We start from the raw sequence: 60,948 nt of genomic DNA, 5'->3' as shown, positions 1-60,948 counted from the left end.
GAAGCAAACTATTTCCGAAAAAGCGAACTTTTTTTCGTAAGCAAAAGGGATTCATCGATAAAATTGTTCCAACATATGAACACACCTATCCAACATACATAAAAACGACGAATACATTAAATAATACATTGTCCACTAGAAAGAAAACAAATCGTTGAATTAAAAACAAATCGTTGAATTAAAATAATGCTCAGTAATATTTGCCAAACACATAGTGTCTTATTTTTAATATGACATGTTTTCTAAAACAAACTAATCGTTGAATTGAAATTAACCATTGTCCGCCCAAAAAAACTAATAGCCGAACCAAACTATTCGCCGTCCACCGCTTTGTGCGGGTAAACGACTAGTATATATATATATATATATATATATATATATATATATATATATATATATATATATATATATATATATATATAACAATTCGTCCCTAACAGAAGAAACCTAATCACCAAAAGAATACATATTCGTTGCTTGCCACTCGCTGTATTGCATGTTCTATGAAATTATACAGTATACAATAGAAAACTAATCATCAAAGCAAACTATTTCCGAAAAGCGAACTGTTTTTCGTACACAAAAGGGATTCATCGATACAATTGTTCCAACATATGAACACACCTATCCAACATACACAGAAACGACTAATACATTAAATAATACATTGTCCACTAGAAAGAAAACAAATCGTTGAATTAAAATAATGCTCAGTAATATTTGCCAACACATAGTGTTTTATTTTTAATATGACATGTTTTCTAAAACAAACTAATCGTTGAATTGAAATTAATCATTATCCGCCCAAAAAAACTAATAGCCGAACCAAACTATTCGCCGCCCGCTGCTTTGTGCGGGTAAACGACTAGTATATATATATATATATATATATATATATATATATATATATATATAGAGAGAGAGAGAGAGAGAGAGAGAGAGAGAGAGAGAGAGTGAGAGAGATAAAGTTAGGTTCAAATGTTTTCACTATCTATTGTGTGCCTGTATGATTGATTCTGGACCAATTATTTTAGTTATTTTAAGAAAGTAATTAATGCATATTAAATGTTGAAGATGTAATTAATACCTATTATATCTTCAACATGTAATATGCATTAATTACTTTTTTAAAATAACTAAAATGATTGGTCCAGAATCAGTCATACATGCACACAATAGATAGTGAAAACAAAATAACCTAACCCTATATATATATATATATATATATATATATATATATATATATATATATATATATATATATATATATATATATATATATATATATATATATATATATATATATATTAGCCATTTACCCGCGCCAAGCGACGAGTATAAATAATTTTTTTTAGAAATTAGTATCTAAAAGCGATTGGTTCTTTTGCGCAAAACTACATCTAAACAATCCATTTGAATAATATGAACTTTATAAAAGCATATTATTTAAAATAATATGCAATGTAACTGTAATTATTATTTATCATGTCATAACATCTGCATTTGATTGTAACATCTTTTGATACAAACCAATATCAAATTCTGTAGCTGCCTCCATAAAGTCATTGGCAATAAGCTCTTTTTGTCTATCATGAACCTCGACATGTAATGGCTGTACCTCAACCTCAACAGGGGATGATCTAGGTGGGCTTGGAAATTCTTGTACCTCAGCTGTGTGGTTTTCATTGTCATCATTTTCATCTATTTCATCCATTTGTACAATAGTTACCTTCTTAACAGGTTTAGGATTCATAAAGTAGGTAAGTAACTTTGTCTCACCATGTTCAGTATATACCCTCATGATTTTGTGATCACACACATATTGGGCAAAAGTTCGTAAATCATCATCATTGCCTAAGGGTTTAAGACCAAAGTGGAAGTCTCCACCAGGCACAAGGAAGTGATAGTAAATCACAGGAGGAACACCGTACCTGAACCCTTTCATGATAGCATCCAACTCATGAACTGAAAACGTGTCTATATCCACCATGTCAACATAGTTCACACTTCCGTCAATGTATTGAACATCAGGAAACTTGGTGAACTCACCTCTATGGTATAGCTTGATGGTAAATAATGTTGGGTTGCCATCTTCAAACCAACAACAAAAATAAGTTCAGAAGCATGATTTCACATACAAAACATGTAATGTACAGAGAAATTACAAAATCCTTACCATAAGCCACCTTTGCGTTGAACGGTTTGTCTAAGAGCCTTATATTCCACATTGGTATGTTCATACACTGAAATAACACCGATCACAATAAAAAAACTCAACTTGGAGGTTAGGGCTTCTGGGTAACGAATGAAGATGAAAGTGACAGGAGAGTCGATCGACGAAATGCACAGAGGATTTGGCGGCAGGTATCAATTAATTAGGATGATGAGGTTTAATTTAATAAGATATCAAAGGAATGAGCGTGAATTGACAAAAATACCCTCACACAGACGGAGGGGGTAGACGGCTGTTAAGCCTTTGGACCAATTCCACAACAAATCAAAGCTTTTGGACCACCAGTACAACCCCAAAACTTTTTGGACCAAACATCCAATTTTTGACATACCACAGGGACCAAACTTGCAATTTTGTCATAAAACAACCTATAAACAACACCTTCCAAATGGAAAAAAATGCATTTTCATAGCATCATATTACTCTTTTCTACAACATTTTGACAACAAAATATTTACATTTTCAACAACATATTTACATTTGAGAGAAACATACAAGGTTGAGCAGTTACAAAAGAACATGGGAGAAATCGAGCAAATAACCTATGAAAATACTTTAAAGATGTATTTAAAAAAACTATAGTAAAGTGTTAATTAAATGAAAAGTTATAACTTTACTTGGGAAGTATGATCTTTGAAAATTGCTCTGTGTAAAGTAAAAAAAAAATACTTATAATCAGAGGTAAACGATTTATAGTCATGTCCTTTTATAGCATGTGCATGTTGAGTTCTACATTGACATTACCTTAGTGTAATCATAGAGAATAAAGCATTTCTAACATGAAAACTCTTTTATGATACAATATTTGTGAGAACTTGAGAACTCTTGTTCCAGACAAAGTTTTCAAAGCCAAAATATTAGTCAGTTTTCATAATTTCATCATTCTCACAGACAGTCAAGGCTGATCAGGTAATTTTTTTTATAATGAAATCCAGTTTTCCAGAAGTTACAGATAAGGTTAAAACATATAAACAGAAGTAAATTGTCAGTTCATGTATTAGCCGAATTAGATACGCAAATTGATGTTGGAATGAAAGTACACTTGTATACTCATTCTCATGGTGGAGGAGATAACATGATCCAACAACACAAGGAAGATTTAAAACTAAAATGCGCATTCAAGAACATATTAACAAAATGATTTTGTCATACCAAGGAAAAAAATACAGAAAACAAAACATAATTTCACCATTTTATATATATAAAAGAATACCTCTATAAACCAATGAAGACCAACTACTTTTCAACAACTTGCAAATTGATCTCCTTAAGTGATTCATGTAGTTTAATTGAAGCATATAAATTAATAGAAACTACTAAAAAAATAAAGTAGGATTAAACATGAAGATTACATTTTATTCTTAATTTTTACCTTCCACTTCTGCTTTCAACCTTAACTTTAACACCTTTTGCAGCTTCCTTTTGAATACAATCCAAACATCACATGCATATATAAACAACTATAATACCAAACCACCATATATGGAACTTAGATTATACTAAAATGCAAAAATCGCTTATGAAAAACAAAAACAACCTATTTAAAACTTATTGTACTCCTGTAAAATCCATATAATTTTTGTTCATTCATCCCAACCAAAATTTGAAAAGATGAAGATTTAAAAGGGATTACAGTAAAATATAAGAAAACATGAAGGTTTGAGTTATGGGTTACCAACACATTCTGTAGACACAGAAGCACTTTTCAATTAATATTTTATCATGGAAAAATCATAAACTTGATTTTTGATCGAGCTCATCATCTCTCTTGACAAAAACACTCATTCTTTGCAAACCAGAAAGAGCCTAAAATGACAAAAAACCAAATGAAATCCAAAACCAATACAGAAAATCAAAAAGTGCAAGAACCCAAAGTCGAAACGAAACTTAAAAAATATACCAATTGCAATTGATACGAGCTTCAGTTATGCTAATGTTTATAATCAAAGCATGATCATGATAGATAGTGAAACAAAAGTTGAAAAACCAATGGAAACATAGAATACCTGCATACAAACAACTAAAAAAACCTCCTGAATTAAAACCCAATTAGAAACATCAAAAATGTTAAAGTTGAGAAACAATCAGAAACATGGCTCAACATTGGAGACTTATTTTTGTAATGATCCATGACATACCTGCATATAAACAACCAATAACAGAGTCAAGATCTAATGTCAAAAAAGAAAGAAAAAACCCTACAAATTAAGACCAAATCCAAAATAAACAAATGTGTATGTGTCTGTGATCGCAGATATGGTGAAATTAACAACACAATCAACTTTTTCAAGCACCTCCAGTTTATGACTTCTGAAACATATCTGATACACATAAAGTCATATAGAGAGATAGAGAGAGATGAAGACCTTTATGGTCGTGGAGGTAGAGAAAGACCTTTGTGTTCGTGAATAGAGAGAGGGGCGTTGAATTAATTGTTATTACAATCATTTACCAAGAAACGAAAATCGACTAAGGCCTTTCATAAAGAGAATATCGGCAAAAATATTTTGTGGAATTGGAGGAGCACATCATTGTAAACTAAAGGATGTAAAGTTCAGAAGCAAGATCTATATGGAAGGCATGCAAGATTCGAGAGATATCCACAGAGATCAAGAGAAAATGAGGATTCAAACATTGAATGTAACAATAAATCCTAAAAATTTGTATGAATCGGTCATCACAAACTATTTTCAGTCTGATTCCTAATTCTTATCTTATCTTGACTTTTTCAAATGTTGACTGGCTTTGATTTCACAACATAAAATCATTATACATGATGCATTAATGGCTTGTACCTCTTAATTTTTAGTATTTGACTAAATATGTATATTACGGTGTGTGTATATATATATATATATATATATATATATATATATATATATATATATATATATATATATATATATATATATATATATATATATATATACACACTAGCAGTGCACCCGCGCATAGCGGCGGCAACAAATAGTTCTGGGGCCGGGTGATGATTAATTTATTTCGTCGAGGTCGGTTTCCTTGCGATGATTAGTCATATTTGATGAATAGTTTGCTTGGGGATTAGTTTGATTTCAGAAACACATCGTATTAAAAAAAAACATGCAATGTATAGGGATATATCATTCATCATTAATATATATTTTTTGGCTTTGGGGCACCCTATGCAACGTAGACGACGGAAATTAATTTCTTTTCTATTAATAGTTTCTTCTCACAGATATAGGCGTCTAGAAGTTTTCAAACGATTCCTTTTTATTTTAATTTGTTATACTTATTATTTAAAAAAAACCATGAATGTAATACTAATTAATGGCAATTAAAAAAAATTAATATGAATTAACTATAGCTTACTTCCTTTATATTTAGGAAATTGTTATGCACAATAAAAATATTAAATGTCATTTTAACAATTACGTAAATTTTTATTTAAATTAAATATTGTAGCTTCAACAAGTTGAGGTTGCTAAGTTAATTTTTGTTTGTTCAATATAAATATTTTTAATTATCAACAAAAATAAATATTTTATTATTATTGGTAACGTCCGCGTATACAAAACTAATTGGACTCAAGTCAATCAGCAATGAAATTGAGAATCAAGTCAATCAACAATTAAATTGAATGACCATTACGTTATTATTTTTCAATACTCCTCATCAAACATCCCTTAACTTGCAACTGAGAGTAGATTAAAATAGTTTGTAAGACCTATGAACCTTTGATATCTAATTAATAAACTGCACAAATGATCCTAGTCAAAGACCCAAATAAGCTTGAATACACTGTCACCACACTGCAATGAGAGAAAAAAAACATTGAATATACTGTCAACGTACGAAACAAAAAACACAGATTCAAAAAATGAAACTATGAAATAACAAAATGAAACATCACGGTTACTAACTAAATAAAAGCATGTGCAGTCAAAGAAACAGAGTAAAAGCATGTGCAATGCTATAAATAGCAATGTACTTTCTTTTGTTTCTCTAATATATCATTGTATTTTCACTTCTATTTCTTAATTTCTTATTTAACCATTTAACTTTAAAGGTATAATGCCATTTCTCCACTCATTTACAATTAGGACATCATACTTTAAAATAAAAACCAACTATCAAATTATGATGTTATAATGTACTTTCATTTGTTTCTCTAATATACCACTATTGAAAAAAAAAATTCTTAGGGACGAAATTTGGGTGATTTCAAAATTTTAACCAAAGTTATAAATTTAGGTAAAGCATAGGTACCAATCCATAGTCATATATTGATGATACCCTCTAAAGTAGATGCTTAAAGCCAAGTTTGTAAATTGGATAAAGATAGAAACCTAATAAATTTGGATGCTTGATAATAATGACACAATATAAAGGGTTGCAATAGAAAAATATGGTTACATGTATTAGAATTTATGATAAAACTTCATGTCATAGTTTAGTTACTCTTCCATATACCATAGACCAAGCCTTAAAACATATACCAGCCCTGTAGCATCTTAATTTCATGTTTTTCTGCAACCATCATATATCCTACCTGCAAAAAAATGGATGTAATAATGCAAAAACCAAAGAAAGTAAGATGCTAATTCTTGTATTTTTTTTAATCATATCATTTTTCTTTCAATTAATTTCATATCTTTTTCTTAAACAACCCAACTAAACTATAACAGACAAATTACCTATTTATAATAGTAAAACTTTATTTTCAAATGAAATTATTATAATTAGGTAGAAGTTTTAAACTATAAAGTTATAAATATTTCATCAGTAGTACATACTTGATATTCAAGACTCAAAACATGTGGTTGAGAGAAGAAATTGCATTTCTTTGGATCGAAACAGAATCATCAGTTAGGATCAGTTGGACAAAGGAATACTCAAAAAGTTTTGTCGTCAAACATCAACCATTTCAGATTATTTGGGAATTACCCGTGAACAATCAAGAGCATACACAACAATAAGATCATTAATCCAAGCATATATATGGTAATTCACAAAGATCAATAACATGAAGATTCATACCTGAAGATCCCAAAAGTGGAAATACAAACATGCACGTCATGTCTATAAAAATGAAAATAAGAGCTTACATTTTGACAAAAGATACCGTAAAATTTCATGTAGTTCAAAAGTTCTTTAAACCATCAGAAATGATGAGGTATCTAAATAAAAATATGATCTCTTTAGCTTGTATCCTCCAAGTAGTTTTAATCAGCTATATGATGTGAATGTTCGAAACTTTCTTGTAATAAAGCTACAAAGAAAGAAGGGTGACTTTGTAACCAAAGGTCCATCTCACTGGTTAACAATTAGCCCTTTAAGGCTGGAGTTAGCTTTGAAATGTGTATTATTTGTCCAATTTCAATAGTCTCATCACCCTGTTACATACATAATAACATTTTCAGTTAAAATATATATTTTAAGAAGAAACAAAAAATGATAGTTGGCATCTATTAACATCAACTGAACTTAAACAAAAAACATTGATTTGAACCCCAATTTGATTATGTCTAATATTCCCATATAAAATTCCTTTACCAGTGGAGTTCACCTGCATATTATTTTCCTTGAGCATAAGTTTGAGAGATAAGAGACATATATACCTCATCAACATACTTGTACCTCTCTATATAGTAGGAAAAGTTTTCATGATTTCTTAACTCCAAAGTAAAAGCACCAAATACAATGGTCCTGTAAAAACATAAGCATGAATGATGTCATTTTAAAGCAAAGCGTAAGAGCTAAAAGAAAACACCTACCAAATCCATAATAGAAATCACCAATATGTAAGTGATCAACCCAAATACTTTTATTCTTTGCTAACTTGTGTATAAAAGGGGACAAAATTGATATAAGTGGTGGCACTCATGGCATGTTTGATGATTTTAATATCACCATAGTATTGTAAGGTACACTAAAATACAAGTATGCTGCTATTTCTTCCCCACCACTAAGCAAATAAATCCAATAGACATTAAGCACACCAAAACCATCAAGGCAAAAACAATCTAATTACCAAAAAAATGTTTGTAAATGGTCAATAATAGTTTTAATATTATGTGGTGGTGATTGAAAGTGGTGTTGGGGTCTGTACAATAGCATTAAAATATACATTTTTCAACACCATACTTCCCCTGTTCTTTCGTTTCTAAAATAAAGTTATAGACTTATGGCCAAAAACATACTTGTGAGTTATAGGATGAATCCCAACCATAATCATCTAAAACACAACAAAAAGAAACAAATTAGACAGGAGTAGTTTACCTCAAATAAGAAGGATGAATGGTTTACCTTATAAACCCTGATTTAAAAGACGAAACCAAAATTAAATCTAACTTTCAAAAAAACCCCAAACCTAAATAGAAGCATCAGTTGTGGTTTAATGGCGGTGTTTACTTAGTGGGAAAGTCGATTAGCGCGTTATCGAGAGAGAGAGAGAGAGAGAGAGAGAGAGGGTATGTGATTTAGCATTTAGAGCGATATAGATGAAGCAGTGATGAATTTTGGGGAATCGATTAGCAACAAACCCCCCTCAAGTTTATTCATATAAGCATAAACTGTCTCAAGCAATGGTGATGACCGCCTATAGGAAGATAGAATATGGAGAGGGGTGGTTTGGTGACGACAACTAGGGTTTAAATGGAAGCAAATGGATGTGGTTCCATGATTGATTGTAATTTGTGGAGTCAATTAGTCATATAAGGGGGTGGGGGCAGTGATACGAGCGAAGGCGACCACAGATATTTGCCGATATCTCAGCATCAACAAGACTCGATCAACGTAGAAGTGGGTAAAAATATGTTTAGTTGGCTATATATGGGGAGAAGATAAAACCGTATAAAATAGCTTCAATTAACTGAGCATTAGGTGGTTGTAAATTGTGTTTTATGGTTGTAAATTGTGTTTTATATGCCGATCAATCTAAAATTGAAGTAACAATATTCATAGAATAATATTATTTTATTGTTGACAACTTGTATTTTAAGCTTAGAGAGTTGAACGTCCTAAAAAATATTATTATTATATTGAATCTATTTATGGAAATAATGATATTTCTTTTATAAGATAGTAAAGATATATATATATATATATATATATATATATATATATATATATATATATATATATATATATATATATATATATATATATATATATATATATAAGAAAAATTGCATCAAAGTCCTTATATATTGACCTCATAATTGATTTAGTCATTATATATTTTTTTATTCAATTATGTCCCAAAAATCGGTAATCGTATTCAATTTACCATTTTACCTGATCAATAGGTCATTCAAGTTTCAAAAACAACATTTTTGGCCCAGGTTTTAAAATTTATTACAAATTTGGTCCAAAATTTATACTTTTAGTTCAGATTTTAAATTTTATAACAAATTTTGTCCAAAATTTACCCTTATTGCCCATAAATCTCAACAGATAGTGGTATACCAGACAATTATCACAAAGACAATCATCTATACTGTAAACAACTACTAGTGAGTTGACATTGGTGCCTTCGACCCACTTATACCATGAAGGTAACTCATCTCGAAAACTGGAAGTAGCTGAATAGTCCCTGGCTCCGAATATCAACCTAACTCAATCCCCTACACATAAAAGATTTCCTTAATTACCCTTTCATACTAATTACCTGTAAAGCCTGCAGATTCGGGCTAGTCAATTTAAAGATAATAAACATCAAAAATTACGTTTTAATAGAATATTATTTAGAAAAAATAATCTTAACCAAGTTATAGTATATGTCACAAGGGTTCCGTACACATAAGAACGCTGAAATCCGAGTGATAACAAAGAAGTTATGACCCGTCAAAGTCTTACGCCAAAACCGAGATGACATCGGGAATCGTAAAAAGTAAGTTTGCGATAAAATACTTTTTAGCCTTATCAACCTAAACGAAATTCGTAGTATACGTTAAACCGAGAGCGTGCATAAAAAGAACGTCAAAATCTGACTTCGTATGACGAAGTTATGAATTTTGTAAGATTTACCATAGCAGTGCACAACCCGAAATTCAAATTATAGATCTATCGATTTTTTCCGACACAACCTGAATGATAATTGAAAATCTCATTAATAGGAGTTCAACGATATAAAGACAGACGAAAACGGACGTCGGATGACAAAGTTGTGAATTTTTAACGAACTTTATTTGTCTAAGACTGTTAAAATATAACTTTAAAAATAAAGTCAAAATTAGCTGATGGAGTCTAAACGGAATTTGTAGTCATGTTTCCGCCTACACGTGGATATAAAGAACGTAAAAAACGGAGCTCGTATGCGAAAGTTACAGATTTTAGAAGATAAATAGTTATTGGGATAATCTGCGAGTGACATGTGGCGTAATCTAGGCCACACCTTCGTCCCCACAGATTGGAACAAGATGGCGACCTATGGCAATGAACGCCCTACATTCAGCTAGGGTGTGCGTTGCATTCACGAACGCCCTGCATTCATCTCTTAAACGTACTGCATTCGATCCTCCGCCCAGCCTATAAATAGAGCTCGTTTCTTCTCATTTTTCCACACCAATTGATAAGGGCTTATTTAGTCATAGAAATCATTCATTATCTTATTAATTATTGTTGATTTTATATCATTTTATGGACAAAAGGTACTTAATTAGCTTAATATTTCAATTTCATCAATAAAAGACATGCTCGGGTGAAAAAGGAAGAGGATTGAGTGATTGGAAGCTTGGAGATTGAAGACTGAAGAAAGAAGGATGTTGCTGGATAGCTTGACCCCTTGTCAGTGTTTTGGCAATATCTCATGAAGCGTAATTCCGATTGACAATATTCAAAATGTTTTGAAAACTAGACACAATTTCGGACGACTTTTGTGTTTTGAGAAAATGTTGATTCTGAAAAAACTCGACGATTTGGGCCTAAACTCGATGAGTTGGTCAGAATGTTCCCGATTCGAAAATGCCTTGCCGTACATGTTGTATACGCGGATTATCGAAAAAACTCGACGAGTTTTTGGTGGAAACTCGTCGAGTTGGCGCTGTTTTCAAAATTTATATATAGAAACTCTTCTCATTCGAACCCTAACTTTTGTTGGAGGCTAGCTGCGATTATTGAAGACCATAAGGGTTCTTGACGCTTCAGATTTCGAGAATTCAACATAAGAAACAATTTAGAAGAGAATCAAAGGCAAATAATCATTCTTCTTTTCTTAATCTTTGTTTTGAAACATGTTTGAATCATTAGATTTTGATTTTAGGTTATTACTTGCTTTAGTTATGAGCTAAAAGCTTTTTACTTCTTTTTGGATGAGATAATCTTATGAACATGGTTTGATTGAGTGGTTGGATTAATATTAATTTGGTTATTCATCTTGTTAAGCTTGTTAAAGATCCTCATGTATTGATGATAAATATTTTCTGTTAATAAGTGAGTTATTAAGTTGCATGAACATCTTCTTGATTACTTGATTCATACAATTTTGTGAAAACAATATTGTATGCCTAGGAATAATGAATATGAAACTAGGGTTAACTAGAAAATAGGTAAATCAATGTGTGAGCATGTGTGATGAACAACCACATATTATTTGATTGAATTGAACAAATTTGATTAGCTATTATTACAAGTCTTACTTGATACGAACTAAACACTAGGAAACTTGTTAGTTTAATTAACTGGCCATTGTTTGAATTAACTTGTCTGCTAAAGGATTGGTAATAATGAACATGAACCCAATCACATTAGGAATCGGTAATCATTGACATATTGATCCATTGCACTTGCCACAAAATCAACCATAGGAATAAGTGAATCGAATCTGAATAGAAGTCTCTTTTATCATTGAATCTAGTTGTCCTTTCTTGTTCTTCTTAGTTGTTAATTGTCTTTGTTTGAGTTTTAAAGTGCTTGTTTAAGTTTCTAGTCTTGCAAAACGAGAGAAAACCCCTACTTTTATTAATTGTTTTATTTAGATAATATTAGTATTAATTTTAGTTGTTACCGTTCCCTGTGTTTGATACCCTATTTGCTTGAACTAAACTACTATCGATAGGTACACTGCCTGCGTGTGTTTGTTTAAATTTGAGTTTGTCAGGATTAAAACTAGTGCGCTTTACACACATCACCAATTCACTCCAACTCTCTCCCAAACACCCCCAAACCCTCAAGGTTCTCCCCTAGCACATCCAAGGTGTTAGAACGAGTCTCGGGGTGCTCGAAGGCTCCGAGAAGAAGACCTTTCGGCTTGGAAGTTTTGCCCCCGCAGAGCCCGGTTCCTAACCAAACCCCCTAGTAAGTGAGTTATGCTTACCCTACTTTAAGAATAACTTATGTTTAAGTTTATTATCGTTATTATGAACCTATAAAAAAGATTTATCAGTGATTCCAAATCATTATACGGATTGATCTACTTACGGAGATGATGTCCAGACTGTGATTTAGTGAGGTGTTTAAAATGGGATTTCCAAACAGTATATTTCGTATACCAAACGGACCCTACCTCCGATATGATCCTACCTAGTTGTTCCTTACTTTATAGATCATGAAATTAGACTTTGAGTTAATGATGAATCTAGGCTAATAATTAGTCATAATAAAGATTAGACTGAAACTTAGCGATAATAATGCTAGGTTTCGTCGAAGGAAAATAGGATCGTTAGAAGTGAAGCGCTGTCCGAGTTTGGAATCATCACTTCAACAAGTGAGTGTATAGTCCCTTTCGTGAACATTATTTTAATACAAGTATAGGTTTATGTATTATATATATATATATATATATATATATATATATATATATATATATATATATATATATATATATATATGCGAATTATTTGATGTTGCCTGAAATACGTGTTAAAGAACATACCTGATAATATATGATGATTTAGGATAAAGAGTAAACCTAAATTAATTATGAGGCATATTGGGTAGTATCTTCTTATGAGTACGAGTGAGATATAAATGGAGAATAGAACTTTAAAATATGTCATTAATCCGGGAGCATGGATTAGACATGATCATTTGTCCTTAGTCCGAGAGTATGGATATGACATAGTTATTTGTCATTAATCCGGGAGTATGGATTTAGACATAGACAATTGTCCTTAGTCTGAGAGTATGGACAGGACATAGTTATTTGTCATTATTCTGGGAGTATGGATTCAGACATAGTCAATTGTCCCTAGTCTGAGAGTATGGAATGGACACAGTTATTGATCCAAGAGCATGGATTAGACATACTTGATCCGGGAGTATAGATTAAGTAAAAAGGTAAATTTTAGATCCGAGAGTATGGACAGTGTAACTAAGAGGATTGACGGGCGGGGTAAGAGTTGTTTATACAAGGTGAAATTGTATACTTGTGAGTTCTAATATATATATATATATATATATATATATATATATATATATATATATATATATATATATATATATATATATATATATATGATACACACTACTAGAAAAACAGCCTTTTACGACGCGAAATGCGTGTCGTAAAACGCTCAGACGACGCGCGCATGCATGTTAAGGACGGCCCTGTCATAACGAGAGACGACACACTTTTGCGTGTCGTATATAGACGACACGCATTTACGACACACAATGCGTATCAAGGAAGGCCCTGTTATAAAGGAAGACGACACGCATTTGTGTGCCGTAACCTTACGACGCGCGTTTAGGGCACACATTGCATATCATTAAAGCCCCTATCATAAATGAAGATGACACACATTTGCGGGTCATAAACTTCAGCAACAATTTACGATATACATTTACGACGCGTCTTTATGATACTCATTTACGCATAATACAAAAATATGGAAACAAATATATACCAAAACAATCAATTTCATCCAACAACATCATGTCAAACAAGTTATCAAAAAATTGTTATACATTGATATTAAGGGGATCTAATAGTACATTGTTATCAAGCGGTTTTCCCTAACTATATAACATGATACTACATCCCTAACTATATAACCTGATCCTTCATGTCATTGGTTTTCCACCAGGTGTACCATGTAAAAATGTTAAACTGGGTGTCATGGGCGGATGTCCATCGGGCGTGGATGGCAAGTAAGGGCTTGAAGCATTAGCTGAAACAAAATAACTTTTATTAATCACACAATCAACAAACTTTATAAGTACCTTATAAGAAAGTAGGAGTATTGAAGTCCCAGAGTTTGCATACATAAGCCTTAAAATCCTTGGCTATCTACACAACAAGCTAGTTTCCACCAACAACAGGGGAAGTGAAAAGGCGTAACATCCACTTGTGATGTTTCTAAACCAGGCTACTCATTTGGCAACATTAACATCCCGAAATAATTATTTTCATGGTTATTTAATTATAAACTTTAGAATGTGGGGGACATAAAATAAAGAAAACATGGACAAAAGACAAACATCAAACAATGACTCTGGTTGTTTTGTTCCTGATCTCATAATTGTAACGAATCTTTTTGTTCGTCCCAATACGACTAAAGGGTTGTATGTCAAATTTGAAATGTTGATGCATGGATTCGATATTTTGTTCGGTATCTAAATTATAGATTGTTATATAACAAGTATATGTTTAATAACTCTACATTTAGTCCCTACTTTCATCCTAATGGTTGTTATATATTGTATTAAAGAGTGTACATCTATTCAAGAGGAAGTATCTGATCTGGATCCATGGCAGCAAAAAGCTTTGATGCAACTACTATATCTGAGACAGAAAGAGCAGCATGTACTTCATCGATAAAAGAAAAAGAAGGAAACCATTTTTTACTATTCCACTGGTAGCTCATTTTTTACCATTCCACCCGGTCAGATTTGAATAAAACATAAACTAGTGAAAATGACTATTGTACCCTTCTCAATCCTCTTCAACTAGAAAATAAAATTAGAATGGAACAAACTTCCCTATCTATTTAGCAAAACAAGCCACAATAAAAAAAATAATAAATGAATAAAAATATGGCAAGACCTTTGTTAAATTCAAATGCTCATGCAGATACCACCACGACCCATTCTTGTTTAACAATCTAAACAAAGGGATAATGACTTAGAAGACCATTGAAGTTTCAAATTTTCTCAAAAAAACACCATTCAAGTATTACATGTTCAGAAAACACCATCAAACTAAAGCATATGTTCAAAAAACACAAACGAAGTACATATTCTGTTCAAAAAACACCATCTTTATGATTTGGGGTAACTTACATGTTTAACCCCTAACTTTTTTTTTCTTAACTCGGACAGTCCCTAGCATTTATATTTATTTTTCCTTTAGACCATGATCGAGTTAAAAGACTAATATACCCTTATTAGTTTCATTTAACATTTATTTTTATTACTTGTTAATTATTTATGCAATTGATATATTTATAATAAATAATAACATAAATTGTATAAATAATTAACAAGTAATAAAAATAAGACAAAACTTCAAAAATGGTCCCTGTGGTTTCCAGAAATATCAAGTTTAGTCCCTAAGTTCAAAAAACCTCACAGATGGTCCCTGTGGTTTCAAAACTTTTAACAAATGGTCCTTCCGGCTCACTCCATTAGCATTTCACCGTTAACTCATTTTTTAATAAAATATTGCATGGGTAATTTCGTCATTTCAGTTGTAACCTTCTCTCTTTAATATGAAATGATTACTTGCTTGCACATCACTACCCGTCCCTCTCCCAAGAAGATAACCAGTTACAGGTTTAGTCATCGGGTTCATTCCCATCGTAGAAGCAAGAACATAAATTGGGATTTAGGGTTTTAAGCTGCAAAAATTGCAATGGTGCTATCAATATGGTGTTTTCGAGAAAAATTTGTAATCGTGGAGGACTTAGGAAAAACATACGGTACAATACTACAACAAAACTTGTTTTTTCTTGGTCTATTGTGTTGACGTAAGGAAATCATTAATTTTACTCTTTTTTTGTGTTTATAGAAGGTTATGAGAACTATTTCACATTGAAGATACACTACAGTGGTGTCTTCACCAAAGCACCTGGAAGGAAATACGTTGATGGTGTTGTAGCATATGTAGATTATGTTGACACTAATTTATTTTCAGTTCATGAGCTTGACGACATGGTTCGAGAACTAGGGTACAAAAGTGAGCAAACCCTTTACTACCATTTCTGTATCCCTGAATACCCTTTGGACTATGGCTTAATGCCTTTAGGTAATGATCAAGATGTACTTAAAATGGTATCATATGTCCCTAAACACAGACTTATTAGGGTGTATATTGAAACTGGTCAGACAAGGGTAGCTAGTTATTACAAGTCTCCTTCTAAAGTTGTTATTGAAGAGTTGGAGCCTGATAGTGTGTCACCTGAAATGAATACAAAGAAACCTTGTAGGAGAGAAGTAGGATCATGTAGTAGAAAGCTTGATCTAAACAAGTCTATGAACCCTGATTATGAGCAGTCACAAGTGTTAGATGTTGATGAAGGCCATGATTACTCAAAGAGTATTCTACCATTTATTAGGTCTCAAGGTAAACAAGGTCATGTCATTCAAAAGGAAGTGGTGAATCATGAAATTGAAACTCAAGAAGAAGTGATCACTAGTGTAGTTGAAACTGAAGAACAATTGGGAACTTACCATGTATAGGAACCAAGTTGCCAAGCTGATGATGGAGCTAATACTACAACAGTTGATGACTATGAACCATTTGTAGAGGATTACTCACTTTATGCTGATTATGATGTTGAGTTTAATGTTCAAACTTCATTTAAAAACAACCAGAAGTGGATTATCTAGAGGGTATGGTGAGTGATGATAGTGGAGAGGCTTTCTACTCTGAGGGTGGCCATGGTTCTGAGGATAGTGGAGATGATGACGATGACAGTGAATACAATGTGGATGAGTCTAACATACAATTTGATGTAGATGTAGACATGAGTGAATTCCATAATGCTGTTGATGTAGATGAACATGGAATCTTGAACAATCATTCAAAAGATGATGAGATTGGAGTGGTTGACTTTGATGATGAGTTGGAAGTTATTGCCACTGATGATTATCAATTTGCAGGATTTCATGAAGATGATAGGAAGAGACTGCTAAAAGAGTTGAGTAAGTCAAGTACATGCTCACATGGAGAGGTTCATGTTAAACCATTTCAGACTGGTCAGGTCTTCAAAACCAAGGTTGATGTTAAAAACTACATGAACTCACATGCTGTAGCAACAAGGAGGTCTTTATACCTAGCCAAAAATGACAAAATTCGGATTAGGGTGAAATGTAAAGGTGTTGTAAGTAAGCCTTCTACAGGAGTTGATGGTGGTGGGCCCTCAACCAGAAGTAGGGCAAAGTGCATGGGTAAAGATGTAATTGCTAATAAAGGTACATGTCCATGGGCAGTCCAAATATCGAGGGCTAATGAAAATCAGGATTGGTTGGTGAAAACAGTACAGGATGAGCATAAATGTTTGCAAACAAGGGCGGTTAAAGCTTGCATTTCCAGATACGTAGCTAACTTAATTGTTCAACAAATACAGAGTAACCCTAAAATTCCAGTGAAAGCTTTACACGAAGAGTTGTGCAAGAAACTGGAGGTAGGAATGTCATTGCAAAAGGTTGCTAGGGCAAAGTCAATGGCTGAGCGTATTATTAGTGGGGACTACCAAGTACAGTATGGATTTTTGAGGGATTATTTGTTGGAGCTACTCAACACTAATCCTGGTACAACAGTTCGGATTGATGTGTATCCAGAAACCTCCCTGTCTGTTACCACAAGAACTTTTAGAAGAATATATATATCTATTTAGGTGCATTGAAGTTAGGATTCAAATATAGATTAAGAGATTTTCTAGGTCTGGATGGTACTTTCATGAAGGGCCCTTACCCTGGGCAAGTGTTAACTGCTGTAGGGTTGGACTCAAACAATGACATATACCCTGTAGCATATGAAGTGGTAGAGACAGAATCAACAAGTAGCTGGACCTGGTTCTTGGAACTGTTAGGAGAAGATCTGGATTTGGGACCAAATTCAAACTTTACCTTCATTTCAGATAGACAAAAGGTGTGTACCACCTAACTTTTTTATTACCTTTTCTAAATACATTTGGTTAACTAATGTTGCATACATTGACTTTTGTTTAGGGAATAATACCAGCAATGGAGAAGGTATTCCCTAGTGCAGAACACAGGTTCTGTTTGAGGCATATCCAAGAAAACATGAAGAAACAATGGAAAGGAAAAGACTTAAGTGACCAACTTTGGGAGTGTGGTAGAGCAACAACAGTCAATCATTTTAACAGAGCAATGGATGAGTTAAAGAAGATCAATGCAGAGGCTCATGCTTGGGTGTCTAAGATCCCAGCAAACACTTGGGCTAAATCTCACTTTAGTGGTAAGTTTCTAGAAATTTATTGAGAAATGTTAATCTTCCCTGTTGTGTGTTTACTATATGTGTAATTGTCTTCTGTTAATATCTATTATTCTGAAAGGGCACATACCGATTGTTTGTTGAATAACCTTTGTGAGGTATTCAATTCAAAGCTAGATGAAGGTAGGGATAAACCTATTATCACTTGCTTAGAGTATATTAGAGAGTATCTCATGAAGAGGTTATGTGTGGTGCAAAAGGAAATAGATAAGTGTGAAGGACTTCTAACCCCTACTGCAACTATATTGTTTGAAAAGATTAAGGCTGATGCATCAAAGTATGTGCCTAAATACAATGGGGCAGGGAAGTACCAAGTGGCAAGCACATGGCAAGACCAATATGTGGTAAACTTGAATGATCAAAGTTGCAGTTGTAGGTTTTGGGAGATTACAGGTTTCCTATGTAGACATGCTGTTTGTGCTATATGGGACAAAATTGAAAATGGTGAAAATGCCCCACATGTTGATGAATGGTTCCATCCTTGCTATAGGTTATCAACATGGAAAGCCATGTATTTCAACAAAATTGATCCATTGAATGGACGTACAATGTGGCCTAAAAGTGACTGCCCATTCACTTTACTTCCACCAAAACATAAGACACAGGTTTGTATTTAAAGTACACCAAAAATATAGTATACATGTGAACATGGAATGAATTCAATTTTAACTATAGTATATCAACATGTGTAGCTTGGGAGGCCTAAGAAGAAGATAAGGAGGGGTGTTGATGAGCCAAACAGCCAAGCTGGTAGATTGAGCAGGAAATATTTGGCAGTCACTTGTTCAAAGTGTCATAACAAAGGGCACAATTCCAGAACTTGTAAAGGGCAGGGAGGCAGTGGTGAAGTTGGAGGGGGCTGAAAACTATTTTTAGTGGTTATTAGGATGTTGGTGTTGTAGGTATTTAGAAACTTATGTAATGTGTACTTGTTTGAAGATGTGTTAAGAACTTGAAAACTTTGCATGTAATGCTTGTGTTGTAGGTCTTTTGAAAACTTTGCATCATGGTTGTGTTAAGAACTTTATAACTTTGAATGTAATGGTGTGTATGCACTTTTTGGTGATGAATTAATATGTTTTGTGTACTACCCTTCACAGATCAATTAATAACATTGTACATTTCAATTGCAAATGAAAACCATCTTCAAGATGCATTTACAATACACTTAACAATTGCATTTCAAAAACATTCAAGAAATTGAACAATGAACTATAACAAACTACATTTCATTACCATTACCATTACCACTGCATTACACATTAATTTGATACATAAACCAAATACAACACCAATTCCAAAACCACCTACATAAACTGAAAGCAAAAAAACCCCTATCCGATTAAAATAAAAAAACCCTGCAATGGTTACAAACCAAAAACCAAAACTCCATTACCATCCAAACCTTCACAAGATACTTAGAGATTAAAATAATACCAAAAAAAACACCCATGAACAAAACAACATCAGCTGGTAGTTCCACAATTCTGCAGTTACAATGGCGACCCTCTCCTCCAATCGATTCATTGATCTTATCAAACCTAGAATCACCACCAATGCCCTAGCACACATAGGGGGATCAGACCATCGAATGAAACCACATCTTCTACAGTTCCAAAATTGTCTTCCAGGGTTACGATCCGTCCATGAAGTGATCTTCGTTGGTTCATTCCCACATCTGCAAGTCACCATCTTTGAATCAGAAGCGATTGGATGTCATGAAAGGTGCAACAGTCGAGCAACAGTGGAAAGGAGGAGAGATGATCGACTGATGAAGCTAAAGGATTTGCCCAAAAATCAAATATGCAATTTCTTTTAAAGAGAGAAGGTTACACCTGAAATGACGAAATTACCCCTGCAATATTTTATTAAAAAATGAGTTAACGGTGAAATGCTAACGGAGTGAGCCGGAAGGACCATTTGTTACAAGTTTTGAAACCACAAGGACCATCTGTGAGGTTTTTTGAACTTAGGGACTAAACTTGATATTTATGGAAACCACAGGGACCATTTTTGAAGTTTTGTCTAAAAATAATGTTAAATGAAAGTAATAAGGGTATATTAGTCTTTTAACTCGATCATGGTCTGAAGTCGAAGCAAATTTAAACTAAAGGGACCGTCCGAGTTAAGAAAAAAAAGTGAGGGACTAAACATGTAAGTTACCCAAAACCATAGAGATGGTGTTTTTTGAACAGAACATGTACTTCGTTGGTATTTTTTGAACATATGTCTTAGTTTGATGGTGTTTTTTGAACATGTAATACTTGAATGGTTTTTTTGGAACGAAGTTAAAACTTCGATGGTCTCAAAGTTAGCTCTCTCTCTCTCTCTCAAAGAAGATGAAATTATTGATATACCCTTTGTCATGTCATGAAATTACACAATTACCTGATAAGCCCTGCCAACATTCGTAATCCCATGAAGAGAGTCAAACCCAACCAAACACCATGAAGACCAAAACCCGAGGGAGCATAGAAAAGAAAAGCAGACGATAAAATCCCAACAAGCATCTACAGTGAAAAACATATTGATCCAAGGGCAAATACATAATTTTGTATTCATGTCTAAAACAAAGCATATCATGGAATAAGCAACATACGGGAAGTCTGAAACTCCATAATGCAAACCATCAACAATAAATGCCAAAGCATTCAAAGGCTGACTAGCACTCACAAACTTTTTTCACAAAAACAAAACGCATCAGAAATGTATATATATATATATATATATATATATATATACATATATATATATATATATATATATATATATATATATATATATATATATAATAACAACAAGGGTATTATAGGGATTTTACCAAAACCCCGGTTCTAGCAATCGCCAATACTCCAATGTCCTTAGTGTACAGTGTAACTATGGAACCAAATGAAACTCCCAATATTGCAGCCAAAGTAACGCCCATCACAAAACCAATCTAAGCAAAATAATAAACATTAAATTTTATAAAATAAAAACATCTTTATATATTATATAAAGAAAATAATTATTAATTAACATTACAGTCAACACGAAGTATGTGATATCCTTCATGGATCTATAATCCCCTTTTGAAACCGAACTAGCAATCAACGCCTAAAACAAAACAAAACAAAACAAAAAAATGGTTAAGAAGTCAACTAACTACAAATACTCAAACATTTTCCTTAAACTATATGTCTAGTCAAGTCAAGTCAAGTCAAAGTCAACATTTAGTGAATTTATACCTGACCAGATGCAGCCAATGCATCTGTAATAAGAGAAACAGCCAACCAAACTTACATACATATTTGATGAAGCAGTAGAGTAGAGTACCCTGAGCATTTCGTTTTGTGTTGTCAGCAACTGATCTCGCCCTTGCAACTGTACCATACTCATCTTACCAGCAAGTATGTCTTCTTCTTTCCTATCTATTTGTGAAATGCATCTGTAAAAACAAATAACATTATCCATTTATCCCCTTACACTTTGCTTTGCTTTGCAACCTTTTTCCTTTTATAGAATGGATCAAACTTTCCTTCATTTGTTTATTACATTGCACCATCCTACTTCTTGGATTTAAAAAAATCTATCCACCTATAATGTCACCCAACTTTTTTTCTACAATAATTGGATAAACTTTTCAAACTATAATGCCCATGTCCCAATAACAAATAATTAAAATTATTATAACTGGGTAGATTTGCATGGATACCAAGAAAGAAAAAAAAAGTTTGAAGTAGAACGTTGTAATAAAAAGAAATCAAAGTAGGTACATAAATAAATGAAACTAACAAAAACAAAAACACGCACCTGTCTCCTTCTTCACGTAAATCATCGATTTGTCGCTTCAGTTTCCGAATCTCTTGCTCCTGTTTCAATTATGAAACATTATATTATTAAATTCAATTTCCAGCATATCTTCTTCGCTTACACTCACAAACTAATTGACACTGACCATGGCTATGAAATCCTGTGTTTGCTGAGCAGCCTCCTCAATCGGTTTTTGAAACTGCTTTTGGTTTATCAAGTTCTACATCATTCACACTAACACACACACACATTATATTATATTACTCAAAACTCAAAACTCAAAATTAACTAACTCAAAACTTACTGCATATTTAGTCATGTCTAATTTCACACCAAACAAATCCCTGATCACATCATGTGTCATACTCCCAGCTGTCGCCAATTTAGTGTTTAGTATACATATCTGTTAACACAACATAACTTACATCATCATTCACAAATCACAAATATATATACATGGGTGCTTGCACAATAGACACCTGTTTTCTTGCTGCTACCAACTTTTTACAGCTACAAAAGCACAAGTTTCTTATCTTAGACCATCTGTATTAATGAACATGAGCAAACAACAAAAGCAAAAACTGGTATGCTTACTTATCACACTTGTATTTGTTATTTCCATCAGAATCTCTGGTTGAAAAAGCTTCTGAAAAGCTTCATTGAGAGAGCTACTATTTAACACATCAACACTAATATCCATTATCTCATCAACCATATTGGACTCATTTCCACATGCAAGACACTTGATCTGGCTCTACAAAGCTCCTCCAAAAATCTCCTTAAGTACTGTGCTGCCATTAAAGCCATCACCTCCTCCATTGCTGACATACTTCCATCTTTGCTGCTGCAACTTCTTCAAACGAAGACATGTGGTATGACAAGCATCAATGACGTACCAAAGGAATTCATGTGCATCCTCTTGCCTCCCTAAACGAAAATACTATGCAAAGACTTTCAATCCCCAATGATCTTACCAGGTGTATCAAGGGTTGAGTCAATGCTAAGAGATTGAACAATTCTCTTCTCTAGTAGACAAAACAGATAATCACTCTTCTTGTCCTGCTACGCCAGGAACTCGCCTGTCGAATTAGGGAAATTTATGTTAACGAAGTGGAACAATTTACCGAATGCAATGACAAAATTAGGTTAAAATTCTTGAAAATTTAGATATGCTAGCGTACGTGTGTGCGTATGTGAGTAAGTAGAAGAAGAGCACATACAGTTTTCAGAGTGTTGAAGTCGGAGACAGAAATTGGAGAGGGGAGGAGTATAGGTTAAGCACTGGAGAACAGTGTTGAGGTGGCAGGTATTACTGAGATTCTTGAACCCTAATGGAGGATCGTTCTTTCGTTTCTTCAACATCAAACTTGTTTGCCAAGTCATTTGCAATTGGAAACCAATAATTAACAGCGAGGACCTCTCGCTCCTGATTCACTCGCCGCATTGAAAATATCGATCTTCTACACACCAAATACCAATTCAGAAAAATCTCATATCGAAGTCAAAAATATGATTTCATGAACTTCACAACTAAAAATTGAATATCCGAAACCCACACAATGCTTTTAGGGTTTCTTTTGATCGAAGAGAGATTTCACAACATACGAAGAAGAAGGATGAGAGTATCAGGTGGGGTTTTCAAATTTTTAGTATTTGATTCCCCCCTTGGCAATTAAAAAATTGAAGAACACGTGTTGATGAAAAAAAAATTATAAAACGACATTTCTACACGACGCACTTTTTTATAGTAGGTGCCCTCCGTATTTTTAATTTTTTTTTGTTGGACACTAATTTTAGGGAACACATAAATGCGTGTCCTCTATGCTTCTTATTTTGGAAAACTGACATCAATTTTTAGGGTACGTACAAATGTGTGTCCTCTATCAGCGCGTGCCATTGATTGTGCGTCGTAAAAAGCTGATTTTCTAGTATTGACAACATTATGGGATTGAAATCCCTATGTACTCACCAGGTTTCCCAACCTGACCCACTCGGTTTATCTGTATCACAGGTGTCGATATGAAGCTACATTACACTGAGAGATAAAGGAGATGTAGATCACTAGTGTAAATGAAAGTAAGGTCTGTTTATACTTATGTTTCTGTATTGACGATGACATCCCAACGTTCTAAAAGGAATAAAACACATTTCTTCGGAAATGCTTTGATAACATATTTATATGTTTTTCTGGGAACAAATTCCTCAACATATTTCTGTAAAAGATACTATGATTTTCAAAATAAAGCATAATCAAATCGGTCTTTTCTGGCCGTAAAAATAGGGATGTCACAGTTGGTATCAGAGCATTAGTTTAAGTGAACTAGGAATAAAGATTTATTTCTAGACTTAAACTTAGAGTGCTAAGCGATGATTTTGAGTTGAGTGTGTCTAGTATAACTTTGGTAATACACATGAATAGACACAAGAACTAGCTTATTTTAGAAAAAAATACCCAAAATGCTTTTATGTGCTAAATGATCTATGATATGCATCATATGATCAGATCTATTGTTTGTTGCCGATCGGATTTGGAAATTTTATTTGTTCTGATTTCTAAACGTTTAATTACTGTATTAGAACTGGCATTTAACTTTTCGGAGTGATAAGGAGATTTACACGTCGATCATAAATTACATCTTTCCTATCTTAATTCTCGTCATTACACACCGAATGTTTGATTTGGTGTATAGATCGAAATGACAAGAAACCGAAGCGGAAATGCGAATGGAAACAAGAATCAGGGGCATGTGATTGAGCATGCACTAGAAGTAGAAGCTGCACCTGATCCAATCACGATGTCAGGAGTGAAAGCGATGATCCAAATCATGTTGGATCGTCAGATGGAGGAAACAAGGTGTTTAATTCAACAGAATAGGGACGAGCCTACTATGCTTGTTGAACAACCCAAGCTAAACATTGAGCAATCTGATGAAGGGAACTATAGTCAAACTGTGAGTCAAATTGAACCCCGAATGGTCAGGAGGAATGAACTAGACACAATGATTGACAGGGATGGGCGCATGTATAAGAACTTCTTGGGTGCCAAGCTACCAATTCTCGAAGCCTGAAGCCTGTAGAGATCATGGACCGGATCTCCGAGATGGAAATGGTATTTGAAAGCTGCAACTGCATCGATAGCAAAAGACCGTCTTTGCAGTTAGAGAACTGAAGACTGGAGTTTTAAGTACGTGGAAGTTGTTGGAAGATACAATGCCATGGGGAGAAGCCCTGAGGATGTCTTGCAAAGCATTCATAGAGCAGTTAAAAATGCAATATTGCTCCAAAATGGATCTGATAGACCTAAACAACGAGTTTTAGAATGTGAGGAAAGGGAAGGTGAGTGTGGATGGGTATGCCACCGCATTCACCGAGAAGATGAATCTATTTCCCTACTTGGTGCCTACTGAACTCTCCAAGATAGATAGGTTTGCTAACGGGTTGCCATTAGACTTTGGTGTAATAGTAAAAAATGGCAACAACCTTGAAGACAGTCGTTAGAGCAGCTAAGAATGTGCCGATCTAACTTAGGGAAAAGGGTTTGGAAAGAGTTGAGGTAGGCGAAAAGAGGAAGTTTGAGGTATCCTCAAGATCCAAAAAGAAAAATAGGTTCCTTAAGTCTGACCCCAACAACAAGAGGTATGTGGATAGTAATGAAGAGAGGTGGTGTGACAAATGCAGAAGGAAACACATTGGGAGATGTCCTAAAGAGGTGACCTGCTTCAAATGCGAGACAACGAATATTGAACAAATATGAAAAGGGCAACGAAGCCAAATATGCCACCAAGCCAAAGCCAAGGGCATTCCAAATGATCCTCGACGAAGCAGGTGATGATGCGAGGAATCAAGGATGAGGACTTCATATCCGAAGATCAAGATATAAAGTAGCCATAGTGACATGTGGTGTAGCCTATTAAAGCCATAATATAGGGTAAACTTGAACGTGTATGTAATCGTTTCGAGAAACAATATAAAGATTCGTTATGTTAGCCTATGTGTTAAATGATTATATGAAATTCTTGTATGGTGACTTGGAGGACAGCGAGACAATACTTGGGATGAGTATGAGTAGGTGTGAATGGTAGTAGATGTCACACCCCAAAACCGGAACGACGGAAACGTTCTGGGGTTGATGACGTCATGTCAAGTATCACAACATATGTAGTATAGTAAATCAAAGTACAACAACCATTGCATTAATAGTAATAGTTTTACATGGTTTACATTACAATACCACGAAGTAATACAAGTAAATATATAGGTGCAGCTTGGTACTAAGCTATCTTCATCAACAGCTCCGGGAATGTACCTATCTAATGCTGACTTGAGAATACAAGTTATTTGAAAAGCGAGTATCAGCATTTTTACAAATGCTGGTGAGTTCATAAGTATTTAGTGTCATTTTATCCAAATAACATTAATAAAAGTGGTAGTTTTAGAGTATCCATTACATTAGTGTCTTTTCCAGAAAATCCTATACTTTCTTTAATAAAAGCAATCTTCCACCAAGACTGAACGGCGTTATGTGGTAAAAAGTAGTTTTCCCTTAATCGCTATCATTATAAAAATATTAAAGAAAGCAAGAGAAATCAGGGGAAATAACATACGCCTCAACAGTGAAGACTGCTGACTAACGCAAAAGGAATCATAGACTCTAGGGGAGTATCGAACAAACGACATGCCTGGCTCAGTCTAACAAAGAGAGACACAGACACCAGACGGTACCAAATGAAAGGTACGGCTGGCAAGGTCTAAAAACAGAGGATACAGATCCCAGACAATATCAAATGAAAGATACAACTAGTAAGGTCTAAAACAGTGTGACTCTGAGAGTGGTTTTCCAGCATACAATGTAAATTGCTGGTGAAATACCGTTACCTTAAGGCCATGAATTATAAGGTAATCTAGGATACTCGTAACCATACTAACCGACACTAGAGTACCTGACGCCCTACAAGCGTCTATAAAACGTGACATTTGTCACCCCTTGGCTTGGTAGGTCGTGGACTGTAGCTAGCAGTCAGGGTGCGGGGGTGTCAATCCCGTATAGATCTATACACACAATGTCCGCTCTCCCTACAGGAGACTCAGGTTACCAACTAGACGACGGGGAAGGCCGTGTCCCGAAGATGCATCCCAAATAGTGGGTAGTGTGTTTCCAATATAAGTGTTGAACTAGAGGTAGAGACTCATAACTAAACTGACTAGAGTAAACCTATATGTCTATACTCGTATACATAATATATAACTAATGAATCAAACGACCTTCGGATGGACATCCGATCCCACCAGACCACATCTCAACGAAGAAAAGGAAATAGGGCGGACAAGCCTTATGCATCTATACAAGCACAGACATACATACATCTAACTACATTTGAGTGTGTAAGAAGTGGAATCATATCGTGAAGTATAACCAAATCGTGATGTATAACCGAATCGTGTGGAATAACCGAATCGTGAAGTATAAGCGTACAGTGTGGAATAATCGAATCATGAAGTATAAGCGTTACCAAATATAAGTGTATCACGAAGTAGAAGCGACAACAAGTGAAGTAAGAGCGTCTAACAGACATAAGCGACTACAAGTATAAGCGAAATAGAGGCAATAACAAGTGTAAACGCGTCACGAAGTGAAAGCGTTATCAAGTAGGAGTTTAAACTAAGAGGGAGTATCAAAACATGGAAGAAAACCTTTATTCTTGAGGAAATCACGACAGGGTAATCTTTTGTAAAATAAGTTTGAAAACCTTTGGAAATCCTTTGGAAAACTCTCATAAATTAGTTTTAAATGAAACATTGATAAAACAATATAAGTAAAAGATTTGAATAAGTGAAAACATTTTAGAAAACCATTTATAGTATCATACTCGGTAAAACAGTTAACAGTCTGGTAAATCCTTGTGCATGCGGGTTATCAATCACATGTGATTGATATGATAACTGGCATGTTTAACTTGTATTCCCCCTATAAAACATGTAAAAAAATTTAAAAGGTTCATTCAGGGTATGAACTCACCTGGTGTAAGTGGATCCGACGAAGGTGCCGGTTGGGTGCTCGGTGTCAAATAAAGACTTGAACACACTTAGTGACCTATTTAACATATGATAACATATGTTCACATACAATTAGTATATTTAATACTAATTAAACAAGTATACACACTCTAAGGAGCGGAAAACACTTTGGTTAAGTGTTTGGGGTGTCCCAGGTAACATTTCAGGGCTTGAATGACTTAGGAATGGAGTTTACTCTTCAAGATTAAACTCTATATATAGATTTCACGGCCCTGGGACAACCCCCCGTGAGTTTACGGCCATAAACTCATGGTGAGGGTGTTCTAGGGTGTTTAAACGTCTCATATCAATTGTGGAATTTTGCTAGGCCCAATTATAAAATGTGTGAATGGATATAAGGCATCATATAGACCCTTTGAGGATTTTACGGCCCTAAGAAAGGGAGCTTACGGCCGTAAGCTCCTACACACTCATTCTTTTGGTGTTTTGAAGTCTTAAATGGTAGAGGATAAATCATAGGTATTTTTCCAAGTCGAATGAAGGAGTTTGGGCACCATTTGGGCATTAAATGGGAGTTTACGACCCATGAACCACCTCTATGGGAGTTCACGGCCGTGAATTCCTATCCCTTTGGTTTTATTGAAGTTTAAGGCCCTTAAAACAATGGTATTGCATTCAAGCTATTTTTCCAAGGCCATAGGGGACAAAAACTATCTTTTGGCAAGGTTTGGGGGTGTTTACGGCCTAAGTACTTGCTTGGGCCGTAAACTCCAATTTACCCCACATTTCTTTGTGTTTGGATGTTCCAAACCCGAAATAGCAAGCCCCTAATTTATGTATTAAGCCTAAGGGTGGTTTGGGAGTGTTTTGGGGGCATTTTGGCATGATTTAGAGGTGTTTACGGCCTAAGCATGCGCTTGGGCCGTAAACTCTCTTCTATGCCCTAAAACCTTGTGTTTTGTTGTTTAAACACTCCTAGATAAATTCCCTAACTAGTATCCAAGCTCAAATAAGGAAGAATCGAGACTTTTGACTACTTTTGGGGTGTTTACGGCCTAAGGAGGCTCTTAGGCCGTAAACTCCTTTTCTTTGTCCTTTACATGAGATTTTTGAGCTATACTAACAATATTGCATGTTTAGAACAAGTTAGGGTTGAAGGTCTTACGTTTAGGAGGCGTTTGGTTGCGGATTTGAGTCGAAAACGTGTTTTATGCGAGAGAGTATAGAGAGAGGGTGATATGGGAGTGGGAAAAGAGTGGAATGAAGTCCACTCCCCCTTATATAGGGGCTTGAGTTGGGGATCAATGGGAATCTACCCGATACTGCCGTTATACGGGGCTTTTGGTCGCACCTGATTTAGTGGTCGTAATAAAATATAACTTTTTCCAAATTAATATGGAAATGTAATCTAAGTGTTTTTATTTACCTTATCACGACGTTAACGACATAAAATATAAATAAATAAAACATTTATTTATTTGGCGACCTCTGTTAATCGGAACTTTTATAAAATGGAATATTCCGTTAATTGTAACGGGGTAATGTAACGGAATAAACTTTAGGTTGTCACATCATCCCCCCGTTAGAGGGAATTCCGTCCCGAAATTCAGGTCTAGGCAAGGTAATAGGTATGAATGACCGAGTAGAGGCAGGAGGGTACTTCCTATTCGGTTTGTCCTCGCATTCCCAAGTGAACTCTGGTCTGTGTTTGTCATTCCAACAAACCTTCACCTACAGGATGTGGACTCTGTCTCGTGTAGTTAGTAGGTTCCGACTGGTGTATCTACAAGGTTAGGGTTCTCAATGATTCCTATCAAGATGAGTGGGATACGAAGAGTGACGTCGGTTAAACACATATCAAGTCTAAGAAGTGGATCGATCGGGTGTGAAACTTGTGGGATATCCGAAAGTAGTAATGGTCTGACGAGGGTTAGACCATATCTCCGTGAGGATTTATGGATGGTCCTAAGCTCTCAGAAGGGTAGAGCTTTTCAGTACCTAGAACATAGTGTACTTCTATGGCAAGATCATCACTGGCGTGATCGCCATTCCGAAGTTCCTAACGTTCTCTCTCATACTGGTAGTGTAGTCCTTCAGGTTGGTTCTTAGGAAGCTCGGATTGTCCTTGGTTTCACGTTTCCTATCAATTAGCTTTTAGAGACTTTCTAGGTCGTCGGATGGGCTGTGTATCTACGATATCTTTTTGCTATAGAGTGGCTATCTCAATCTTGTTCAAAATGAACCTGTACTAATGAATCTTGAGATATGGAAACCCTCAGGGTCGGGGAGATAGGGTTTCACCAGACGAGTGTTGGACTATCTCGGGAGGTGGTTCTACTATTTTTGCGTGAGATAGTATTCGTGGAACACCTAATAGTCCAATTAATCTCTAAGACTTTGGTTTATTCTAGTGCGGAAAGCGCGTGCTCCTGCATAACCCCTCGACTAACACCAAGGCTGGTGTTAAGTCTATAATCTCTTCGGGATTTGGGTCATGAGGCTTAACGCAACTACTTTCGCACTTTGATCGATTATTCTTGGCTGTGGAGGTTATCTTGTGGTTCTCGGTATTCTAGTGTTTACTTCGGAGAATGAAGTCTATCGTCTACAGGACGACGACTATTTCCTCCATGCGAGAGGATGGAGGTCTTAGGCACTACTCGTCGGTAACGAGGTGGACGAAGTGCCTGAGTAGTGCGAACATCTACTGCAACTACTCTTCCGAAGGTTTTGAGTTTTCCCGGTCTAGGTCAAATCTAGTGAGTATAGGGTTCCATCACTCGGAACGTTAGTCTCTTTACTAACTGAGGGTGTTAGCTACTATGTGAGCTTAACCGGCATGACAACAAATTTTGGATTTGTGGTCATTATAGTAGCTCAACCCGCAGTGGTTCTCTTGACTCCAGCTCCTATTTTATGGAATAGGATGAAGGGTTTTACTATGAGGTTCGTGGTAGGGCTCATGCTTGGCTTAACCACTTATACTTGGTGTATGCAAGCCGTATATAATTGAGGTCGGTAGGATGTTCAGTTGTGCGACTCCACCCCAGACCCACAACCCAACAAGGAACGGGGAGTAGGGAGGAAGCACACATCTTAAATCTTTTTGATCTCAACTATATACCACCTTTATGCATATACCTGGTTATAGTGGTCAGTCCCACGAGTTCCATCCTCTGGGTTCACGAACCTAGTGTGCGAGGTGCGTAGGGTCTTTCTGGGGGATCTACGGAGTATCTTGCTTCGGATGGTTATTGCCTTCTGGAGTATCTTGCAGTGTCTTCCGCTTTGGTTTCCATCTGACTAAGAGGTGTTGGTCAACAGCACGTGGTACCCTTCTCTCGGGTACTTTGGAAGGTTTCAGATAAGAGGGATGACTGACGGATCGCATTAGTCTTTATTATTTTTATTTTGTTTAGGTTCGGAAGAACCTTTATTTGTCGAAAGGGCTATGGAGAAAGTTCTTTTTACACAGCACTAAGGATTTACACATGGCTGAACGAAGTCAAACCAAGATCGGTAAAGGCGTCGAAGTTGGCACACTTCGACATGATATAAAATGAGGGCCAATAGAGTCATGCGCTGAACAGGCACACAAGTTCTAGGCGTCTCGGGTTCCGTCCTGTGTATCACTGCCGTGGATACTTGGACCGATAGAGTCGACGCAGAACTATAGAGAGTCCTAAGTGTTCTGAATAGAGTACCTTTTTCATGAATGGATTCTCACGAGGCATTTCTATAATCTCCTAACATATACTAGTCATGTATCATTAAGGTGGGGAGGACTGTTGACTGAGCAACTCCACCCTAAATCCACAACCAAACGAGGAACAGGAAATGAAGCGGCATTCACTCACTCTAGGTCTATCCATCTTAACTATACATGGTCGTAACGTATATGTTTTGCCATTATAGTTTTACCTGAAGAATTTTAAATTTTATAACAGTGCTGTGACTTTCGCCTTTTATATAGAAGTATTTACATTTGAATTAGCCTTTTTAATTTTTTGCATTAGTTATCTGAGGTCGAGAGACGTACCAAAATCTACTGGTTTCCTTGATGCTTCTCCCTAAGCATTGTAGTAAGACTCCTCTTGTGTCCTTGTCTTTTCCTTCGGTTGGGTAGTCCTTCTTGAAGTGCCCTTTTTTGCCACATAGATGGCAAACTGTATGGGTCGCCACATTGGTGGTTGATATAATGAACTCAACTGGGGTTCTGCAGACGTGAGCAGTATGCCCCAACATGTGGCACCTAGCACAATAGAGCTCCCGGCATACACCATGATGATGGTAGTTACACTTGCTGCAGTGGGGAAGGTTTCCTAGGTATGGTCTCCTAGACGTAGGGGTGGAAGGTTTGGCAGGGAATTTGACCATCTCAGCTCGTTGCCCTTCAGAAGGTCCTTGAGCCGAGGTACTTCCCTCCTCGATCTTGATCTTCCTCTTCAGTGGATTTGAGTGAGGTTCTTGGGCGGCTGGGTATGCAGGGGTTGGTTGCTGATGTCCACTACTAGGATCGGGATTTCCAATAGGGCTCTTGCTAAGATTGACATTGATAGCACTCAGTTGAGCCATGACAGCTGCTACGGCTGCCGAGGCTGCAGCTTGGAACGTAGCTTCATCGAATAAGAGAGTAGGTTTCTTGCTTGCAGATTGGTTACGCTTCTTCGGTGGCATGGTTTTCTACACGGAGAGGAATGAGAGACGATGGCTAGCCCTGGACATATCTGTCCTGACTGTATTAGGCATAAACTTTCCCGTGCCTCAGATGTTGGTTGTCTAAGTGTCAACCTACATCTCTATGATGTAGTCCTGGTGTACAAGGTAGGTGTATGAGTATCGGAAAGGCCATAAGATGCGAGTTGTTCCTACTAAGTTACCGTTATACTGGGAAAGGTTTCACTCTCTGACCTGGAAAGATTTGAGAACAGTTCAGAACAAAGACCGCGGAAAGAAAGGCTCATGAAGACTTATGGCCAAACAACCTCAAGAGAGGTGTGGGGATCCGCTCTAAATGTGCTACTGGCAACGGGAAAAAGGCGATTTACCTAACACATAGCGTAAGTAGTGTAACCACTAGCTCACTAAATTGTATTATTTTATGGTGTATTAGCGTGACGAACATGAGGAAAAGACACTTCTCGGGTTCCATGTACTGGCTCCCTCTGTCTGCCTCGTATCTTTGACTGAAATCGGCGTTGGTTTCCTTCGGGTAGTTACCTAGGGTTCTCTCCTCATACGGACATATTGAATTTCTACTCCGCCTTCCTTCTGATTCCAACTCTGGGTGTCATCACTTCATGATGGATGACTGGGAATCTCGGAAGTTTAGGCGAATCTCTCACCACTGTCCCTAAAAGATATAGGCACTTGGTGAATTCAATAGTCTTGACCCAGTTCATTTATTTCCGAATAGGAAACCTTCTCAATGAACCTCTTCTAGGTCTGCATCAACTCTTCTGTCAAGCACTGAAGTGGATAGGGTTGTCTACAGGGTTCGTGCAAGAATGAAAATGTCTAAAGAATCCTAAAAGATTCTTAACATTTCACTGGATGATCCATATCGAGTCTTGCTACGATTACATAGGGTATACAAATCATATATAGCTTAGATCTGATAGGCCTTCGAATATGTGATACTACTCTATATCCACATCCCAACGAGGAAAAGGAAGTAGAGCGAAACCACACATTCTTAGCCTATGGGATCCTTATTATATATAACCTTGGGAGTATACCCTCTGTAGTTGTAGGTATATCAATAAGGATCTTTTTAGTTCTTCACATAAGGTTGGTTATGGATCCTAAAATACCCCTATGGTATTTCAATTTCTTGTTGGTTTTCTTATCTTCTGAATGAAATTATGGGATTAGTGTGAGTCTTTTAGTGTTCTAAAATACTCCTATAGTATTTTAACTTTATGTTTGGCCCTAACATTCCTAGTTGTAAGTTTCAGACCTGTTGCAACACCACTATCACTCCCAAGCACATGTTCATCGCATCTCGAATAAATGTAGTTGATCAGGTTACATTTATTCCAGCTTACGATTACATAACTGCCCAGGTTTGACGGTAATGCTCAACATCCGAAGACTTTTATTATTGTTCTTCTTGTGATACTTGTGTTCGGGTGTTTAGATTCTGGATGTTCTTATACTTTGGTAAAATATGGTTATATTTTAAAGTATAATTCTTGGTCAGAGTGTTTTATCCCTTTGTATTTATAGGCTATATATCTTTTATGAATTGATATACTTAGCTCGCTATAAACAATGCTCTGATACCAATCTGTCACACCCCAAAACCGGAACGGCGGAAAAGTTCTGGGGTGGATGACGTCATGTAAAGTATCACAACATATGTAGTATAGTAAATCAAAGTACAACAACCATTGCATTAATAGTAATAGTTTTACATGGTTTACATTACAATACCACAAAGTAATAAAAGTAAATATATAGGTGCAGCTTGGTACTAAGCTATCTTCATCAACAGCTCCGGGAATGTACCTGTCTAATGCTGACCTGAGAATACAAGTTATTTGAAAAGCAAGTATCAGCATTTTTACAAATGCTAGTGAGTTCATAAGTATTTAGTGTCATTTTACCAAATAACTTTAATAAAAGTGGTAGTTTTAGAGTATCCATTACATTAGTGTCTTTTCCAGAAAATCCTATATTTTCTTTAATAAAAGCAGTCTTCTACCAAGACTGAACGGAGTTATGTGGTAAAAAGTAGTTTTCCCATAATCGCTATCATTCTAAAAATACAGAATTTTATTATTAAAGAAAGCAAGAGAAATCAGGAGAAATAACATATGCCTCAGCAGTGAAGATTGCTGACTAAGGCAAAAGGAATCATAGACTCCAGGGGAGTATCGACCAAACGACACGCCTGGCTCAGTCTAACAAAGAGAGACACAGACCCCATACGGTACCAAATGAAAGGTACGGCTGGCAAGGTCTAAAAACAGAGGATACAGACCCCAGACAGTATCAAATGAAAGATACAACTAGTAAGGTCTAAAACAGTGTGACACTGAGAGTGGGTTTCCAGCATACAGTGTAAATTGCTGGTGAAATACCGTTACCTTAAGGCCATGAATTATAAGGTAACCTGGGATACTCGTAACCATACTAACCAAAAATAGAGTACATGACGCCCTGCAAGCATCTATAAAACGTGAGATTTATCACCCTTGGCTTGGTAGGTCGTGGACTGTAGCTAGCAGTCAGGGTGCGGGGTTGTCAATCCCGTATAGATCTATACACACAATGTCCGCTCTCCCTACAGGAGACTCTGGTTACTAACTAGACGATGGAGAAGGCCGTGTCCCGAAGATGCATCCCAAATAGTGGGTAGTGTGTTTCCAATATAAGTGTTGAACTAGAGGTAGAGACTCATAACTAAACTTACTAGAGTAAACCTATATGTCTATACTCGTATACATAATATATAACTAATGAATCAAACGACCTTCAGATGGACATCCGATCCCACCAGACCACATCTCAATGAAGAAAAGGAAATAGGGCGGACAAGCCTTCCTAAGTCCTTCAATCATTATTTATATGCATCTATACAAGCACAGACATACATACATCTAACTACGTTTGAGTGTGTAAGAAGTGGAATCATATCGTGAAGTATAACCAAATCGTGATGTATAACTGAATCGTGTGGAATAACTGAATCGTGAAGTATAAGCGTACAGTGTGGAATAATCGAATCATGAAGTATAAGCGTTACCAAATATAAGTGTATCACGAAGTAGAAGCGACAATAAGTGAAGTAAGAGCGTCTAATAGACATAAGCGACTACAAGTATAAGCGAAATAGAGGCAATAACAAGTGTAAACTTGTCACGAAGTGAAAGCGTTATCAAGTAGGAGTTTAAACTAAGAGGGAGTATCAAAACATGGAAGAAAACCTTTATTCTTGAGGAAATCATGACAGGATAATCTTTTGTAAAATAAGTTTGAAAACCTTTGGAAATCCTTTGGAAAACTCTCATAAATTAGTTTTAAATGAAACATTGATAAAACAATATAAGTAAAAGATTTGAATAAGTGAAAACATTTTAGAAAACCATTTATAGTATCATACTCGGTAAAACAGTTAACAGTCTGGTAAATCCTTGTGCATGCGAGTTATCAATCACATGTGATTGATATGATAACTGGCATGTTTAACTTGTATTCCCCCCTATAAAACATGTAAAAACATTTAAAAGGTTCATTCAGGGGTATGAACTCACCTGGTGTAAGTGGATCCGACGAAGGTGTCGGTTGGGTGCTCGGTGTCAAATAAAGACTTGAACACACTTAGTGACCTATTTAACATATGATAACATATGTTCACATACAATTAGTATATTTAATACTAATTAAACAAGTATACACACTCTAAGGAGCGGAAAACACTTTGGTTAAGTGTTTGGGGTGTTCCGGGTAACATTTAAGGGCTTGAATGACTTAGGAATGGAGTTTACTCTTCAAGAGTAAACTCTATATATAGAGTTCACGACCCTGGGACAACTCCCCATGGGTTTACGGCCGTAAACTCATGGTGAGGGTGTTCTAGGGTGTTTAAATGTCTCATATCAATTGTGGAATTTTGCTAGGCCCAATTATAAAATGTGTGAATGGATTTAAGGCATCACATAGACCCTTTGAGGATTTTACGACCCTAAGAAAGGGAGCTTACGGCCGTAAGCTCCTACACACTCATTCTTTTGGTGTTTTGAAGTCTTAAATGGTAGAGGATAAATCCTAGGTATTTTTCCAAGTCGAATGAAGGAGTTTGGGCACCATTTGGGCATTAAATGGGAGTTTACGACCCATGAACCACCTCTATGGGAGTTCATGGCCGTGAACTCCTATCCCTTTGGTTTTATTGAAGTTTAAGGCCCTTAAAACAATGGTATTGCATTCAAGCTATTTTTCCAAGGCCATAGGGGACAAAAACTATCTTTTGGCAAGGTTTGGGGGTGTTTACGGCCTAAGTACTTGCTTGGGCCGTAAACTCCAATTTACCCCACATTTCTTTGTGTTTGGATGTTCCAAACCCGAAATAGCAAGCCCCTAATTTATGTATTAAGCCTAAGGGTGGTTTGGGAGTGTTTTGGGGGCATTTTGGCATGATTTAGAGGTGTTTACGGCCTAAGCATGCGCTTGGGCCGTAAACTCTCTTCTATGCCCTAAAACCTTGTGTTTTGTTGTTTAAACACTCCTAGATAAATTCCCTAACTAGTATCCAAGCTCAAATAAGGAAGAATCGAGACTTTTGACCACTTTTGGGGTGTTTACGGCCTAAGGAGGCTCTTAGGCCGTAAACTCCTTTTCTTTGTCCTTTACATGATATTTTTGAGCTATACTAACAATATTGCATGTTTAGAACAAGTTAGGGTTGAAGGTCTTACGTTTAGGAGGCGTTTGGTTGCGGATTTGAGTCAAAAACGTGTTTTATGCGAGAGAGTATAGAGAGAGGGTGATATGGGAGTGGGAAAAGAGTGGAATGAAGTCCACTCCCCCTTATATAGGGGCTTGAGTTGGGGCTCAATGGGAATCTACCCGATATTGCCGTTATACGGGGCTTTTGGTCGCACCCGATTTAGTGGTCGTATTAAAATATAACTTTTTCCAAATTAATATGGAAATGTAATCTAAGTGTTTTTATTTACCTTATCACGACGTTAACGACATAAAATATAAATAAATAAAACATTTATTTATATGGCGACCTCTGATAATCGGAACTTTTATAAAATGGAATATTTCGTTAACTGTAAGGGGGTAATGTAACGGAATAAACTTTGGGTTGTCACAGTAGAGGCCTATACTACCGGAAGCACATAACTTATGCTTGGATCAGGGAAAGTCGCAAGGTTATTAAGGCACTAGTAATTGATTATGTTTTGTTCATGTCTGTTGTTACCATCGTTTCAGTAATGACTAAGAAGATTATTGTTAATCCGACCCTAGTGGTCATATCAAATCGAGTCTGACTAAGATGAGTATATTACGTGGTTCAAAGAACCAAGATTGATGTAACATCTGACTTAAGCCAGGCGATTGAAGTGCAAGATAATCGAAGCGATCAATAGAAGTATCGTAACCGTTGCTAAGGTAAGAAGCTTGTAGCTAGAAGTGCTACATGCTAGAATGTGATTATATCACATTAGAACATGAAGGAAGGTATATTCTGTTTTGTAATTCGACTCTAAAAGACCTGAGTCTAAGTGTTGAATCATAAGATGAGAGGTCATTACAACATGACCCATCAGTCTATTGTGGTAATCAAAGAACTTCTCTTTAGATAAGTCTATTTAAGAAGAAGTAGGAGTCACCAATCAGGATCGATTTTGTAACTCAAAGGTTATGATTGGAAGTCCAACATAGAATAAAGAGCAGGTGGAAGATTGAGCACCGCCTACGGTCAAGAAGTCTGAGAGTTAGATACTCATTCAAAGGAGCATAGAAGTTATGATTATTACCTAGGATGAAGATATAACGCATGGAGTCATTATACACAGAGAATAGAACTTTAAAATATGTCATTCATCCGGGAGCATGGATTAGACATGGTCATTTGTCCTTAGTCCGAGAGTATGGATAGGACATAGTTATTTGTCATTAATCCAGGAGTATGGATTTAGACATATACAATTGTCCTTAGTCCAAGAGTATGGATAGAACATAGTTATTTGTCATTAATCCAGGAGTATAGATTGAGGCATAGTTAATTTTCCCTAGTCCGAGATTATGGAATGGGCACAGTTATTGATCCAAGAGCATGGATTAGACATACTTGATCCAGTAGTATGAATTAAGTAAAAAGATAAATTTTAGATCCGAGTGTACGGACAGTGTCATTGATAGGATTGACGGGGTGGGGTACGAGTTCTTTATACATGGTGAAATTGTATACCTGTGAGTTCTAATATATATATATATATATATATATATATATATATATATATATATATATATATATATATGATATAACATTGTGGGATTGAAATCCCTATGTACTCACCAGGTTTCCCAACCTGACCCACTCAGTTTATTTGTATCACATGTGTCGATATGAAGCTACATTACACTGAGAGATTAAGGAGATTTAGATCACTAGTGTAAATGAATGTAAGTACTATTTATGCTTATGCTTTTGTATTGATGTTGACATCCCTACGTTCTCAAAGGAATAAAATACATTTCTTCTAAAATGCTTTGATAATGTATTTATCATGTTTCTCCTGGGAACAAATTCCGCAACATATTTTTGTAAACGATACTCTGATTTTCAAAATAAAGCATAAACTAATCGGTCTTTTCTGTCCATAAAAATGGGGATGTCACATAACCCCTTAAGGGTCAACTTTGGTCCAAGTCAAAGTTAAAGTCAAAGTGAATGCTCCGAGTTGACTCAACTCGTCAAGTTTTCCCTTCAACTCGTTGAGTTCCCCAGGATCATAGAGTCATGAAATCGTGATCCAACTAGTCGAGTTTTCCTCTAACTCGCCAAGTTCTTCATTTTCAACATAATCGGAACTCCTCAATACAACTCGTCGAGTTCTTCCATGAACTCGTCGAGTTCTTTTATCTGTTAACTCTTCTTAATGCATTAAGCCATTATTCTTTATATCTACACCGTATACTCCAGATTTAGACTGGAAATGCCCCTAAATGGGTAAAGTTTCCAACTTTACCCATTAATACCTTTCCTAAAGGGATTAAGCACAAACCCTAACCCCAAAAGGCCAAAGTCTTAATCTAAACACCACCAAAACTACAAGATAGCCCATGAGGTCATAGATCTGGACTCTAAGGACAAAAATGTCACGTAAAGTCCTAGCTTTCTCTACATTCATGGACATTAGAAGCTCCAAAAGGCCAAAATGATGGTCTCAAGGTTGCATGGGACTTCAATGGCCATAAAGTTGGCACCTTTATGCCATGAAACCCCCTCAAGACTCTAGATCTGAAGTGTTCTCCACTTGGGACGTCGAAATCCCAAGAATCATATCATTTGGACCAAAAACAAGCAAGGAAATCCAAAATGGGGATCTAAATGACCACAAGGCAAGGTTCAAGCTTTATACCAGAAAAATGTCGTGGATGAGGCAAGGATTCGAGATCTATAACCTCCTTCTTGTGTCCTCGAGCTTTTCCTTCTTTCAATGGTTTCAAGTACACACTAAAAATACTTAGAATGGATCACAATCACTCATAAAAGCTTTAGGGTTTCGAGATTTAGGTTAGGGACTTGGAGGATGGAAATGAGGCCAACAACTTGGGGTTAAGGTGTTTAAATATGGTGCAAACCCTAGAAATTAGGGTTTCATATCTACCAGCCTACTCGTCGAGTTAAGGCCTCCCAACTCATCGAGTAGGTCACTTAAAATATTGCCCCCAACTCCAGGTCATGTGTCAGATAATTCGCCTTGTAAGGCTTCAACTGCCTCGAGGCATATGCAATGACACGCCCTCTCTGCATCAACACTGCGCCTAAGCCTGTGATAGATGCATCGCAATACACTATGAAATCCTCAACACCCTCTGGCGGGGTCAATATCGGTGCCTTGCACAACTTCTGCCTCAAAGTCTTAAAAGCTGTCTGTTGCGCAGGCCCCCAACGAAATGTCACCGACTTCTAGGTTAGTCGTGTTAGTGGAACAACAATATTGGAGAAATCATGGATGAATCTCCGATAATAACCCACCATACCAAGAAAACTCTGAATCTTGGATGGAGACCTCGGTACCTCCCATCTCATCACAGCCTCTACCTTGGCTGGATTGACCAGTATATCGTTCTGGTTGACAAGGTGCCCCAGAAACTGCACCTCGCACAACCAAAAATCGCACATGGAGAACTCTGTGAAAAGTCTCTCCCTCCTAAACGTCTCTAGCACCTTCCTCAAGTGCTCCTCGTGCTGCTTCTACGTCATGGAGTAAGTCAAGATGTCATCGATAAAAACTATCACAACCAATACAACATCGGTCTTCACATGTGGTTCATGAGATCCATGAACGTGGCAGGAGCATTTGTGAGCCCAAACGGCATCACCACGAACTCACAATGACCATAGCAAGTCCGAAAGCCTGTCTTCTTCACATCATCTTCCCTGACTCGCATCTGGTCATAACCCGATCGCAGATCAAATTTGGAGAACCAAGATGCACCATGAAGCTGGTCAAATAAATCGTCAATCCTCAGGAGGGGATAACGGTTCTTCACCGTTACCTTATTCAACTCCCAATAATCTATACACATCCGATATGACCCGTCCATATTCTTCAAAAACAGAATCAGGGCTCCCCATGGCGAACTGTTCGGTCTGATAAATCCCTTGTCTAATAGCTCTTACAGTTGTGTAAACAACTCCTGCAACCCAGGAGGAGCCAACCGATATGGTGCCTTGGCTATCGGAGCCGTAATCGAATCTAGGTCAATCCTAAACTCCACCTGCCTCTCCGGAGGCACCCCCGGAAAATCCTGTAGGAACACGTCTAGCTACTCCCGTATGATTGGTACGTCATGCACAGTTGCCTTACCCTTCTCCCGGGTATCCATGACATAGGCAACATAACCTGCACAACCATGTTGAAGGTAGCGGCTTGCCATCGCAGCTGAACACAAAGTCGGTCTACACTGCTACCTCTTGCCTTGAATCATCAACCCTCCCCCACTTGGGGTCCTAACTTGCACTAGATGCCGCTCGTAGTCGATCACTACCCCATTGGGGCTTAACCAGTCCATACCCACGATGACCTTATTCCCTCGTAGGGGGATAGAGACTAAATCTATGGAATTCTGTTCATCGAACAACTGCAGTGTACATCCCCGATGAACCATCGCGACTCGAACGGTCGTGTCATCCACAATCTCTACATCAAGGGGATAGTCTAGGTCCCCTGGAGCTCCAACAAATCGCTTGCTAAGCATGCACGATACAAAAGATCGGGTACCCCCCCCCCCCCCCCCCCGCGAGATGAATAATACCAGAGCAGATATACCGTTCACTAAGAACGATCCCATCACAACACCAGGAGTTGCACGTGCCTCCTTTGCTGCCAGCTAGAACGTCGTGCTCTTTGCCACAGGCACCTCCATCCGGCCCTGACGGCCATCGGTAATCCTTAATATAGCAGGAGCGGGTGCCGCAACCTATCCTGATACTACTAAACTCGGGCATTGGGACCTCTTGTGGCCCCTCTGATTGCACTGGAAGCAAATCAGATCAGATACTATGGTGGTGTTGGTAGCTGTACAATCCCTGCCAACATTCCCAGTCTGACCGCACTTAAAGCAACCCAAACTATGTCACAACTAGAAATTTTTTTGCCTTGTAAACTACGACAACTAAGTCAAATTGTGAATCAAAGACATGAGAGCATGTATGATGCATACTCTATAACAACAGAATTTCAATCAAACACCTCATACAAGCATTTCAACATAGTCATTAAGCAATTGGAAACCCTAGAAGTTCTTTTTTAGGTCCATTTTGGACTAGGACTTCCTTATTGGGCCCAATGGACCAATAAGCTTCCAATTTGACTACCTTGGGCTTAGAACTCTTAAATGGGCTCTAATTGGACCCACTTTCATTTATTTTAACATTTTAGGCCATAATGGGCCTAGAATTAAATAAAATACCCTTATTGGGCCATAACAAATCTAATTAACCTAAATGGGCCATAAAACCCATTCTTTTTGACAAATTGGGTCGTAAGCCATAAAGGAGCCCAATGGGCCGAAAAATAATTCTTGGGCCTCATAAATTATAAACCAAGGGAAGGATTTGGACCAAGCCACTTCATCCTTTCTCCTAGTCCAAGGTTCTCGGCCCAACACAAAAAGAAAAAAAAAAGATTAATTAGAATTAAACCTTGACACATCATTATTGCTCAAAGGATATCAAGGTTTAATACATTACATACATCTAGGGCATCTCATGTTCCCATGCAACTTCTCTTCTCCCCTCTCTCTTCTTATGATCGGCCGAGAGCCAAACCACACACACACACACAACATCAAAACTCTTCCAAACTCTCTCAAATATCCTCCTCCTTCCCACTCCAAAATCTCGAAATTTTGTTTGTGCATCAAGAGGATTTCAAGAAAATATCATCACTTCTTGGTAAGTTATACATATCCAAGGATTTTATAACTCTTTTCTCATGATTATATCCCTTCTCTTAAACATTTGTGGTAATCATACTCTTAGAATCACCTCAAGTTCGAGATCATCATCAAGGTGTTGCTAGGGCCGAAAATCACCTCACTTTCTTCTCATTTTCTTCCAAAAACCGAAACCACACCCAAAGATGAGCTTCATACCCCCTATTTTTCTGTTTTTATAAGGTTTTGTGGGGGAGAATACAAGCAAATGTGTAGATCTATGAGTTCATGTATGTCTTGTGTGATTTTATGCATGTATGTATGATTTTATGTGTTATGTGATGATTATGTTAGCTAAAAATACCTAAAAATCGAGACATACAACATGAAGAATGAAATAAACATAGCTTATATCATTTTACACTAATCAAGTCAATAAAAATGATTTACTTAGTTAAGATGAACATTTTTGGACACAAAACCCATTTTTGGGCGCAAAATGCTAAAAATACAAAACTAAAGGGCCCAAAACGACAATATATGAATTCTGAAGGTTGAGATGAGTCTAAATAGTTTCTAATGTGTATTTTCTGAATATCAACACTTTTGAGGGGTTAAAAATATGAATTTTAAACATAATGGGCCAAAATGGGCTTTTCGGCCCAATAAAGCCCCAAATTGCTAAAATTTTGATTTGGAGGGGCTGAAACTGCACATTTTTGTAAAACAGGGGATTACTAGTGTACCAAGTCCATTTCAAGGGTCAAAAATGCTTTTCAAATTAAAAAGGGACCAAAGATGCAAAAAATTTCCTTTTTGGGCCAAAATTGTAAAAGTTGCGAAAATGGGGGTTTCAACCGAGAAAATTTCATTTTTGAAGGACTTAAGCTGTTTATTAAGCAAACTTGGGCTGAAAATGTCTTTTCAACAAGTTTTAGAACTAAAGTGTCAAGAAAAATGGTTCAAGGACTAAAAATGGAAATTCTTTCATATAAAGGGCTAAAAGTATAAATTTTATCCAAGGAGGGGCTTCTAAAAGAAAAACTCTATTTTTTTTTACAATAAGTCTCTTAAGTTAAAAATTCGAGTACCACGGCTACCAGCGAAACGTATTAGCAAATACACCCTCAACACCCAAAATTGTTACCAAACGAATTGATTCGGTCTCGAATCAATAACAACTCACAAATCAATAAACAAAGATACTTGAATACACACACGGAAACTTTACGAGAAGTCAATACACCATCTTTGGGCTCAAAAGTTTCAAATCGTGCTTGTTGGGCCTAGCTAGCCCAATGACATAATCTTTAGGCCCGAAGGGAACGCGCTTACATGTTATTGGGCCTTATATGACCTAGTTCCGTCTAAAAGGACTTTCAATAGCTTTATTGTATTGTTGGGCCCCAAGGGTCCTTTGGTACTGCTAGCAAAGTCAAGAAGTCAAATGCGATTCAGGCCAAGGGCCTTTCGCATTCACGATAGCCTTGAACGACTCATGGAAATAACGGGGGCTTCGTACCCTCTTTTCTCCTCGGTTGTGGGGCTATGAGAAGTCAGGGTGGTTGGATTAAGTGAGTAGTACGGACGACGCCTAAGGGATCGTTTGTATAGTGTAAACTAGTCATTTTCATTAATGCGTGATTATAACGACTCACAACCCGTAATTAATCCAATGTCACCTGGAATTATCGAAAACAACGTCGTATCGGACTAATACTAACTCAGCTACGTAATTTAATGTATTGGGAAAACATCGGGTTTTCCTGGGAAATTCGACGCTCTTAACTATGTGATATATACAAAGTTTAACAATTATTCACATTCATAATAATCCACAAGCATATTTACGGATCTTCACACTTTTTCTTATATACAACATTTCTTTTTAGAAAATATCGGATTTTCTGTGGTTTTCAAAATTATACAAATCATTTCTTTTCAAACCTTACTTATGAACTCACCAACATTTCATATGTTGACGTTTTTCCAAAATACTTGTATTCTCAGGTAACAGGTAAATCGAAGGAAAAATGTACCCAGTGATGTCTTGTTGTTTGTTTAATTAGTATCGAACAATTTACGTTTTGGAAATGTAATGTTTTGAAACAATGTACTAAATGTAAACAATACCGGTTGTAATATTTCAATGCATGGTGATGAATGATGTTATGTTTCATGTATATTCATTGTGATGGTATTCAATTGAGTCACAATAGCCCTCGGACGTTTCCGCCGTCTGGTTCGGGGGTGTGACAAACTACCCGCCCTACACGTCACTTCATGCATCTTTCCGCACTTGCCACAACGGTTGCGGCCCTTTGGCTCCTCGATCTGTGATTCGATACCTCTGGGTTTTTGCCTGAACTCCCTATCTGAACCCCATCTGGTTTCCTCTTTCTCTCCGTCTCCAAATCCAGCTCCCTCTCTCGAGCTCTCGCTATCATATCCTCCAGCGTTTTATGGTTGGATCAGCTAACCAACTGCCGGATATCACTCCTCAGCATCTCATGGTACCAGGCCTTCTTTATCTCTTCATCCTCCACATACTGCGGAACAAGAATGGCCCTCTCCCTGAACACGACGGTGATATCAGCCACTGTCTCAGTAGTCTGTTGGAGCTCCTGGAACTCTCGTGCCAGCTACTGCACCTCAATCACTGGTGCAAACTCTGCCCTAAACCCGATTGAGAAATTACTCCAGGTCATCGCATTGATAGCGACATAATCTCCAATAGCTCGTCCAACCTCCTCCCAGCAATCCCGCACCCTATCCTGCAGGAGGCAGGAAGCAAGTTGGACCTTGTCCCCCTCGGGACATCTGCTATTGCAAAAGGTGTTGGCGACATCCGCCAACCACCTGCTGCTAGCAATGGGGTCCCTAGCCCCATGGTATCCCTGAACGCAAACATATGCGTTCCCATCACCGCCGCCATCTCGTTGTGGAATGCACTCAATCTCTCATCAAGAATCTCCATAATGCCCTCCTTGACCGTACCAAAGATCACAGGAGTCTGGTCAATGATACTGCACGTGATCTCAGATGAAATGAACTCCCTTATCTAATCATCGAGCTGCCTGACTCGAGAGCCCCAACATGATCCCTCTCCAGCACCATAACTGCCAACTGGTCTACCACGTAGCGTCATCATACTCAAAAATATCCCATAACAATCATCAGGATACTCATCATAACTCGAGGGATCTCACACACTACAAGTTCCTGGGTTTCATCTCAGCCCTCCTTGACTCGACTACGGATCCTCTGCTTTCAGTAGTACGGGCCCATACTATCTTCCACATCTATCCGTACTTTCCTCAAGAACTTCCTTGACTCCACCAAGTCCCTTTCACTGCTACTGCTTTATGTGCTAATCTCATCCTAGGCTTACCCTAGGGTAATCTCTGACCCACTCTCTACTATCAACTGTATAAGAAGTCCCTACTACCTTTCCCTAACTAGCTCGCGAATACCATTACATATTACTAAGACAAGTTTGATGACTACAAATATGCATGTAAGCTTCTAGTAAAAAAATAACAATTATAAACATTTTAAAGTTGTCATAGAAAATATGTATGTATTTTTCTTGCAAAGAGAAAACCATCCATGTTTTTCCAAAAACAAAGATTTCATTAACTTAACAAATAATCTAACTAATCTTGAAAATATGGCTCTGATACCAATTGTTGGATTTTTATTCAAAAATTGTTTCACAAACATAAACAATGCAACGGAAGACTTAAGATTTGAATAAAAATAAACCTAGTTTTATTCCCACTAAGGATCATTTTTCAAGACTTAGAAAGATTAAAATAACCATAGAAGAGAAAGCCTAACAACCTTTGAAGACTTTAATCCTCATGGGAGGTTGGAAGTTGATGAAGATTGCATTAAGCTCTAAATAAGAGCTCTTTAGAAGTATCCATCAAGTAAGAATAGAACCATCAAAATATGCTAGTATGTAACACCTGTAGATTCAGGCTAGTCAATTTAGAGACAATAAGCGTCAAAAATGACTTATTGATAGAAGATTATTTAGAATTAATAACCTTAACCAAGTTATAGAATATTTCACAAGGGTTCCACACATATAAAGAACACTGAAATCCAAGTTATAACGAAGAAGTTATGATCTGTCGAAGTTTTACGGAAAAACCGAGACACCGGGAATCGTAAAAAGTGAGTTTGCGATAAAATAATTTTTTTCCATAGTGATATACACGAAAGTCATAGTATACGTTAAACCGAGAGCTTGCATAAAAAGAATGTCCAAATCTGACTTCGTATGACAAAGTTATGATTTTTCTAAGATTTGGCATAACAGTATGCAGCCCGAAATTCGAATTTTAGATCGATCGATTTTTAGCCAACACATCCAAAACAAGAATCAATGATCTCATTAATAGGAGCTTAATGATAAAAAGACAGATTAAAACGAATGTCAAATGAAAAAATATGAATTTTTAATGGATTTTAACTGTCTAAGTCTGTTAAAATATAACTTTAAAAATAATATCAAAATTAGTCGAGAGGAGTCTAAACGAAAGTTGTAGAGTATGTTCCCACCTACGCGTGGATATAAAAAACATAGAAAATAGAGTTCGTATGCAAAAGTTACAGATTTTAGAAGACGTAAGTGGGCTGTTGCGAGGGTACGCCCACGTACATAGCTTTTATGCTTAGGCTCTGAATTGTCCACGTCGCCCCACCCGAAGCTAGCTACCTATCCCTTCTTACACGGAGCATCGTCTCGTATGCAAGGCATAGTGAGTACGCGCAACGTACTCCGAGGAGTATGCCCAACGTAACCAAGGCCAGCCCATCTATAAAGGGGTGTGGGTGATGGTCAAATATTGAAAAGCCCCTACAAGAAAGCGATAATGGGCCAGATCCTCATAAGGTGTACCAGATGCAACAAAAGAGAAACTCGGGGATAGAGGGGATGACATGGGCTTCGACTCAAGTAGGCCGGTATGGGAAACAATAGCTTGTGCATGCTTGGATTGACTAAGAAACAACCCGGACGAAAGACGCTTGGCTTCTAAACCGAGAAAGTAGTTGAGGTGACTAAGATCCTTTATCTTGAATTCAGTGTGAAGCTTGGAGATAAAAGAGAGAATAAAATCGGAGTCGGAGCCCGTGAGGATAAGTTCATCCACATATACAAGTCAGTATAATATACAAGCATCACGTTTAAACACAAACAAAAAGGGATCCGCACGACTGCAAGTGAACCCATTCACCACAAGAAAGTAGCTCAAGTGATGAAACCATGCCCTAGGTGCTTGTTTAAGGCCATACATGGCCTTATTAAGCTTGCAAACATGATTAGGAAGCGATGATCCTCAAACCCGGTTGGTTGCCACATATACACCTATCAGACAAGTGACCATGAAGAAAGGCGAATGGTGATGAGATGCAAGATAGTGTTCATGGATAGAGAGGAATCATTGGAGTCGGCCATGATGATGAATCCAAAAGGTGAGGAAACCCGATGGGTGGGAGAGGAAGAAGAAGGGAAGGGCGGTTTTAGAGGGAGGGAAAAAGAAGGGTTCCCTGTCAAAGGACATGAGAGTTACGTGTTATATATAAGGAAATAAATTACATGTACACCTCTCTAACTAATGAATAAATACATAATAGTACAAAAACTCTATTTGTCTAATAATCACCACATCCCAACTATCAACTCTACTCATATTAGAAGCAACTGATAAACATAAATAATTGAAAAGGAATTTACCAATGTTACATTTTGCTTGATCCGCCATGTGTTGTACCATCATCACCCATACAAAGTAGACTTTTACATATCAGTGGCGGAGCTAGAAATTTTTATATGGGGGTACAAACATTATCAATAAATATTCTATGTAATTATCATATTCGGGACATTAAAAAACATGATATAATCTCTTTAATTGGGGGTACAATAACATAGAATATGTTTACATTTTTTTATACACATAAAACAATTTTTTGGGGGTACTGTAGTACCCCCAACGCCCCATTTGGCTCTGCCACTACTACATATTACGTTTTAAACCTAAAATCTTATAAAAATCCTCTAACACATTCAAAATGTTACTAATCTTTAGTTCGTACCATTTCTAAGACAAACACCACATCATCTACATACAAAAGGTGAGAGATAATAAAATCTTCCCATCTAACACACACCCCATGGCTCAAATAACTATCCATAGCCTCCTTGATCAACATATGAAGCCCCCTCCATGGCAAGTATAAATAAGAAAGGAGAAAGTGGGTCACCCTGCCGCAATACTCTCACCAGTAACTCACTAGTAGGGCTCCCATTTACTAGAACTGAAGCTTAAGAGAACGAGCTATAAGCCTTAATCCACCGCCTCTATATTTCACCGAACCCAAACTTGCTAAGAATACAATCTAGGTACTCAAGCTCAAAGATTCATACGCCTTCTCGAAATCAATTTTAAAGATCAACATCTTTTTCTTCATTTTTTAGCCTAAGATATCACCTCCGAAAGCATTAAAGGACCATCAAGAATTTGTCTCCGTTTGACAAAGGCAGTTTCTTCACCCGAAAAAAAAGTTGATAACATAAGAAAGTCTTATAGCTAATAAATCTTAGCTATAATTTTATAGTAAACCCTGATTAGAGAGATAGGCTGAAAGTCTTTGACAAGAAAGGGATTTTGAATTTTTGGTATCAAAGTAATAAATGAAGCATTACAACCATTCGGGATTACCCCTGTCTGAAAAAACTTGTTGACATAAGCCATAATATCAAGTTTCAAAACATCCCAAATTTTTTTCACAAAATAGAAAGAAAATCCATCCGACGCTAGTGCTTTATCGCTTCCACACATCTACGTTGCATTCTTAACCTCCTCCTCCGTGGGTAAGCTCTCTAAAACCATACACTCCTAACAAGACAACTTCGAAACCGAGGATTATAATCATCTGAAATATTAACATCGATTGGCCTAAAATTTTCTTTTATAATAATTAAAGTACATGTTCTTTACCTCCACCGGGTTTGTATGCCACACACCATCCACCATAACCCCTTGAATCGCCTGCTTTCACCTAGTCTTTTTGAGTATTCCATGAAATAACTTATAGTTTTCATCCTACTCCACATCCAACTTAATTTTAGCTTTCTGAGTAATATCTATGTTTTGCGTTGTTTCAATCTCCTCTAATTGTTTCAAAAGCTTGACACGCTTGAATCGATAGTAATCAGTTGCATCATGAATATCTATACGAGCATCAATGTGATCAATCTCTTTAGTAATATCATCCCTAACATATTTCACTTTTTCTCAAAGCTCTTTACTCTACTTCTTTAAGATCGCCTTTAAATGTTTAAGTTTTTTCTTTAAGAATAATATAGTTCGATTTGGAATTTGGAACAATAGTAGAGGACCAAGCCGAATTCACAACACCTTGAAAACCATCCACCAAACACCATGATTGAAAAAGTGGAATGGGACCGGTCCATAATCATTTTTAACATAATGAAGCAGAACTGCCTCCTTTCGGACACGTCTGCCGCTAGCTGAGGAAAAAGATTAAATGACTCCACTGAAACTAAGAACCTATCCAATTTAGACATTTTGGTTCCTAGTTTATTTATCCAAGTGAATTTACGAACCCCCAATAGAAATTCTATTAACCCCGCATCCTTTATAAATTGATTAAAATTATCGGCTCTGTGAATAGAAAATGAGAAATTTCATCAAATGACCAAAGGGAATGGGTATTTGAACATTTTTGACCCTGAAAATTTGAGTTTTGTAGAATGACCAAGGATCCGTAGAGGGGGCTCTATGGAAGCCTTTTACCTTCTAAGGAATGTGAATAGTAACGAAGAATTGAGGTTATAGGGGAAAAAGACAAAAAAAATGCTTTGTTGCATACTTCCGTAGAGGCGAATCTGCGGAAAGGTGGCTGAAGCTCTTCCCACATGTTCTTCATCAGCATACCTCTGAGGAACTGTTCTTCAACTAACCATGGCAAAAATTGGGATTTCATTATTGTTTCTTATCAGTTAACCTAGGAAATACCCTAAAAAGCATATAACTGATTAAATATAAATCAAATCCCGAGGGTTCCATACAATTTCGAAACTAGGAACCAATGTTTTTTAGGGTTTCATACAATTTCTAAAGGAGGATAATAGCTTATATGAGTTCAATAACCATCGAATAACACATCGTCGTGTAATTCTTACGCTTTCCGAGATCGCTTCACCATCCTCGTGTTCTGCCGTTCGTCGACATCTCTTCTTTGTCTTCTTCCCTTCGTTCCGCAACAAAGCCCCAACCTGCCTTCCAAAAATTCGTCACTTCCACAACCAACAAAGTGAGAACCAGCTTTTTTGGTATGATTTTACAATTTTACCCCTTCCACTTCATTTCTGTAGAACTATTTACTTTCCTCAGAAGGATTTAGCCTTCCGCAGAGCACCTTCTGTGGAAGTGATGGTCATTTACCAAAATCGATTTTTATGGTCAAAATCTTCAAACCCTCAATTCCCTTTGGTTATTTGACGAATTTTCTCTTAAAAAACATTGTACCGAACCTTTGTTTCTTGTCTCAAACTTCACTAAATCTGTAAAACTACAATAAAAACCAATGGGTACTCATAAACCCCCTTCTACTATCCGATAATCTACTCTTTTTTCCTTGATATCTTGAGGCGTCGTACACGAAACACATGATTATGGAGTTATCTTGCGATGTAACAAAATATATAAACTAATATTTTAATGACATTTGAAAAAAAAATTATATATATTAATATTTTAATGACATTTGAAAAATTTTGTTGGTACTAATGATTATTTTTTTCAATTGATATATTTATATGCATCGGTTATATGTGTAAAAGAAATACTAAACACTTTAATTATAAATTTTTTTGAGAAACGTCATCAAATGACCAAAGGGAAGAGCATGTTTCAACATTTTGACCATGAAAATTTGAGTTTTGTAGAATGACCAAGGGATCCGCAGAAGGGGCTATGCGGAAGCCTTTTACCTTCTGAGGAATGTGAATAGTAACGAGGAATTGAGGTGGTAGGGGAAAAACACAAAAAAAAGTTTGTTGCATACTTCCACAGATGGGGTTCTTCGGATAGGTTGTTGAGGCTCTGCATATCTGTTTTTCATCAGCACACCTACGAGAAACTATTCTTCCGCTAACCATAACAAAAATCGAGATAACATTACCGTTTCTTATCAATTAACCTAGGAAACACCCTAAAAAGCATACAATTGATTCAATATAAATAAAATACCGTGGGTTTTATACAATTTCAAAACTAGGAACCAGATTGTTTTAGGGTTTCATACAATTTCTAAAGGAGGATAATAACTTACATGAGTTTCATAATCATCGGATAACACATCAACGTGTAATTCTTGCACTTTTTGGGATCGCCTCACCATCCTCGTGTTCTGCCCTTCGTCGGCATCTCTTCTTCGTCTTCTTCACTATGTTCCGCAACAAAGCCCCAACCTTCCTTCCAAAAATTCGTCAGTTCTACAGCCAACAAATGAGAACCAACTTTTTTTTTTTTTGATAATTTACAATTTTACATCTTCCACCTCATTTTTGCAGAACTATTCACTTTCCTCAGAAGGATTAAGCTTTCCACAAAACACCATCTACGAAAGTGATGGTCATTTACCAAAATCAACTTTTTATGGTCAAAATCTTTAAACTTTCAATTCCGTTTGCTTATTTGACGAATTTTCTCAAAATCGTTTACCTTCAAACTTTATTGATTACCCAAAAAATGTGAAAACCAAAAAAACCTCTAAGTATCAACTAGAAAGGATTCTCCGGTGTTGTCGGGGTCGGAAGGTATTGCTTTGTAATGTAAAGTAGCATGTTGAATTGCATTGAGATAATCTAATAAAGGAAAATAAACAATGTCATCTAATTACATAAGTAAGGAAATCCAAATCATTATTCCTTGCAATAAATGAGGAAAATAAATAATTAGTCTCACAAATTGAACTTTATTGTCATGTTTGGCAGCGGCCGGAAAACCAATTTGGAAAATATAGACTGTTAGTTTTTGTCCGTTAATGTGAGGGTAATTTGGTCTTTTCAGGTAGTAGGGACTGAATTTGTGATCACGAGTAAACCATATGGACCATTTATGTAATTTTGGCGGTGGTGGTGGTGGTGATGGAAGATGGTGAGTGACTTTATGGTATTGAGTGGACATTATTCTAATAAATAAAACATTAATTTAAAACCAAAAAGAAAAATATATATTAATAAAAAAAAATTGGATTATGAGTAAAAGAGTAATTTCGTTTTCCATCGTTGTTCTCAATGTGTTAAATCTGATAACCACAGAGACCAATCGTGTAATTTTGTCTAACAACAACAACAACAACAACAATAATAATAATAATAATAATAATAATAATAATAATAATAATACCAACTAATAAAGTGACAATTAAACGAAAATATAGGAACCTACGATGCCACAAATAATCAACGGAAATAGGGGGACCAAAAAAGACAAAAAAGAAGCAACTTTAAAATGACGAAAATATAGTTGAGGGACCATTTCTATCAAAAAAAATATTAATATGACTAAATACTAATAATATGTAATAAAAGACGAGGATTATAAAAAATTCAAACCAAAATGAAAGAGTTGTTTGTGAACAAAAACATAAAAGTGACAATGTAACATTAATTCAAACAGTTTACTGTTTTACATAACTTTTATATATATATATATATATATATATATATATATATATATATATATATATATATATATATATATATATATATATATAAAATAGAATTTTAACAATTTTTTTTTTGTAAATTTATGAATACATATTAACTTTTTCTCAACCATTCACACCTACACAATAAAAAAGTAGGGACAATAAATCAAATTTCAGTAGTACACATTTGCATTTTGCATACAAAGAGTAACGTGAAGGGTTACACTGTAAAAACTCACTTCTCCTTTTTAAGAAATGACACAAATAGTCAAATCATACACATCATCACAGAGATTCTCATCAGACGACCACTCTCACTTTCACCTCGAGATCCATTTACCAAAAGCATTATCGACGGCCACAATCTCTCTGTCCCAAACTCCCACACCCTCCTATAAGTGATACTTTTCACGTCCAGCTTTCTGTCACACGACATTATTACATTTTCAATTATTTCTTCTCCTTCTGTTGAATCAATGGAAGAGAGAATGGAGACTGAGCTGATATCGATACCGGCGACGCCACGGGCATCCACGCCGGAGATACTCACACCCTCCGGTCAGAGGTCGCCCAGGCCAATGTCAAAGGAAGGTGGGAAGTCGTCGACGGCGTGGACTCCGACGTCGTTTACACCGAGGTTTCTTAGTCCGATTGGTACGCCGATGAAGAGGGTGTTGATAAACATGAAAGGGTATTTGGAGGAAGTGGGTCATCTGACTAAACTAAACCCACAAGATGCATGGCTTCCGATAACCGAATCCCGTAATGGCAACGCTCATTACGCCGCCTTTCATAACCTCAACGCCGGCGTCGGCTTTCAAGCTCTGGTTTTGCCCGTCGCTTTCTCTTTCCTTGGCTGGTAAGTATTTATCAGTTGCTCATAAATATCATAAATTCATAACTCGTATCTAAACATTTAATCAATAGCTTTTATTGTCCCACCTGACACACACACTGTCTTTATGTCTGGCGTCTCTAATCGCAATATATTCCCTCCCAAAACAGATAATAACAAAGCTCCTTTCTAACATAATAAGGGTTTATCCATATCCATAATCCATCAATGGATTTAGAACACATTACATGGGTTTATGCAGGAGTTGGGGAATTGTGTCATTAACTATAGCGTACTTCTGGCAACTCTACACTTTATGGATCTTGGTTCAACTTCATGAAGCAGTTCCAGGAAAGAGATACAACCGATATGTGGAGCTTGCTCAAGCAGCTTTTGGTAACAATATATCACACCCATTTACATTCTTAAATAGTTTAATAAAAAGCTCGACTTTTTCATATTGATCATTGTGTCATGTTTTTGGTTCAGGGGAACGGCTGGGGGTGTGGCTAGCACTATTTCCGACGGTTTACTTGTCCGCCGGAACGGCGACGGCGTTGATTCTTATCGGAGGCGAAACCATGAAACTCTTCTTCGAGCTTGTTTGTGGGCCACTTTGTACTTCAAATCCCTTAACGACAATCGAATGGTATCTTGTTTTCACTTCATTATGCATCGTGTTGTCTCAGCTCCCAAACCTGAACTCCATCGCCGGACTCTCCCTCATCGGAGCGGTGACTGCCATCTTTTACTCAACCATGGTTTGGGTTCTCTCCGTTAGCCAACCACGGCCACCCAACATCTCCTATGACCCTGTCCCCTTGCCTTCGTTCTCAGCTTCCCTGTTTTCTTTCCTTAATGCACTTGGTATCATTGCCTTCGCTTTTAGAGGCCACAATCTAGTCCTCGAGATTCAGGTAATAAGTTTACTATACAGTCGAGATTTTCTCTATGATGTTTATATATTAACATCGCGTTTAATGGTAACATTTTAGTCTACGATGCCATCAACTTTCAAGCATCCAGCTCATGTGCCAATGTGGAAAGGAGCCAAAGCTGCATACTTCTTCATTGCATTGTGTCTGTTCCCTGTGGCTATCGGAGGTTATTGGGCTTATGGAAACCTTGTAAGTTTATAGAATTTGGGTTTATCTACTTTCTCAAAAGAGTAACTATGCTGAAAATGTGTTTTCTTTTCTACAGATGCCATCGGGAGGGATTCTGAATGCACTATTCGTATTCCACAGTCAAGATATTTCAAGAGGGTTGCTTGCAATGACGTTCTTACTAGTCGTCTTCAGCTGCTTAAGTGGGTTTCAGATATACTCGATGCCAGTGTTTGATAGTTTTGAAGCTAGTTACACGAGCCGAACAAACAGGCCATGCTCTGTGTGGGTCCGGTCTGGTTTTAGAGTGGTTTATGGGTTTATTAACTTCTTCATTGGTGTAGCATTGCCCTTCCTTTCCAGTATTGCGGGTTTGTTAGGAGGGTTAACCCTACCGGTGACATTTGCATACCCATGTTTCATGTGGGTTCTTATCAAGAAGCCTGCAAAATATAGCTTCAATTGGTACTTTAATTGGACACTAGGTTGGCTTGGTATAGCATTCAGTTTAGCGTTTTCGATAGGTGGAATATGGAGCATGGTGAATAGCGGACTTAAGCTGAAATTCTTCAAACCAAATTAACACTTAGTGGGCGATTGATTGTGTGCTCATGAACTTTTTAGGAAGCTGTATGTTATTTGTATGATTTGTAATATGCATTTAATGGTATATTATTCCTGATATAGTATATGCAGCTTCAAATCTTTAAGTCATTTTCCTATTTTCCTATAACTTATATATTAGTCGATGTTAGAACCCATTTAGGACCCGTGTTAAAAATCGCATTAATAATGCTATGTTGCAAAATTTAATTGAGATACAATATTAAACCAAGCAAAACTAAATTTGTTACTTGGATAAATGGAGATGTATTAACCGGATAGAATTTCGTCTATATTTGTGTGATGGTTAGTGACTAAAGTAGCCAAAATTGTGGGCTACGTAGCCAGGGTTAGGCTATTCACGGAAATAGTCCACGACAGGTCCATGAGATACAACCCTCGTATTAGTGGGATTTACAAACTAATACCTCCCGAGATTCATATATAGTAAAACCAAAATGTTGTTGCCTTGCGAATCCAAAAATTTTCATTTTCGGCTGAAAGCATATTAACGTTCTCAATATATACATGACAAGTGTACGATATCACTTATATTCCTGGCAACAAGTGATTGTCGACACTTCATAGAGTGAATCTCAAGGCTCATGTCTACATCAGGCTAGAAATACCTAACATATGTGAATTGAGGTAACATGGATACTTTTTGCGTCTTTTTATTCTTTTAGGTTAAAGGGAGTGGTAACATTTTAATATGTCGTCACGTCAGATTTTAGAGTGTCACATCATTTTTAACCATTTAACATCTAATCTTAGTATTTAGTAGAGAGTGGTAACACTCATGACACTCTATTTTGTATTATTTTTTATTTTTTTTCTAATTTAATTAAATCATTTTATTTTAATATACAAACATTTTTTGTTCACAAATATTAAACAAATTTTATTTTTTAAAACCACAAACAATAAATATTTAAGTGCAGGGTCCTTTTGGTAATTTCAGAAACTTGGCTTGTGATAGAGATTAAGATGGGGGTGTGATGTGTAAGTATGAAATTTTTGGAGGTCTTATTCTGTCCAATTCAGATTTTTGTTTCTTCTTCCTCCAGCAAAAATGATTGCAGCGAGACTCCTATTTTCCATTTTCGATCTTCACATCGTGATTCAACAATTAAACTGAGTCAAGAAGGAAGCACTTCGGCCAAACACACTCCACCCAATCAAAATCGTCCAAGGCCTTCTCTCTCTTCTCGTTACTCCACCGGCGAGGCTAGGTTGGCGCTCCCCTTGGCGCATGGCAGGGGGTGGTGTTTGGCGAGGGTGGCGATCGATGGCGAGTCTCTTAGCGATTTCCACTCCTTTTAGCCTTAATACCTACTCGCAATCATATAATTACTTACTTGATATATTGAGAGTGATCTCGTGGTGTCTCTTCCTCAAATTAAGTGCTTGTAATGGTACTTAGTGTCCTGATAATAGTACATCAATGGGAAAAGTCATATATGGAATGGTCGAATCTGTTGCAATATGTGTATGATCATAATAACTTGATCTCTGTTTCATAATTAGCATAGTCTTTTTAGATTACCCATAAGACAAAGAAAAATAACGAATTTAGTTTAATAACACAACAAAAAGGTAAGTTATTTTGAAACTAATTAAGCCCAAAAGTTTATGGGTAAATATCTATTGTTAGTCATTATCTTTTAATTATGGGATAATGATAACTAAGACATCAAGATAAAAGATAATTACCATATCTAAAGGATTAAACCTAAATGGAGGGAACCGGTTTATTAAGGAGCTCCCCTCTTCAAGGCTTGTAATTTTCATTCACCCTCACTCTCCCTCTCATGCTCTTGGTTTCTCCCAGCCCCTCCCCTCTTTTCATTGGGGTTCATGATTGTAGCAAGGTGCAAAGGAAGAATGATTGTTTTCCAAACTACTTGATCATTTGTCTTAATGTACGACGTAAAGGGAGCGATCATGGTTTGGATCATAATCAATGCCAGAAACAAAAAATCAAGTCTACTAATTCACCATAAGGGGTATAATTCGATCTACTCATGTTGTTCTTTTGTCGCTAAAATTCCTTCGTACATGATTCATGTGGAGTATGATGATAAAGTTGATTTTATGCTTCCTTGCTTTGTGCTATATGATCATCATAACCTAACAATGGTATCAAAACCAATATTCCAGGGTTTTAGCACAATATAAATGATTTGGTCATTAAAGGGTTTTTCATGGCCTTTGAATACATACACATAATAAATCAACATTTTGTACCTGATTTTGAAAAACCATAACTAAATATAGAAAAATGTTTTAAGGTAAGGTGGGCTTAGTCAGAAAACTATAAGTGTCTAGTTTCTTTTAGTTTTGAACTTTATTATATGATTTTGTGTTTAAATCAGGCTAACAGGGCAATCTGTCAGAGTTGTCAAGCTGTATTGGACAACATATCGTTGTAGCTTGTAAAAATTCTATAAAATCATTGGAAAATCAAAACACATGAGGTCAAGGGCAAGTGAAAATATAAGAAAACTCTACATTTCATCTTTGAAAATTGAAAGGGTATTCTGGAATTAACTTGACAAAAAAATAGATGCAAATATATTTTTTGTTTTTTTTTTTTTTTTAATTTTTTGACAAAATTTCACAAATGGTCCTCAAACGATTTAGGTTGTATTCAAAATAGTTCTTATAAGACTTTTTTTTTGTATGGATGATCCCTATAGAATTTGAGATAAAGGTCACTTTTATCATTTGTAAAACTTGCCTTAGGACAAAGACCATTTATGAAATTTTAAACAAGTCTATTAAATCTTGGAGTAAATTACATGAATACTTTTCTCTTTGAGATGATCCCTACAGAACAAATATTGCATACAAATGGTCCTTACCGTAGATGTCCGTCAGATTAGTCCGTTAAGTAGAAAGAATTTTAGTTAATACTATTTCTACCATTTTGTGAAACTTGCTTAATGACTATTTATGAAATTTTATATAAGAACTATTTGAAATATTACAATTTTAGTCTCTTATTTGTTTTCTTTTCACGTTATCAGCCATTTTTTCACAACTTTGTTATTATATATTTTTTAAATATATAATAACTTTTTTTGTCTAGATTTTATCTTAAATATTTAAATTACAATACATAATTAAATATTTTCGTTTTCTAGTTTTTATTTAAAAATATTTGAAGCATAAAAATATCATTTTATTACTTCTTAATTTTTGTAAAATGTAATTTTTAAGACTTATCTTCATTATCCTATACCAATATGTTTATTTTTATGAAAAAATATGATGTGTTTTTATAAAAAAAAATAGCTTATTATAAAAATAATAGTGTGTTGCTATTTTATTTTAAAAATATAAGTATGTGGTTTTGAGTTAAAGATAAAAATATATTTCGGTTTTGATTTCATAATATTAGTACAATAAATTTTCTATTAATTTGGTATAAAATTTTGATATTTAATTTTGAAAAATTATTCTAGTTTTTCCAAATTTTTGAATATATTCCTTAATAAGACATAAACTTTTCAACAAAAAAAAAAAAAAAAAAAAAAAAAAAAAAAAGCGTATGTTAGCTAATACTTATATAAAATGAACATAATTAATAAGATATTAAAAGAAATTATATGAAAATAATATGGCATTAATTTCATTAAAATATTTGTTTTCCATTTAAATAAAATGAATTAAACTGAATTAGTGTCGTATTGCTCATAAAATGATCTTAGCATTTGTAGCAGCATAGTTAAGTATTAGCTAATAGACATCTTTTTTTTATTAATTTTTTAGTTTTTTTTTGAAAATTTTATGTCTTATTAAGAAATATATTCAAAATTTGATAAAACCAAATAATTTAAAAAATTAAATATCAAAGTTTTATATCGAAGCAATACAAAATTTATTATACTTAGAGCATCTTCAACTAATTCCCATTATCCATTTCCCCCCATTATTATCCAACTCTCCCCCATTTATTCCCTCATTTTAGGGGATATGAATAGTATTACACCAAATATGGTGTTATACTATTCGTTTCTCTCAAAATAGGGATGAACTTTGCGTTGTCGGTTTTAATCTCTATGTTTATATATTTATACATTTCTAGTTCATTTTT

General features: G+C 36.2%; 3 protein-coding genes and 1 long non-coding RNA gene across 8 annotated transcripts; 2 read left to right on the top strand and 2 right to left on the bottom strand.

The window, feature by feature from the left end:
• Positions 1-1,428: 1,428 nt before the first annotated feature.
• On the bottom strand, positions 1,429-4,941 carry LOC111912905 (uncharacterized). 5 transcript variants are annotated; one of them, XR_008231776.1, is made up of 4 exons: positions 4,600-4,941; positions 2,177-4,371; positions 1,932-2,091; positions 1,429-1,701 (listed from the first exon to the last, which is right to left on the bottom strand). XR_008231776.1 is itself a non-coding variant. In XM_023908639.3 (4 exons), the coding sequence occupies exons 2-4, from the start codon at positions 2,238-2,240 to the stop codon at positions 1,484-1,486; spliced, it is 594 nt and encodes a 197-aa protein (XP_023764407.2). In that variant the 5' UTR covers positions 2,241-4,371; positions 4,600-4,941; the 3' UTR covers positions 1,429-1,483. The 5 variants fall into 5 exon arrangements, 4 of the variants coding, with proteins under 4 accessions (XP_023764407.2, XP_052626510.1, XP_052626509.1 ...); XM_023908639.3 differs by having other exon boundaries at positions 1,780-2,091; XM_052770550.1 differs by having other exon boundaries at positions 1,429-1,977; positions 2,050-2,091.
• Positions 4,942-7,196: 2,255 nt separating this feature from the next.
• On the bottom strand, positions 7,197-8,994 carry LOC111912920 (uncharacterized). The gene is made up of 2 exons (XR_006190831.2): positions 7,834-8,994; positions 7,197-7,608 (listed from the first exon to the last, which is right to left on the bottom strand). It is a non-coding gene; the product is annotated as an uncharacterized LOC111912920 (long non-coding RNA).
• A 7,995-nt stretch (positions 8,995-16,989) lies between these two features.
• On the top strand, positions 16,990-19,477 carry LOC128133600 (uncharacterized). The gene is made up of 5 exons (XM_052771101.1): positions 16,990-17,908; positions 17,995-18,248; positions 18,329-18,532; positions 18,728-19,219; positions 19,307-19,477. The coding sequence occupies exons 1-5, from the start codon at positions 16,990-16,992 to the stop codon at positions 19,475-19,477; spliced, it is 2,040 nt and encodes a 679-aa protein (XP_052627061.1).
• Positions 19,478-54,626: 35,149 nt separating this feature from the next.
• On the top strand, positions 54,627-56,960 carry LOC111912921 (lysine histidine transporter-like 8). Its single transcript, XM_023908652.3, has 5 exons — positions 54,627-55,164; positions 55,403-55,536; positions 55,630-56,057; positions 56,136-56,267; positions 56,344-56,960. The coding sequence occupies exons 1-5, from the start codon at positions 54,782-54,784 to the stop codon at positions 56,827-56,829; spliced, it is 1,563 nt and encodes a 520-aa protein (XP_023764420.1). The 5' UTR covers positions 54,627-54,781; the 3' UTR covers positions 56,830-56,960.
• Positions 56,961-60,948: the final 3,988 nt, after the last annotated feature.

The sequence above is a fragment of the Lactuca sativa genome, chromosome 4, assembly GCF_002870075.4.
Source record: "Lactuca sativa cultivar Salinas chromosome 4, Lsat_Salinas_v11, whole genome shotgun sequence".
Classification (NCBI taxonomy): domain Eukaryota; kingdom Viridiplantae; phylum Streptophyta; class Magnoliopsida; order Asterales; family Asteraceae; genus Lactuca; species Lactuca sativa.
The sequence above is the reverse complement of the archived record's forward strand: the minus strand, read 5'-3'. Positions and strand labels throughout refer to the sequence as shown.

Bases quoted from the DNA above. Each gene is read 5' to 3' on its own strand.
- LOC128133600 (XM_052771101.1), top strand. From the start codon at position 16,990: ATGGTGAGTGATGATAGTGGAGAGGCTTTCTACTCTGAGGGTGGCCAT. The intron at 17,909-17,994 runs GTACAACAGTTC...ATATCTATTTAG, and splicing joins GCTACTCAACACTAATCCTG to GTGCATTGAAGTTAGGATTC. The intron at 19,220-19,306 runs GTTTGTATTTAA...CAACATGTGTAG, and splicing joins CACCAAAACATAAGACACAG to CTTGGGAGGCCTAAGAAGAA.
- LOC111912921 (XM_023908652.3), top strand. From the start codon at position 54,782: ATGGAAGAGAGAATGGAGACTGAGCTGATATCGATACCGGCGACGCCA. The intron at 55,165-55,402 runs GTAAGTATTTAT...GGGTTTATGCAG, and splicing joins GCTTTCTCTTTCCTTGGCTG to GAGTTGGGGAATTGTGTCAT. The intron at 55,537-55,629 runs GTAACAATATAT...TTTTTGGTTCAG, and splicing joins GCTTGCTCAAGCAGCTTTTG to GGGAACGGCTGGGGGTGTGG.
- LOC111912905 (XM_052770548.1), bottom strand. From the start codon at position 2,240: ATGAACATACCAATGTGGAATATAAGGCTCTTAGACAAACCGTTCAAC. The intron at 2,092-2,176 runs GTAAGGATTTTG...GTTGGTTTGAAG, and splicing joins CAACGCAAAGGTGGCTTATG to ATGGCAACCCAACATTATTT.